Genomic DNA, 72,089 nt, shown 5'->3' with positions numbered 1-72,089 from the left:
GTAGTTCTATGAACCCCTTTGTTATAGGCAAACTCCACATGAGGAAGGTACTTATCCCAAGACTTGTGATTGCCTTTTAGGAGAGCCCTTAATAATTTGGATAGAGATCTATTGACTACCTCTGTCTGCCCATCAGTTTGAAGGTGACAAGTGGTGGAGAAACGAAGCTTAGTTCCTAGCTTAGCCCATAAAGTTTTCCAAAAATGGCTAAGGAACTTAGCATCTCTATCAGACACAATAGTCTTAGGCAAACCATGAAGCCTCACAACTTCTCTAAAGAAGAGTCTTGAGATGTGACTAACATCATCTACCTTATTGCATGGTATAAAATGTGCCATCTTGCTAAAACTATCCACCACCATAAAGATAGAGTCTACACCCCTTTGGGTCCAAGGAAGCCCAAGGACAAAGTCCATACAAATATCTACCTAGGGTGCACATGAAATGAGTAAGGGTGTGTATAGCCCATGAGGCATCACCCTAGACTTGGCTTGTAAACAAGCCGCACACCTAGTGAAATACTTATGAACATCTTTTTTTCATATGGAGCCAAAAGAATTTTTCCTTGAAGAAGACAAGAGTCTTATTAATTCCAAAATGCCCCATTAGCCCACCCTCATGGCTCTCTTTGACCAATAACTTTCTAATGGATCCTTGGGGTATACAAAGCCTTCCCTCCCTTAGCAATCTAGAATCCATCTTAGGCCTTGTGCCCACAGCTAGCATAAATGGGAGAGAAGTACTCATCAAAAACATACAATTCCCTTATGTTATCAAATCCTAAAATTTGAGCTCCAAGAGAAGAAAGCAATGTGTGTCTCCTAGAAAGAACATCTACAACCACATTGGTACTTCCCTTTTTGTATTTGATAACATATGGAAATTGCTCTAGGAACTCTACCCATTTTGCATGCCTCTTGTTTAACATGCGTTGCCCTCTAATGTACTTAAGTGATTCATGATCACTATGAATAACAAACTCCTTGGAAACAAGGTAATGTTCCCAAGTTTGGAGGGCTCTAACTAAGGCATAAAGATCCTTATCATGTATAGGGTAGTTGAGAGTGCCACCATGAAGTTTCTCACTAAAGTAAGCAATAGGGTGCCCACCCTACAACAGCACAGCTCCCACACCTACACCAAAGGTACAACACTCTAACTCAAAATTTTTAGAAAAGTCAAGGAGAGCTAGAATGGGTGCCTTGGTGAGCTTTTCTTTGAGCAAAACAAATGCTTGCTCTTGTCTCTCACCCCATGTGAATGCCACATTCTTCTTCACCAACTCATTGAGTGGTGAAGCAGGTGTAGAGAAATTACGAACAAACCTTCTATAGAAAATTGCCAACCCATGGAAGCTCCGAATATATCCTACACTTTTTAGGGTGGGACACTCTTGGATGGCCTTGATTTTCTCAGGGTTCACATGTACCCCATTTTTGTTAACCACAAAACCTAAGAAGACTACACTATCAACACAAAAGGTGCATTTATCTATATTAGCCAAGAGAGTGTGTTTCCTAAGAACCAAAAGAACTTGCGTTAGATGCCCTAAGTGATCATTTAGGTCCCCACTATAGACTAAGATATCATCAAAATAAACAACTACAAACCTACCTATGAACTCCCTTAGGACATGATTCATTAGCCTCATGAAGGTGCTTGGTGCATTAGTGAGCCCAAAAGGCATCAATAGCCACTCATACAACCCAAACTTGGTCTTGAAAGCGGTTTTCCACTCATCACTTTCTCTCATCCTTATTTGGTGATAACCACTTTTAAGATCAATTTTGGAAGATATGTTTGCACCATGCTACTCATCAAGCATATCATCAAGCCTAGGAATGGGGTGCCTATACTTCATAGTTATGTTGTTGATGACCCTACAATCTATACACATTCTCCACTTACCATCCTTTTTGGGCACCAACAACACAAGGACTTACCCTTCTCCAACAATTCCTTAACTTGGGATTCAATCTCCTTGGTCTCTTTAGGATTAGTCCTATAAGCTGGCCTATTAGGAAGGCTTGCTCCTGGGACTAAGTCTATTTGGTTTTCTATTCCCCTAAGAGGAGGTAACCCAAGGGGTATCTCTTTGGGAAATACATCACCAAATTCCTATAAGAGTTCTTGGACCTTTGGAGGAATGGCCTCAAGTGTGGGAATTATGGAAATGCTAAGGGAAGTCTCCCTTGAGAGGATAAGATAGAAAGATTGCTTAAGAAACAAAGCTCTTTTAATATCTCCTTTTGTTGCAAAATGACTCTCATTCTTTACAACATTCTTAGAGGAACACCCTCCCTCTTTTTCCTTCTCCTTGACCTTTGGAGCTAAGGTCTTACTATCCTTTTTTTTTTGTTTTTCGAACTTTACCTCATCCTTCTTGTCCTTCATTGTAAGTTGATCCTTAGCTAATAGTGAAGGTGTTTAAGGATGCAACATAAATTTAGTGCCAAGATGGGTGAGAGGTGAGGGTAATCTCATTAGTTAGGCCATTGTAAATGATCTTCCTATCAAATTGCCATGGCCTTCCTAAGAGAATATGCCCTGCCTCCATAGGAACTATATCACAAATACCTTCATCCTTATATGTCCTAATGGAGAAAGGTGCCTTCACTTGTTGGTTAACTATTATTACCCCTTGCTCATTGAGCCATTGAATATTATAAGGTTTTGGGTGGGGAATGACACTAAGGTTCAACTTGGAAACTAATCTTGTGCTACAACAATTGCAACAAGATCCACTATCCAGAATGAGAGAACAAGTTTTATCTAAAATTTTGGATCTTGTATGAAAGATGTTTTCTCTTTGGGATTGGGATAAATCACAAGATTTGCCTCCAAGGAGCTTTCTAACCATTTGGAGGTCACCTTCTTCATGGGGGTAGACTTCCTCACTAGACTCTTCACCCCTTGCTTCATTTTCACTTTCACTAGAGGGAGCGGAAGAAGTAGTCTCCTCATGACTACTATATATGTCTTCACCCCTCATAATCATGGTTTTCTTTGTGGGGCATTGAGAGGCAATGTGACCTCTCCCATGACATTTAAAGCATTTAATGTTGCTAGTTCCTTGGGCTTGGTCCTTCCTTGGATAAGAGTGAAAGCCTTAAGATTTTGAAGAAGGGTTTCTTTTAAGTTGTTGCTCCACTCTTATACAAAGTTGGACTAGCTCATCTAGGTCCTTATATGGAAGGAGTTCAACCTTGTCCCTCACTTTCATACTAAGCCCACTGAGGAACCTAGCTATGCTTGTTCTTTCCTCCTCCCTAAGTCCAACTCTTAAAAGGAGTAGTTCCATTTGTTGTCTATATTTTTCAACACTCATACTCCCTTGTCTAAGCCTTTGGAGCTTGTCCATAAGCTCACTTTCATAGTAGGAGGGAATGTGCCTCTTCCTAAGGGCAATCTTAAGATCATTCCAATACTCTATTGGAGGATCCCCATGAATCCTTCGTTCCCTAACAAGGGAAGTCCACCAATAGAAGGCATACACTTGAAAGCTAAGGGTAGCCAATGGAACTTTTCTCTCTTCACTAATATGATGACAAACAAAGAGTTGTTCAACCTTCATTTCTCAATTTGGGTAGGCCTCAACATTATCTTTTCCATGGAAATATGAGAGGCTAATGCTAACCTCTTGAGACCTTCTATCCTTTTCTCTTCTTTGAGAGTGAGGTCTAGTATGGGACCTATGCCTCCCTCCACAGTAGTCACTTAACTCTTCACTCAAACTTTTACAAGACTCGTGACTACCATAGGAAGTATTTCTTCCTATTCTTAATTCTTTCATTAATTTTCTTCTTTCTTCCTCTCTTATTTTCTCTCTTTCATCTTGACTTATTTCTTCCACTATTTTTTTCCTTTTTCATTTCTCTCTTATTTTTCTTTCCACCATTTAAGGGATCTCAACTCATCTAATATCCTATACAAGGGGTACTTAGGAGTAGAACCCTCACCATTAACACTAGATGAAGAATGGGTTCCTAAGTTGTGGTTCATTCTTATTGGGGGTTTCAAAACAAAAGGTAAAATAAACTATGGTTGAAACTAGCCAAAATAAACACTAAAAGAGGTGTGAAAGATAAGGTAAAAACTAATTGGTAAAAAGCAAGCTATCTAGGCAGTTTGACAATGGAAGGTAAAGGAAATTTAAAGCAAGCTAGACGGTTTCCTATGTGAAGGCTTGGATGACCCTTTGGAGGTCCCAACTGGCTCTTCGCTTAGTATACACGGTTTACACTAAGCTATTACACACAAATAGAGGTTTGGGTGGTGTCATACCTTAATTTCGTCCGGGGATTATTACTTGATGACATGCAACCTTTGGTTAGCCGCTTTGAGATTACTTGGCGTCCTTTGTTGCATAAAAAATGAAGTCCCGAGACATGTCAGAAATCAAAAGGAAGCAGGCTTACGCGATCCGTGAAATTCCGTAATGTGGCGGAAATCGAAAAGAGGTGTTTTTGCGTAATCTGTGAGTTTTCGTAACTTCTTTGAAAGCTAAAAAAGAGTAAATACATAATCCGTAAGGATTCGTAACCTTGCGGAAGGAAAATAAGTATCGTTACGAAATTCGTGAAGTTTCGTAACGTTACGGAAAAAGAATTACCAAAAAAAATAGAAGGGGGGTGCATTTAGTAAAAGGGGGGGTACAAATAGCAAGCTGGCCCACTTGGGCCTTCCAGATCCTTCCTCCAAAAGGCTGTTGCTTCTGGAGGAAGCAACCTTGCTCGCCTGGGCGAGTTGAGCTCGCCTGGGCGAGCTGGGTGGCAAGCTCCTCCCCTATTTTGCTATAAATAGGGGGAGGAGTGAAGAAGAAAAGGGTTCAGCCTTCTTGGCACTTCTCCCTCTCTCGAAATTGCTGAGGAAAATTATTTCCGTGAAGAAAATCCAAGCCGAGGCGCTTCCGTAACGTTTCTGTGAGTAATTACGCGAAGATTCTCGACCGTTCTTCAACATTCATCGTTCGTTCTTCGTTTTCTTCAGTCTTCAATGGGTAAGTACCTCAAACCGAGCTTTTCAATTCATTCTATGTACCCATGGTGGTCCACATTTTGTTTCATGTATTTTTATTCTCGTTTTCATTTGCTTTTTATACCCCCTTTTGACGTGCTTAAGCCATTTATTTAAGTCGTTTCTCGCTTAATCTAAAAATAAAATAAATTTCCACCGATCGTTTGAATTGTATCATCCGTTAATTTCGGTTAAAATGAATTCCGACCGTTCGGTCGTGCCGTAAACACGTTGGAAATCAAAAAAGAGGTAAAATAATAATATAATAATCAAAAAATACTTTTTAGTAAAATAAAGCGAAAAATCAATCGGACGTTTTCTCTTTAGGATTTCTCATTCTTAATTGAATTGACTAATAAACTAAAGTGAAACTAAGGCTAAAATCAATTCGCCTAGTCAAGCTCGTCCACAAAAATAGGGTTTTGAAAGTTTATCATTTCAGTTTCTTACCAAGTAAAATGGATCATTTTTAAGGTCCAACACCTTAAAATGATCACCTTTCAAGTAAAAAGAATCACTTGATTCACGCATAAGAAAGAACTACGTAGGTCTGATTTCCTCTCCAAATAAGGGTACGTAGGAGCAAAAGCCCCGCTTTTGTCAACCTCAAAAATAAAGAAATAAAGTTAAGGTAACACAATTTCCACAATTCTGAAAAATAGGCTGTTGTCCTTCGAGACAAACGTAAGAGGTGCTAATACCTTCCTCAAACGTAAATACAACTCCCGAACTTAGAATTTTCATTTTGACCGGTTTCCTTCGGTTTTTCCGACGTTTTCCACAAATAAAACGTTGGTGGTGACTCCGCGCACCTTTCCTCCTTTGGAAAGTGCACCCGTGAGCCTCTCCTTCGCTCGCCCGCGAAGGGCACGTTGCGACAGGTGGTATCTTGGAGACTCCCCATACACCCCTGAAGCATGTCCAAATACAAGGAATTGCAATAGAAAAAAATTCAGCACTCAATTGTTCTATTACAACAAATTTAACAAAGCAATTAAGGTCTTCAAATTTTTCTTCAATGCTTGTTTGTTTTCTCAAGTGTTTCACTCAAAATTTGGTGAGGCTTTGGTTGCTTCGAATCCAATGGTGATCCTAGGATGGTTAACCTCCAAGACTCAAAAATCTTCCTTCAAACAATGCACCAATTTCCTCTTCCAATCCTAATTGTAGGAAACACATGAACACAAAAAAAAAAAAAAAGACAAGCATGAAACCAAAAGATTAAATGAAAGTTAAGCCAAAAGGAAATTTAATATGACATTAATTCAATAAGATTCAAGAAAAAATAATGTAGAAGGACAACACCACAAGCCAAGGTGGAACATAAAGGAAGTCCTAGAATAACACTAGATTAGATTGACAAATTAAAAACAAGACTCAAAGCAAAATTCTAGTTATGTCAATTTGGAAACACATAAAATATGAACAACTACAAGAATTAAAATAGGCTAATACAACTCAAAATAATAAACAATTTTCAAGCAAATCAAGCATATACATTTTTTTATATTTTTTGTTGTTGTTCTGGATGTGTATTTTGACGTTAATCTTTATCACCTTTTCTTGCTCATTTATTTTTCTTTTTGGTTCATTCTTTTTCCATTTTTTTTGTCCATATGTATATTTTATCCAGTTAAAATTTCAGCTTAAAACTCAAAGTATTCAAGCCATAGAGAAGATAAGAAGACAATGTGCCAAAATTGACATCAACCAGAATTTCAACCAAGAAATCAAGAGTAGTGTTTATGTTGCTTAAGGCTTGGATAGTTACAATTTGTGTTTGCTTATGCTCAATTGTCTTGGATAACACAATTCAAGAGAGCTTAGACTTATTTTGATTCACAAATCCAGCCACAACTTAGCACCACAACTCAATTTCTTCATAGGCATCATATAGGAAACTTAGAAAAGGGGAAGACAATTGAAAAGGAATCCCCTAAGGCTAGTATGCAAGAGAAGGCTAACTCTATAAAGTGCTTTAAATGTCTTGGAAGAGGAAACATTGCTTCTCAATGCCCCACCAAGAAAACCATGATTATGAGGGGCCAAGACATTCATAGTAGCCAAGATGAGGTTACTACTTCACCTTTCTCTAGTGAAAGTGAAGAAGCAAAAAGGGAAGAATCTAGTAAAGAAATCTACCCCCAAGAAGAAGGAGACCTTTTAATGGTCAGAAGGCTTCTAGGAGGCCAATCTTGTGACTTGACCCAATCTCAAATAGAGAATATTTTTCACACAAGGTGTAAAATTTTTTATAACACATGCTCTCTCATTGTAGATAGTGGTTCATGTTGCAATTGTTGCAGCACAAGATTAATCTCTAAGTTCAGCCTTGCTATCACTCCCCATCCAAAGCCTTACAAACTTCAATGGCTCAATGAAAAAGGGGAGATGATAGTCAATCAACAAGTGAAAGTTCCCTTCTCCATTGGAACATATAAGGATGAAGTAATTTATGAAGTAGTTCCTATGAAGGCAGAATGCCTTCTCTTAGGTAGGCCATGGAAATATGATAGGAAAATCATCTATAATTACCTAACTAATGAGATAACCCTCACCCACTTTGGAACAAAATTTGTGTTGCATCCTCAAACAGATTCATAGGTGGCCAAAGATCAACTAACTATGAAAGATAAGAGGGATGAGGAAGAAAAACTAGAAAAACAAAAGAAAAAGAAAGATAGTAAGACCTTGTCTTCAAAGGCCAAGGGGAAGGAAGAAAAGGGAAAGGATTCCTCCAAGAAGATTGATAAGAAGGAAAATCATTTTGCAACAAAAGGTGATATCAAAAGAGCACTCCTTCTTAAACAATCCTTCTACCTTCTCCTATCAAAGGAAACATCCCTTAGCACTGCCATACCTCTTGAGCTTGAGGCTATTCCTCAAGTAAAAGAGTTTTTGGATGAGGGTTTGGTTCGTTAGAGCTTAAGTCCTTGTGCTTTTTTTGGTGCCTAAAATAGTTATTATGAGGCACAAAATCACTATGATAGGTGGTATGATGAATGTGTTGAGTGGTGCAACCCTCCTTTGTAAAATCACCAATGCATCCAACATCTTCATGATTCACATACAAAGGGACTCATTAGGTAGGTTTGTTCTTATTTTTAGTTTCAATACAAACTTAGGTGCTCATATGGGACACCTTAGGTTTGTTGTACTTTTTGGTAGGAGTAATCAACATGAAAATACAAAAAAAGGTATGTTTTATTGCATTAATTTCCTTAATTTTTTAAATAGTGACCAAGGGTTCTCACAGACCCTAAGAGAATAAAGTTCATTCTTGAGTGGCCCACTCCACCAAGTATAAGGAAAATTTGGGGCTTCCATGACTTAACAAACTTTTACAAAAGGTTTGTTCCATATTTTTCTATACTTGTAGCACCACTCATTGAGTTGGTGAGGAACCATTTTCCCTCATGGGAAGATGCCCAAGAAAGGGGTTTTTAGACCTTATCCTACTCCAACATACCAAACACCACTAATATATATGTTTTTATTCTTTTTACATGTGTTGAAGGAAGAAGCCCAGAGTTTCAAGAACCTCTGGATTTGAGGTCAAATCCTTTTCAAGGGGGAGGAAATGATGCAATCTTACCCCCCCCCCCCCCAAGGGCATTGGATAGACTTCAAGAAGATTGGGCCAGAGATGCAGGAAAAGGCCCTAGGGTTCTCATGAGCCTTAGGATAGATTTTGGGCCCATGGGATAAGTATGAGCCCACTTATCTTTGTACATATTAGATTAGGGTTTCATTATTTTTTGGACCTTGTATTTAGGGCACCTAGACTAGTTTTTGTATTAGGGGTAGTTTTGTAATTTCACATGCATTAAGTGCACTATTTGATGTGTGTATTTGGAGAGAAATTTAATTGAATTGGGAGAAGCCCAATCCAATTAAATTTTGAACCTTCCTAAGGGGGAGGTGAGCATTTGCTTGCTACATCCCATTACCACATCATATAGTCACACTTTGTGCATGTCCTTCATGCTTTACATGTCTCATGACACCTAAGCACACTTAGTCGAGAATCTTGGACTTGATCTTGGATTAGTGGGCTAAGCCATAGCTAAAATTCACTGATCATAATTAGCGAAATTTTGGCTCAAAATTTGGCTCCACAAATTCAAAATTCAAATTCAAGTGAAATTTGAATAGAAATTCAAATTGTCCTCCAATTTTGTGTGCCACCTGGGCTATAAATATAGGCCTTGTGTGTGCATTTTTTCAACTTTGATCATTTGAAAATTATACTTCAAAGTTCAGACCTCATTTGAGGCACAAAATTTTGTGCTCCTTCTCTCCCTCTCCCTCCACTCATCTTCTCCTACATTCAAGCTCTTATTGATGGCTTCCTATGGTGGTGAGCTTCTTCTTGACTCATTTTCTCCTTGAAGTGGCGTCTCCAATCATCTTTCTTACATCTCCATTCTTCTGCCATTGATCTTCAAGAAGAAAAGGACTTCATTGATGAAGAAGATCCGAGGCCTATAAGCTTCACATGGAGCTACATCAAGGCTGGTCCGAAATTTAATTGGATTGGGCTTCTCCCAATTCAATTAACTTTCTCTCCCAACACACACATCAATGTTGGATCGAGTGGCCTCAGAATAATTAAGAAGGGGGGGTTGAATTAATTATTCCTAAACCATTACTAATTAAAAATTTACTCTTCTAAGGCTTTTACTAAGTTGTTAAGAGAATAAAGAGTAGAAGAGAAACTTAACAGAAAGTAAAAGTGAAAATTAAATGCACAGCGGAAAGAAAAAGAGTAGGGAAGAAGGAGACAAACACACAAGAGTTTTTATACTGGTTCGACAACAACCCATGCCTACATCCAGTCCTCAAGTGACCTGCGGTCCTTGAGATTTCTTTCAACCTTGTAAAAATCCTTTTACAAGCAAAGATCCACAAGGGATGTACCCTCCCTTGTTCTCTTTGAACCTAGTGGATGTACCCTCCACTAGAACTGATCCACAAGAGATGTACCCTCTCTTGTTCTCAGTCAAACCCAAGTAGATGTACCCTCTACTTGTACTACAAAGGATGTACCCTCCAATGTGTTAAGACAAAGATCTCAGGCGGTTAAACCTTTGATACTTTGTGAATGGGGATGCAAAAGAATTCTCAGGCGGTTAGTCCTTTGAACACTTTTGTATAAGGGAATGGGAAGAATCAAAAGAATTCTCAGACTGTGTCGTTTTGAATTCTTTGACAAGGGAGAAGGGAGACACAAAAGAATTCAGGCGGTTAGTTGTTTGTTCTTTTAGAAAAGGGAGAAGAGAGACACAAAAAGAATTCAGGCGGTTAGTCCTTGGCGAATTCTTTTTGGCAAAGGGAGAAGAGAATGAAAAGATGAATAGCACAAGTTTTCAAGGTTTAGAAAACCAGGAAACTTTAGAAAGCTTTTGGTACAATGAAGAAGAAGAAGTTCAAAGAGATTCAAGGCTTGTAAAGGATTGATTGAATAAGTGTAAAAGTGTATTGAAAAGCAAATCAAATCCTTGCATTTATAGACTCTTCATGTTTGGCGAAGAGGACCATTTAGAAGAGTTATAACTTTTAGAAAAACTTAAAACCAATTTGAAGAGTTACATCTTTTGATTTACTCTTTGGTAAACATGTTTTGAGAAAAATTCATGTGCTACTTAGTTTTTGAAAAAACCTTTTCATACTTATCTTGATTAAGCTTTTTCTTGATTCTTGAATCTTGAGTCTTGAATCTTGATCTCTTGAATCTTGATTCTTGATTATTGAATTCAAGTTTCCTCTTAAATCTTGAAGTGTTCTTGATTCTATCTTGAACATCTTGAACTCATTCTTTGATTGACCTTTGAACTTTTTGTCATCACCTTTGTCATCATCTTTTGATATCATCTTTGTTATCATCAAAACATCTTTGAATCACTCTTGATTCACCATGAAGCTTTGCTTCTACAATCAATTAGTGCACTTAATGCATGTGAAATGACAAAACTACCCCTAATACAAATACTAGTCTAGGTGCCCTAAAATACAATCCTACACTACTAGGTACCTTAAACTTTTGGGGTACCCTCCCTACACTATGGAGTCCTAAATACAAGGCCCAAAAAATAATGAAACCCTAATCTAATATGTACAAAGATAGGTGGGCTCATACTTAGCCCATGGGCCCAAAATCTACCCTAAGGCTCATAAGAATCCTAGGGCCTTCTCCTACATCCCTGGCCCAATCTTCCTAGAGTCTCCTAGCCATGGCTCTGGTGATGGGTCCCCTCCTTGGGAGGATTGCATCAATAGCAACACTTTGCAATAAATGGGCAGCATATTTTTGACAAGTTAAAAGCAATTCATTTAGAAAGCTTTAGATGATATAGGACGAACCAATATGGTGTGTTTTATGTTTACTATAAACATTATAAACAAATATTTTTAGCAGTTGACCTTTAATTTAGATAATAAATTTTTACTTTTTACAATTTTCCTGCACTAAAGCCATTGGACAATGCTTTGTAATTGCAATGTGCAGTTGCATATTGAGTGTAAAGGTTTTTTTGTGCCCTGTTCCTTTTTTCTACAAATGATAAAACAATCAAATTTTGGAAGGTATGAAATGAATGATCACCTTTAGCTTGTTTTTAGTGCTATCATTTATCAATTCATTGTTAAATTGTGTACAAGGTTGCACTTTTGAGGAACAAAGTTTTACCAATTCACATGTTTTGGCAGTTTTTTGGTTACAAAGATGTATGCTTGAGCTTATATATCTTTTATCTAATTGGATTTTATTAGCAAGGCTTTGCCTTCTAATTTAACAATAATCTTTTGAACTATATTTATTAATAGAATGATATAATGCCACTATTAGTCTACCATGTTGTCAGTCTTAGGCATTGCAGAAATCTTGTTGAGTAATATTTTTGCTTTGCAACTCTCACCCTCTACTGTCACAGAAATCATGGTGATTTGCAGCTTCAAATTTATGTAGGGGCTTGTTGCAATCAACCCATCGACAGGGGTGCGAAAAGGCCAAAATAATAGGTCAAAGCGTTTGTCTCCAAGGGAGAAAACGAGCAGAGTCGCCACCAACATTTATTTGAGGAAAATGTTAGAAAAACCAAAAAAATGAAAGGTCTCTGGATTTTGAAGATAAGGGTTCGGGAGTTGTTTACGCACAGGGAGTGTAGTAGCATCCCACGTGCCCATCACAAGGGACAATAGCCTTTAATCGAGTGTGCAAAATATGACTTCAAAATTATGTATTTTCCCTTTTCTATGGTTATTATATTTTTTTGGGAGTCGACAAGGGTATTGCCCTTGCTCCTACGTATCCTTAGGTGTGATGAGGAATTCAGACCTACGTTGTTCTTTAAGTCTAAAAGTTTGTGTATTACATTGATTTTATGTTTTTTGAAAGATTGATTTGAATTACGAGCAAAAGTCGTTTAAGGCATTGGACCTTGAAATGATGTTTTAAAATTTGAAAATGGGGAGAGTCGTTAAGGCGTTGGACCTTGAAACGATCTCAAGTGATATTTGATAAAAAGAAATTAGTTATGAGTTGGTTTTATCTTGGTTTTTGCTTATTAACCTTCAATTTTTTTTAAAGATAACTTGTGGTACTAATGATCGGTTAAAACTCGCTTTACAAGAGAAAAGCGATTACCGATGATAGGAGAAAGAGATGAAGATGCACAAAACAATAAAGAGGACCCCTAAGGGTCCATATATCATGTTCAAATCCTTAAAGACAAACACTAACCGGATTAATAATGAACGAAGAAGGATGTAGAAGTCGATCATAGTCACAATTCTGTAGCGCCCTAGTCTCGTTTTTCTCTTCTTTCTTCTTCTTCTCTTTGATTTCTCTCAATTTCTCTCAAGGTTGGACCTTGGAACCCTTTACTCAGCCTCCCTCACGCCTATTTATAGCAAACAATGGCATAGGAGTCATGGCAGCTCGCCCAGGCGAGTTGTTGCTTCAACCTAAAGTAACCTTGCTCGTCCAGGCAAGCTCAGCTCGCTGGTTACTTCACCCCTAAGCTATTTGGGGGCCCAGGTGAGCCAGAGGCCAGCCTAGGCGAGCCAAGGTCCACAAAACTCCCTGAAATGACCCTTTTGCCCCTCCCTTTCGGTATCTTTCGTGTTCTTGATCAAAACATTGAATGATAATCTATTTCACACTATAATTGGCGTTCAACACCATAAGTCAATTAGCAAGGATCAAAAGACCAACAAATGATAGTCCCCGGATGAAATTAGGGTATGACAATTGTCCCTTTTTACTTATCTTTTATTGGAAATAAAAGGGAAGTAAAGATAAGGACACTAATTTTGTTCGAGCGATCTTGCTATTCGACCGAGCAACTGGCGAACCAAGGAAGTGAAACCGAGAAAACATGAGGACATTGAAGTTTCGTAGAGTGGAAGACATCTGAAGTTCTTCTTTTTTTTTTCTTTTTCAAAGCATAGAAACAAAGGAAGTCGAGTCCTCTGAAGCATAAACAAGGACATTGAGTCCTATAAAAGACAAAAGATGTTGAAGTCTTTGAAATGTAAATGAGGATATTGCAGTCTTTTGAAAGCATAAATGACTGAAGTCATTGAAGTATTTTGAAATGTAAAAGAAGACGTTGTCATCTTTTGAAAGCGTAAATGACTGAAGACATCGAAGTCTTTTGAAATGTAAATGAAGACATTGTCGTCTTTTGAAAGCATAAATGACTGAAGACATCGAAGTCTTTTGAAATGTAAATGAAGACATTGTCGTCTTTTGAAAGCATAAATGACTAAAGACATCAAAGTCTTTTGAAATGTAAATGAAGACATTGTTGTCTTTGGAAAGTGTAAATGACTGAAGACATTGAAGTCTTTTGAAATGTAAATGAAGACATTGATAGTCTTGAAATGTAAAGAAGACTTTGATAGTCTTGACAAAAGACTCTGATAGTCCTTGAAATGTAAAGAAGACTTTGATAGTCTTGACAAAAGACTCTGATAGTCCTTGAAATGTAAAGAAGACTTTGATAGTCTTGACAAAAGAATCTGATAGTCTTTGAAATGTAAATGAAAACATTGATAGTCTTGAAATATAAAGAAGACTTTGATAGTCTTGACAAAAGACATTGAAGTCTTTGAAATGTAAAGAAGACTTTGATAGTCTGGAATGCATAAAGATGGAGGACTTTGAGTCCTATGAAAGGTAAAGGCGAGGACTTGGAGTCCTATGAAAGATAAATGTGAGGACTTTGAGTCCTATGAAAGCATAAAGGCGAGGACTTTGAGTCCTATGAAACAAGCCAATAGGTACTAGTACCAAAGGGCTTAACCTTATGAGAAAGCAAGAGGTTGACTCTTTCAGAGGGCCTCTCATCCTAAACTCAAAAGATATGACATTAGATTTGGGAATTTGGTATATAAAGAGAAAACTTATAGCCTAATATGAACATCATGTTTGGGATGCAAATGCATGCAATCTTCATGTTGAAATGCTAGTAATGCAAAAAGGTTTTGAATCATGAAAAATGTGTAATGCTCATGACTTTCTTTCCCATTTTCATGATTTTGATTTGATTTTTTTTGCTTCTTGTGGAAAACACAAATTGACTGTCTCTTTTTTGAAAGATGTGATAAGTTATGCAACCTCATCCTATCCCTTTTTGCAAATCTCTTGGGGGACTCCCTTAGTGTGTATGCTTTTATTTAAACACTTGACAATTTTGGGTGACGGCAGTGGAGCCATTTGACATTTAAACAATCAATTGAAATCCTTGGGTTCATCCCTTTTTTTGTTTAAAGACATTGATTATTCTGCACAGCAAGAGAAATATAAGTGATGTAAGCTCCATTGGAGCTTGTAGGCCTAGGATCTTCTTCATCAATGGATTCCTTGGATTCTTGGAAGATGAATGGCAGCGGAATGGAGAAGGAAGAGAGAGAGGAGACGCCACTTCAAGGAGAAGATGAGTCTAGAAGAAGTTCACCACCATAGGAGGCCATGGATAAGAGCTTGGAGGAAGAAGGAGATGAATGAAGGAAGAGGGAGAGAAGAGCATGAATTTTTGTGCTCTAAAAGAGCTCTGAAATCTAAAGTTTAATATTCAAATGATCAAAGTTGAAAAAATGCACACACATGACCTCTATTTAAAGCCTAAGTGTCACACAAAATTGGAGGGAAATTTGAATTTCTATTCAAATTTCACTTGAACTTCAAATTGAATTTGTGGAGCCAATTTGTGGAGCCAAAATTTCACTAATTATGATTAGTGAATTTTAGCTATGGTTCAGCCCACTAATCCAAGATCAAGTCCAAGATTCTCCACTAAGTGTGCTTAGGTGTCATGAGGCATGTAAAGCATGAAGGACATGCACAAAGTGTGATTATATGATGTGGCAATGGGGTGTAGCAAGCAAATGCTCACCTCCCCCTCTAAAATTTAATTGGATTGGGCTTCTCCTAATTCAATTAAATTTATTTCCCAACACACACATCAAATATTCACTTAATGCATGTGAAATTACCAAACTACCCCTAATACAAAAACTAGTCTAGGTGCCCTAAAATACAAGGGCTGAAAAATCCTACATTTCTAGTGTACCCTACCTACATTATGGAGCCCTAAATACAAGGCCTGTAAATAATTAAATCCTAATCTAATATGTACAAAGATAAGTGGGCTCATACTTAGCTCATGGGCCCAACATCTACCCTAAGGCTCATAAGAACCTCAAGGCCTTCTCTTGCATCTCTGGCCCAATCTTCTTGGAGTATTCTATCCAATGCCCTTGGGTCATAGGATTGCATCAATAAGGCTTTGGGATCAATCACATGTACCGTTGAAGGATGGCAATGGATTGTCACACTTTGGTATATGACCAATTGAAACTTTCTTGATTTAAGGTCATAAGTGATGCCATGGGTGTGTTGATCCCACCGAAACTTGATGACATGGGTTGATCCCCAAAGAATTTATACAACAAAGACCATCCTTGGATTCAAAAGGAATCCCAAGGAGTCCGCATGAGCGACTAACATCAGATGTACCCTACTATCACAATGGTCTTTGGGTATTTTCCACGAGCTCCTAGCCGAATGAGTTTTTTTTTCAAATGTGCAAGCGCGAAACCTCGAGGATTCTCTCCTCTTTTTTTTAGATATATTTTTTTCAACAATCATAAGCGTGTGCGGGTTTCATTCCAGAATCCTAACTTAAAAGCACAATTATTCATTCCTTGATCCGCATGGGCTTTATTGGACTTGAAACGTGGTCAGGGTAAGAGGGCTATGAAAGAAAGGATTAGAGAGGCTCAAAAAGTGTTTAAGGGTTATATTGAGTAAGAACCTCTAGAGCGTTGTTTGTACCTTTTGGGCTGGGCTCTACTCCTTTTGTCTCATACATTAATCTTTCATTGCACTTTTGTGTCTTTCTTGTAGAATTTGGAGATCTTCTATCTCTTTTTTTTTTCTTGACTCGCCTTGGGCGGATTTTTTTTTTGTTTTTTATTGTTGTCTAACTTCATGCATGCATTATTTGCATTGCTCTTCCCGCTGGTTTAGCGATGGTTCCTACTCAGGATTTCTATTTTTCTTTTTCTGTTTTTCTTTGTTTTTTTTTTTAGAAAATACATATGCTTTGGCTCAGAAGGGGTAGCAAAGGATAAACTAGTGTTTGGGATGTTGAAACATGGCCATGTGTCATTTCAAACCTTGAATTAAATCCTTTTGTAGTTTGGATTTTGGGACAAAACCTTAATAACACGCCCTTGATTTTTTTTTTGTTTTGATTACCCAAATTTTTGCCTAGGCCGCCCTTTCGGGTTCTCGACCTACCGGGTAAGAACTTCTGATCTACCCCTAGGTTCGCTTTGAGGCTTATGCATGATGCCTCTCATTGCCCTAGTGTAGGGCTCTGAGTTACCTATTGTTGTCTTTTGTCATAACCTTGTAGCAAGGCAAAATGAAAGAAACTTTGCAGATTCTCAAAAATGAATTTTCAAGGACGAGAAACATTTAAAGGATTTCCAATTGACAGATTAAGTCGAACGACTACTATTCTTGATAACTCACTTTTCTATCAAAAGAACAACTTTTAGGAAAAATGAGGTCACATGAAGTCGATCACAGTCAATCAAACATTTTTTCTTTCTTTTTGAACTTTTTATTTTACTTGTCGACACCTTCACCAAATGTGTAGAACAAGCAATTTCTGATTGAACAGACTTAGAAATCAAACTCAAGAGCACAGGTCGCTTGAGCAAATAAACCAACGGCTTACATTCACATTCCAATGGAAGTTAAATAAGCAAAGATGTAATTTGTGAGAGAATGAGAGACAAAGGCATCAAATTTATCCATATTATTAGCATTGTGACTGTTGTTTACAGTAATGGCATAAACTTGAAAATCTTAATGAGTCATTGGAGACATCTAACAACAACCTTCAAATTTCCCCAAGCATAGTGTCGCTTGCCAACTTCAGAATTCACAAGCAATTATCCTCCTCAAATTTTAGCTAGCCCGCATCAATTAGACTTTGTACCTTATGTTTCAAGGTCATACAATGCTCAATGGAATGCCCCGCGAATCCTCCATGATAAGCACATGTTGCGTTCGAGTTGTATCCTCGGAAAAATGGAGGTTGAGGAACCTTGGCTGGGGTTATGGCTACCATTGCATTATTGAGCATATAGGGGAGTAATTCAGCATATGGCATTGGAATTGGGGTGAATTTTACAGGCTTCTTTGCTGGAAAATTCCTTCCCTGGTTGGTGTTTTGGTTTGTGTTAAGGGTGGTGTTTGGTATTGAATGTTCGGCAGGCGGGCTTTGTTGCTGATTTAGGGGTGGCCTTTGTGGATGATTGGGTGTTCTTGGCTGATAGGGTGGTGGGTAATGGAAAGGCTGATATTAGCTAAGTATTTGTGGAAGCAATGACTTCCAATATTATTTCGATGATGCCAAAGAATCAAGAGTTAAGCAAGTTCCAAAGAATCAGGAGTCAAAAAGCTTCAAGAATCAAGATTCAAGAACAATCAAGTTTCAAGAATCAAGATAAGTACTAAAAAAGTTTTTCAAAACATTGGGTAGCACAAGAATTTTTCATAAAATCTTTTACCAAAGAGTTTTACTTTCTCGTAATCGATTACCAGAAAGTAATAATCGATTACCAGTAGCCAACATTATTTTTCAAACTGATTTACAAAGTTGTAATCGATTACCATGAGCATGTAATCGATTACCAATGTTTTAAAACGTTAGATTTCAAATTTCAAGAGTCACAACTAGTGATAAAACATTTTCAAATCATTTTAAACTTGTGTAATCGATTAAACAATACTTGTAATCGATTGCCAGAGTTTCTAAATATTCTGATTTTCAAATTTAAACATGAACAGTCACATTCGTTGATGTGTAATCGATTACACTATGATGGTAATCGATTACCAGTGACTGGTTTCGAAAAATAAATTACCAAAAGTCACAATTCTTAAGGTGACTTGTTTTTTTGAAGATTTTTCAAAAGTCACAACCTTTAAGTAACTAGTTTTCTAAAGAGTCACAACTTTTAAAGTGACTGATTTTTCAAAAGAGTCACAACTTTTAAAGTGACTAGTTTTAAAGAAATTGCCAAGAGCCACAAACTTTAACTTGAGTCATCAACTGATTATAAATATGTGACCATGGCACGAATTTCAAATACCAAAAAAAGACTGATTCCTTTCATGATTAACAGATTTCTTTCATAGAGTTTTTGTTCAATACTTTCTCTTCCAAGAAAAGTTCATTGTTCAAAAACTTGTGCTACTCTTCTTCTTCATTCACTTCTTTCTCTTGCCAAAATATTCAAAGGACTAACCTCCTGAGAATTCTTTTGTTTCTTCCCTTCTCCCTTTTGAAAAAAAATTTCAAAGGACTACCCGCCTAAGATATCTTCTATTTCTTACAAAAGATTTCAAAGGACTAACCGCCTGAGATATCTTTTTCCCTTTCCCTTTATACAAAAGATTTCAAAGGACTAACCGCCCGAGATATCTTTTGTATCCCCCTCACAGAGAATTCAAGGGACTAACCACCTAAGAATTCTTTGTCCTAACACATTGGAGGGTACATCTTTTGTGGTACAAGTAGAGGGTACATCTACTTGGGTTGCTATATTGAGAACAAGAGAGGGTACATCTCTTATGGATCCGTTCAAGTGGAGGGTACATCCACTTGGTTGTTCAAAGAGAACAAGGGAGGGTACATCGCTTGTGGATCTTTGGCTTGTAAAGGATTTTACAAGGTTGAAAGAAATCACAAGAACCGTTGGTTGCTTGGGGACTAGATGTAGGCACGGATTGTTGCCGAACCAGTATAAATCTTGTGTTTGTCTTCTTCTTCCCTACACTCTTTAATTTCTACTGTGTACTTTTAATTGCCGCTTTTACTTTTGGTTAAGTTTTTGTTTTTGTTCTTTACTTTCTTAACTTAGTAGTAAAAGCCTATTTGAATCTAGTAACATTAAGAAGGATAAATTTTTTAATTAGTCAAGACACATTAATAATTAATTCAACCCCCCCTCCCTTCTTAATTATTCTGAGGCCACTTGATCCAATAATATTGACATTGTTGAGCTGGTGGGGAATTTGGCCATGTAGGAATGGCAGTCACAGTATAGGTTCCTCCCTCATTCTTATTCTCTCTATTTGCCCCAGGCTTCCTATTCATCAAAGCAGGATGATCAAATTTGCATCTTTTCATACCCACTTCAATCTTGTCACCGGCAAAAACTAAATCGGCAAAGCTTGAAGGCGTGTAACCCACCATCTTCTCATAGTAGAATACTGGTAATTTGTCTACTATCATTGTTATCATCTCCCTGTCCATCATTGGAGGTGCTACTTGAGCTGCCAAGTCCCTTCACCTCTGGGCGTATTCCTTGAACAACTCATGCTTCTTTTTACACATGTTCTGTAGCTGCATCCTATCCTGAGCCATATCAGAATTGTACAGATACTGTCTAATGAAAGCAACCATTAGGTCCTTCCAAGAACAGACTTGAGAAGGTTCCAAATTAGTATATCAGGTGACGGATGCCCCAATAAGACTTTCTTGGAAGAAATGCATCAATAATTTTTCATCTTTCGCATATGCTCCCATCTTCCGGTAGTACATCTTCAGGTGATTCTTAGGGCAAGTAGTCCCTTTGTACTTATCAAAGTTTGGCACCTTGAACTTCGGAGGGATGATGACATCAGGCACTAGGCACAACTCTGCCATGTCAGCAAAAGCATGATCTCCACCTTCTTAAATGGCCCTCAGTCTTTCCTCTATATGACTGAATTTCTCCCTTTCCACCATAGCAGGAAAGACTCTTCCCACCACAAAATTCAAGGGTTGTGGTTGTGGGTGATACTGAGGGCCCCCCGAGGTGTTTGGTAGGGGTACACCACCAACTACTTGCCCCTCAATGGAACATCTGAGGTGAGGTTTGAAGTCGGCTAGATTGTGGTTTCGGGGTGCTTCATGTGTCTCCCCTATGGCTTGAGAGACATGTGCATGATCAGATTGGGGTTGTTGGCTCTCAATGGGTATAGGTGCGGAGTTGTCGACATTCTCATCGGGAGTGTGTGCAACATTGGGTGTGTATAGTTGGGAGGCAAGCCATATAGTAGGAAGGAAAGTTTGTTCTGAACCTGCACAAAATGGGGGCCGCCCATACTTCCTAACACTTTGCCTCCCTGCCCTACTATATTCGAGACTAGAGGATTTACTTGATTGAGGCCCGATGGGTAAGTCGGGTCTACCTCAGTGGCAGCACTCGTAGTGGCAACTGCAGCCGTATTGCTTTCCATTATTTTCTTCATGCTCAACATGGCCTCCATCATGGCCGCCATTTGGTCTTTCATGGCATCCATGTCGGCCTTCATCTGTTCTTGCACCTCTTCTATTTCACTCATTACTCTAGCTCTAGCATGAGTTCGGTAAAGGCGCCGTAAAGCATGTTCTTTCCTTTTGATTACAATGATTACAGTTCTGATTTTAAGGAAAGATGCAATGAGCAATGCCACCAATGTGAAAAGAAAAATAAGAATGGATATATGTGAATGATGCATTGTTGAAGTATTGCGAATTTTACACAGGACATAAGGTCGAATCAATTTAGATTTTCATTAAAACAACATGGTTCATCACATCTTGTTAAAGTGAAACTGGAAATAACACATGGACATCAACAGTCCTCAATTTTTGTAAATTATTTAACTCGATCATGTGTTGGAAGTAGACAAAGAAGCGATGTAACTCAATCCATCTTTTGCCCTAACTTTTGCAAGCTAGTTACTTCCATACTTGACCTTGACTTGATGAACCTTTCCTTAAAACATGTGCTTGGTTCAACCCCATAATCCAAGAAATAGAAATCTTGATTGTAAATACTTCGACAACATATCATGGAGATGAATGACTAGGGCATACTTATGCTATGCATGGCAAATGCAATTATGAGGTTGACATGAGATGCCCGAAGAACCATCATTTCCTAGTTAACCATGCATTAGGTACCATGTTTACATGATTTTCAATCATTTTTAAGAGAAATGAGTGTATAATTCCAACATGGTTGGTTTATAGCCATCATCATGGTACCCAACACATGTAACTAAGAATGTGGTGTAAACTTTCATGCTTTATTGTGACTTTCTTTTGTTCTTTTTTTTTGTTTTTGTAGATGAAAATGCAAGGCATGAGAAACTATGCATGAGTTAACATAATATGTGAATGATGAAAATAGAATGTATGCAATTGGCATGCTAAATGAAGATGCATGATAATGCAATGATTTATGCAAATGCAATGCATGAATATGATAAATGAAAAATGTAGGAATGATATATCCATCATGATGCCATGAAGAGATGCATAATGCGATCAAGGAACAAGCCAGAGTAAGTTTGCTATGTGCCCCCCTAATTTAGGAACCTAATGGATAGGATCCAAAAGTCCACTTCTAGTGATAATTCCCAAGGGTGGTTTCATGTAACTTTACTGACTTCTAGAGATATCATCCTCTTAGGTAACACATTGTGGCGATAGGGACTATCAGCGACAATGCATCACCAAAAGAGGAAAACTCTAGATGAGGCTTGACTGTCGTCAAGCAAGTCGGAGACCTAGCATGACCACAGATCGACCTCTACTCCTTATGGCTTACATAGACCCGGGTATAAGGCCTAATATCTCAATGCGTGTCTGAGGTGTAATCGATAGACAAACACACACCAAACACAACAACATAGCAAAGGTTATATACAAATATGGACAAAAACCAAAGATAAAATGGAAGAGAGAACATAAATAAAGAAGAAGTAATGATAAAAACATTATTGAATGGCCTAACTCTCACATAGTCCTTAGTGGAGTCGCCAATTGTCGCAACCTAACCTTCGGCAGGGGTGTGAAAAGGCCAAAATAATAGGCCAAAGCGTTTGTCTCCAAGAGAGAAAATGAGCGGAGTCACCACCAACATTTATTTGAGGAAAATGTTAGAAAAAACCAAAAAAACGAAAGGTATGCGGATTTTGAAGATAAGGGTTTGGGAGTTGTTTATGTACGGGTAATGTATTAGCACCCCACGCGCCCATCACAAAGGATGGAAGCCTTTAATCGAGTGTGCAAATCATGACTTCAAAATTATGTATTTTCCCTTTTTATGTTTATTATTATATTTTGGGGGCTCGACAAGGGTATTGCCCCTCCTCCTATGTATCCTCAGGTGCGATGAGAAATTCAAACCTACGCAGCTCTTTAAGTCTGAAAGTTTGTGTATTACATTGATTTTATGTTTTTTGAAAGATTGACTTTAATTACGAGCAGAAGTTGTTTAAGGCGTTTGACCTTGAAATGATGTTTTAAACTTTGAAAAGCGGGGAGAGTTGTTAAGGCATTGGACCTTGAAATGATCTCAAGTGATGTTTGATGAAAAGCGGAGAGAATCGTCAAGGCATTGGACCTTGAAACGATGTCAAGTGATGTTTGATTAAAAACGGAGAGAATCGTCAAGGCGTTGAACCGTGAAACAATCTCAAGTGATATTTGATAAAAAGAAATTAGTTATGAGTGGGTTTTATCTTGGTTTTTGCTTATTAACCTTCAATTTTTTTAAAGATAACTTGCAGTACTAATGATCGGTTAAAACTCGCTTTACAAGAGAAAAGCGATTACCGATGATAGGAGAAAGAGATGAAGATGAACAAAACAATAAAGAGGACCCCTAAGGGTCCATAAATCATTTCCAAATCTTTAAAGACAAACACTAACAATCACTAAGATTACCCATGTAGTTGTATCCAACCCTTCCACTTGCAATTCTTTTATTGTTTATATTCATAAAGGATAAAATTTTCCAAGATATGACTTTTACTATTAACATTCGAGAAATTATTAGATAAACTTGAAAGCATCAAAGCTCTACAATCCTTACTTTTTATTCTTCAAAATTAAATACAATTATGTTGTTTCTTGTCGCATTGAAGTTAAAACAGCCTAGCAGAAATATGTTGAACTCACAAATCTTGGTACAACAAACATATTAATAACGGTTGGTTTCATAATTCTAGTGAAGATTTCTCAATCTATTTATGGTATAACAAGTAACAACTTAAAATTTCTCTATTTAAATAAATGAAATCTTGTCTAATCTTTGGTTCAGTTTTTTATTTTATTTTTGCTTAAAAACTACTTTAAAGTATAAGCTTCAAAATAAGAGCTTTTAAAGTAAAGTAGTTGTTTGACAGTTTTCATCTTTTAACTTAAGAGATGGCCTGAGAGAGAGCATGGGGAGAGAGGCGAGAGCTTCCCCTTTTAAGGAGAAGAGGAGCTAAAAAAAGTTGATCCAAATAACCATACATACACATAATTATTAAAACTTAGAGCATGTTGTTTTTTAGTGTGATTAAGTGCTTTTAATAGGCGCATCTCAGTATATTCATATGGGTAGAAATTTTATCTGTCCTGCATAGTCCTCTTCATAAAGAAAAGGAGAGTCAAGGAAGAAGCAACAAGAGAAATACTGGAGTTTAATTTTGTCTTTTGATTATTCCATTTTTTGTGTAGTTTTTTCTAATTTTTATATTATTATGTTGTCTAATCTTGATACTTTAGAAGAGAAGAAAGAATTTGAAGTGGTTGAAGTTCTTTCTTTTTCAAACCCACAATTGTTTGTTTAAGAATCTGTATTACTAACCTGTGTTGTAAAATATGTATGTAAGTAGCCATGAAACCAGTTTAGTTGCTCGATGTCGTAGAGTGTATGCACACACTCATGATTATCACGTCAATTCTATTTCAAATAACAGGTATTTTAGTTTTCTTAATATGTATTTGCCATAGTCTAGCAAATTTTGGTTGAAATTGGTTCTCATTCTAATTAAAGGCTATTAAGTGTCAATCTTGCATTCATCATTTTTATTTCTCTTATTGTTGTGATGTTTCTAAAAAAAGATGATTAATTGTTTTCTTTCTGGGGTATTGCTTTATGTCTACATGATTTTCTGCACATTGTTTTTTTTTATAAAAAAAATAAATTCATAGTTTTCTAAATACTAATCAAATTTGGATGGTGTGATGTTGCTCATATTTTCTAGCGATGGTGAAACTTTCATATCAGCTGATGATTTGTGAATAAATCTTTGGAACCTAAAAATTAGCAATCAAAGTTTTAATATTGTTGATGTAAAGCCTGCAAATATGGAGGATCTGACAGGTAAGCTTGATAAGAAAAATTATCCTTTAGTGTATATATTATCATTAGCAGGGTAAAACACTAAAATTAATTAATTTATATAGTTCAAGAAATAATTGCAATGTATAAGTTGTAGTTGACTAGCAGAGGGTGCTCATGGGCCATGGCCTACCCTGTTCATTAATCCAACCTAGCTTGTTGACTTATCTTAAAAATTGGGCCATGTCTAGGCTCAAATTTCTCTACTAGACTTAAGCTATTCAAGTTGGGTTGGACCTGGGTTCATCTTAAAAGTTTGACAACAATCTTTTGCTTTTTGCACCCAACATTCTACTTGTGCACCCAACAATTGTTTGATATTTCATAAATACCCTTGTTACTTCTTCTTCCTTTTACCTTCTTCACTCATTCATTCTATTTGTTTTTTGTGTTTTCATTCATTCTTGTGAGAAGAGAGGTCCTTTGTGTCCACTTTCATCGAGCTGCAAGTCTTACGGTGGCAAGTGGTGGTTGTGGTGGTGGTTGGTGTGGCTGTTAACGGCGAAGGTAAGCTGCAACATCTGTTGTATCTAGATTTTTTTGCATATAAAACTTATGGATTGATAATCTGTAAGTTATATAAAATTTACAAATTAATAATCCGTAAGTTATATAAAATTTACAGATTGATATTCCGTAAGTTTTATATAACTTATGAATTACCAATTAGTAAGTAACTTACAGATTGTCAATCCGTATGTTACTTACGGATTGACAATCTGTAAGTTCGTAAGTGTTTTTTTCTTAGTTTTTTTAAAAAATTTATTTTATTGTTTATTTAAATATAACTAATATTATTATTTAAAATATTTTTAAATAGGTACGGTTTCATTATTCATTTGTAAGTTTTTTTTATAGTTTGGAAGTGATATTTATTTTAAAATAATTTTGACTTGTAATGTGTTTGAGTCATTTTTATTTTAAACTTGGTTTTTTTAGTGCTTATAATTTTATGAATTACTACTAAGTACAAAAATATTAACATTTTTAATATGTATGGTTATCAATTTTAATGTATTACATGGTTATCAATTTTCTTGGTTTTTAATATATATATGTGGTTATCAATTTTAAGTACAAAAACTTGATTTTCTTAGTTTTTTAATATATATGGTGATCAGTTTTAATGTATTATACTATTATATGCAGTAAAAAAATTAAAAAATTTGTGTAATAGTATATGTATGGTGTGGTTAATGGTCGTTTGTTTATCACTGAAAATTTTCAATATTTTTTTAAGATGGACGAAGATAAGTGGATGCATGATAGTATAATGTTTGAAGAAGTTGATATGAATGAAAAAAATGAAGATGAAGCTGGTGTGAATGAAGAGTAAGTTGATTGTTTTAATGCCTTCAATACTTCTCAGGTATTAATATGATTTTTTGTTGTTAAAGTAAGTAAATGAATGTCCCTTGAAGACTAAAGAGGCATGGATTGCATTGTAGGTGTTTGCTAGCCGTGATGATGTTTTGCATTGGGCTCGATCTATTGCTTATGAAATTGGTTTTGTGGCGGTGATTATGAGGTCAAACAAAAATACTGGTATTAGAGGAAGGACCTCATTTGTTTAATTGGTTGTGAAAGGAGTGGTTAGTATAGGGCCAAGAAGAAAGATTTAGTAAGAACAATTACTAGGAGTAGAAAATGTGAGTGTCCCTTTAAGCTGCGTGCGAAACTAGTGGTTGGAGGCGAAGGATGGATAATGAAGTTAATGTGTGGGAGTCAAAATCATGAATTGGCCAAGTCATTGGTTGGACATCCATATGTTGGTCCATTGACTAAGGATGAGAATATTATTATTACTGATATGACAAAGTCAATGATGAAACCAAAAAATATTCTTCTAGCATTGAAGGAGCACACTGCCAATAGTTATACAACAATCAAGCAAGTTTAAATGCAAGAAGTTCATACCGTTCTTCCATAAGAGGCAGCAATAGTGAAATGCAACAACTAATGAAGCTTCTTGAACGGGATTAGTATATTCATTGGCATAGATGGAACGATGAAGATGTTGTACGTGATATTTTTTGGAGTCATCCTGATGCAATGAAATTATCCAATGCCTGTAATTTAGTATTTTTGATAGATAATACCTACAAAACAAACAGGTACAGACTGTCATTACTTGACATTGTTGGTGTGACACCAACAGGGATAACATTCTCTATTGCTTTTGCCTATTTTGAGGGAGAATGCCTAAATAATGTTGTTGGGGCTCTAGAACGGTTTTGAGGTATTTTTCTCATACGTGATGCACTCCCTGGAGTTACTGTTGCTGGCAGAGATCTAGCATTGATGAGTGCAGCGAAAACTGTATTCCCCGACTCTACCAATTTGTTGTGTCAGTTTCACATTGATAAAAACATGAAGGCAAAGTGTAAAACCCTGGTTGGTAAAAAAAAATGCATGGGATCATGTCATGGAAGCCTAGGGGAGTTTGGTGGATTTTCCTTTTGAGCAAAACTTTGAAGAATGCCTTATGAAATTTGAAATTTCTTCTTGCTTACCACGACCAATGTTTGTTGATTATGTCAAGCATGTGAATAATGCAGGTTTTGATGATGCTGAAAAGAAATTCACTTGATAATGATGGTCATCATCAAGAAGGGGGAGAATGTGAATGTATGAATACATGATTTTGATGATGCCAAAGAATAATCAAACAAGTCTGCATACAAACATTCAAAGGTTAAGCATTGCTTCAAGATTAATACAATGTTGCTTCAACAAACAAGCATTGCTTCAAGATTAATTCAAGATCAAGCTTTTTCCTCAAAACAAAGTGTTTCCAAGACATCCAAGGCTCTGGTAATCGATTACTAGGCAGAATAATCGATTACCAGAAGACAATTTTGAAAAAATAGCTTTTAGAAGGGTTTTGAAATTTGAATTTAAAAGCTGAAATCAATTACCATTGATGTGTAATCCATTACCAGCAATGGAACTCTTGAAATTCAATTTGAAAAGTCATGGCCCTTCAAAATATAACTGTGTAATCGATTATCAGATGTTTGTAATCGATTACCAGTGAAGAATTTTAGAAAAAGCTTTTTGAAAAGACACATCTCTTCAAACCATTTTGAAAAGGCACGAAGGGCCTATATATATGTGTGTCTGACTTCAAAAAGCAAGAGAGAGATATTCTAAGAGAATTTCATTGCCAAATGCTCTCTCAACAACTCTTGGGCAAACACTTGCAAATCTATTGAGAGTTCATCCAGGAATTTCAAATTGTATTATCATCTCTAAAAGAGAAAAATTCCTCTAGGAACTTCAATTTGTATCATCCACTCTAGAGGAGAGAAATCTTTTTGTTCATCTCAGAAAGTCAGTTGTAATCAAGAGACTGGTTGTCTCTTGAATTGTAAGTTTCCTGAACACAAGGGAAAGGGATTCCTCAGGTGTTTAGAAGTTGTAAAAAGGTTCTTTACAAAGTTAGTGAAAATCTCAAGTGGGTTGCTTGAGGACTGGACGTAGGCACGAAAAGTGGCAGAACCAGTATAAATTGAGTTTGCATTTCTCACTTCCCTTATCTCATTTATGTTATTGCAATCAATTTTGTCTTGCATGTTTAAAGAATATTATTAAATTGATTGTTGCTTCTTTTTTTTGCATTATGAGCCTATCATTTAGAAGGGAGTTAAAAGTTTGTTAGTGGGAAATTTTGAAACTTAATTCACCCTCCCTCTTAAGTTATTGAGGCCACTTGTTCAACAAGTGGTATTAGAACAAGATTCTTGTTTAAAGTTTAAAAACTTCAAGAATAATAATGCCCTCATCCAAATTTCCATTTCCTGAGGGAAATTCTATTAATAGGCCTATTGTTTTCAATGGTGAGGGTTATCACTATTAGAAAACCCGTATGCAGATCTTTATAGAAGGAATAGATTTAAATATATGGGAAGCCATTGAAATTGGTCCCTTCATTCCTACAATGGTAGTGGGAAATGCAACTATAGAAAAACCTAGAGAAGAATAAGATGATGGTTTCAGAGTTTTTGTGAAGAGATTCAATAAATTTTTGAGAAACAAAGGAAATCAAATGAGATCAAATATCAATCCAAAGAAGAAAAGAGAAGATTCCTCCTTAGTCCCAAAATGCTATGAATGCAATCAACCTAGGCACTTGAGATTCAATTATCCTATCTTTAAAGGAAGAATGGAAAAATATGGCAAGAGAAAAAGAAAGCATACATCACTTGGGAAGATAATGACATGGATTCTCCAAGTGATTCAGAAAATGAAATCATAAAGCTGGGTCTCATGGTCAAAGACTATGAAAGCGAAGAAGAGGTAATGTCTTCTAACTATGACTTATCTATTTCTATTGATGAACTCCAAGATACATTCAATGATTTGTATAAAGAATCTGTTAAACTTGCCAAATTATTTTCATATTCTAAGAAAACTAATTCAAGTTTAGAATTTGAAATTTGAAATTTGAAACTTGAAACTTGAAACTTGAAAATTGAAACTTGAAATTTGAAATTGAATTTGAATTTTGAATTTTGAAATTGAAACTTGAAACTTGAAATTTGAAATTGAAATTTGAAGATTCAAAAATTGTTATTGCCAAATTTACTCTTGTTACTAGTTCTACTTTATTAACATGCTTTCATTGTGGTAAGAAAGATCATAGTGCATTAGCATGTTATAATAGAAAGAATGGTAGTAGCAATGGAAAGATTGTATGGGTTCCAAAAGGATCCTTACTCAAAACTAACATTCAAGGACCCAAGAAAATTTGGGTACCAAAATCAAAATATGATTATATGAATGATGGACTCCTTAAAGCAAGGTTGATACATTGATAGCGGTTGCTCCAGACACATGGCGGAAGATGCATCAAAGTTTATTCATATTTCTCCCAAAGATAGTGAATATGTGATCTATGGAGACAACAAACAAAGGTAAAATTGTTGTAGTTGGAAAAATAGGTACAAATCCCTCTACCTCCATAGAAAATGCTTTACTTATTGATGATCTTAAGCATAGTTTATTAAGTATTCATCAATTATGTGATAAAGGCCATTTATCAAACAAGAGGATTTTAATGTTTGTTTATTTTTGCCTATGATTGTTAACTTTTGATTGAGTTTTGATTCTTGTTATCTGCTTGAGTTTTGATTGTCCTTGAGATTATGATTGATAGTTATGTTGATTGTCTTTGATGATTGCTTTTGATGATTGTTTTTAATTGAGTTTTGATTGTCTTTGATGATTGTGTTTGAGAGTTATGTTGATTGTCTTTGATGATTGTTTTTGATTGAGTTTTGATTGTCTTTGATGATTGTGTTTGAGAGTTATGTTGATTGTCCTTATTGATTACTTTTAATGATTGTTTTTAATTATTATATATTTTGATTATTTATACTGAATATTTATTTTTATGGGTGCAAAATAGTTAGTTTTAAGGCCTTTTGATATCATTTGATTATCATATATTCCAACAAGCGATAACATTTTTATGAGTTATCTGATCCCAAAGTTAGCATGACCGAAGAAATGGAAACCATATCCAAGCAGTTTGAAGAGCTTGATGTTTGTGGCAAAGTTACTCTAAAGAGTAAACTTCATGAAATTGCCTACCCTGATCTAAACTCTATGTGTACTCCTCCAAAAAAGGTGAAAACAAAATGTGCTCAGATGAAACCAGTACCAAACATCAAAGATCAACAAAGCGTGATCCATCTTACTGGGAGTATGTTGATGCCTTACATTCCATGCAAAATATTAATTCTCCAATCAAACACAGTGCATCATCATCTGACCAAGCAAAACCAAGAAGGACCATGCCGATGTTGGATCAATTTCATCCATGCATTCATGATTCCATTGAAAACATTGTTGATGTCAAAGCTGATGGTAACTGTGGATATCGTGTAATTTTTGCCTTATCAGGTAAGGGTGAAGATTCATGGTCTTTGGTTTGCAACCATTTGCTTAAAGAACTTGCAAAATGATATGATGAGTATATCAACTTGCTTGGTGGCATAGATAAATTTAAGGAATTAAAGCTGTCCCTACTTGTTGATGGATTATCCATGGTATATAAGTTTTTTGTTACGTTTTGATGGATTAAATTTGCTTTAAATAAATGTAATTATAACTGTTACATGCAGGTTGCCATTGATAAGTGGATGAATATAATCGACATGGGATATGTGATTGCATCAAGGTATAATGTCATCCTTGTTTCTCTCTTTCTCCAACAAAGCATGGTGTTGTTTTCTCTTAGAAGTCAACCACAACCAGATTGTTTTGTGCATCATGTTATATGTATCGGTCATGTGTATGACAATCATTTTGTTCAGGTAAAAGCATGATCATCTTGTTTGTGTAATTTATGTAAAAGAATATGTTTTGATAATTTGAATGTGTATGTCCCTATGTAACAGGTATTTTTCAGAGACTGTTGTCCCTTACCGTCAATAAATTTGTTATGGTTTACACATTGTCATCATCAGGCAAAGCAGTGACCTACACCATATATTAGTAGAATGCAATAGTATACAAATTTGTTGAGGTTGAAAATAGACTTTGTTGATTTAAGGGAAGATTGAACATTTAGTTACTTATGGAGTTGTCATATAATACGATAATACACGCATGTTTCATTGGATGTTCATATAATTATCTATTTTACTTAAGTTTCAAATGGTATATAATTATTTATGTTTTAGTGTTTTTATGACAATTTTATTTGACTAATTAGGGTTTAGGGTTACTTGACTACCTAGGGTCTAGGGTTACGTGACTAATTAGGGTTTAGTTTTACTTGACTATCTAGGGTTTATGGTTACTTGATTAATGTGGGTTTTGGGATACCTTACTAGGTAGGGGTTAGGATTGCTTAAATAGTTAGGGTGTAGGGTTAGCTTACTACTTAGAGTTCACTAATTTTGGTTTAGTGTTATGTGACTAACTAGGGTATATGGTTACATCTCTAATTAAGGTTTACTTCCTGATCAATTAGGGTTTAGGGTTAATTCATGCTTAGGGGTTAGTGTTACGTGACTAATTAGTGTGGTTTGACTAATTAGGGTTATTAAAGGTTTAACATAATAATGTAAATTGGTGATTAATTTAAAATTCATATACAACATAAATGAAAATAATTAAAAAGCTTATCAAATAACATTAAATAATAAAATTTGTTCAGTCATATTGCATACATAATTGATATAAAACCTATCGAATCAAAGGTCAAACGCACGATCACGGACCAATAGGATTTCCTTGAGGGTAGTGTTTTTGGAGAGAAAGCTGAGTGTTTTGGTCTTTTCCTCTTTGTTCATGTGGGGTGGGATATCGCCAGCTGAGAATGATTTTGAGTGGCAATCTGAAAGGAAGAACCACACAAAAAATGGGTTTTCCTTCGCCGGCAGTCACCTACCTTGCCGAAAATTTATCTGGCCTGAAGAATTTCTGTTCTCTTTCTTTCATGAATCGAGAATTATTCTGTTTGCCTCTGATTTTTTCCATTTTACTCCCTTCCACTCTTCGGCCGGGAATCTTCCTTTCTCTTTCTTTTTATTGCTCTTTTCTTTATTTTCATATTTTTTTTCTTTCTTTTCTTTCTATTTCTTCCTTTTCTTTCTTTTCACTTCTCCTTCTCCATTCCTTTCTTTGGGAAATCAGGTTTTAGCATTCTATTCGCTCCCCCTTGAGGAGATCCCGCTGTCCTTTACTTCGGGGGAAAGGATGAGGTTTCTTTTGATAGGCCAAGGTTCAAAAAAGTCTAAGGTTATGTTTCAATGGGGTCTTTTATCGTGGGAACCCAATCTTGATATCTGGGGCAAAACAAATTTGGGGGTCAATGTGTCAGTCTCGGGCCGAACTCCCATATTACTCCACAAGGCACGCGTGACAATGATGATTTGAAAACAACGTGCAAAATTAGTCATGGCTACAGCCAGGTGGGCACTCCAGCACCCCGTTTGTGGCATTGTGATACTACGGTTGGGAATTTACACAAACAGACCCAACGTTTCCCAATTATGTTCTTTCATCAGTTCAACGAATTCATCCATTCTTTATCTCGGCTATTCAGGAAAATAAACTCTTAGCGTCAGTCCCTTGTTTCCAAAAGATACGTTTGCTCTCTACGAATGATTTATACTTCTTAACTAGAACATGTCGACCTTCGTGGTCTTTCTTTCTTTTTCCTTTTTGTTTCATTTTTATATATTCACAAAAATTATACACCTATGGTCCTCTATGAAGAAAATTTTCTTTGAATATGACAAACTTTTTCTGTACACGCATTGGAACTCTTTCTCTTTACATCACACGGTCTATATACAAACCCTATTTACATTCAAAGATTTTTCCATTTTTCCTAACACACGCTTATGGTTCATACAAAAATTTCTTTATATACACTTGTTGCTCACACACACAAGAATTCCCTTATATTTTTATAAAAAACCCTTCTATGCACATTTTCCTTTTTCTTTATATACACAAGACATTTTATTCAAAACATTTCTTTCCTTTTTTATCATGATTTTGATTCATTTTATTTTTAGGACGACGTTCCTAAATGAAAAAAATTCTACGCGATTCCGGAATTTCTACAAGCACTATTGACAACAACGAAACAAGTACTAATGTAACGACTCAAACGATATGTATGTACAAAACAAAAGTCAATCAACACGAAACAAACGTTAGTCCCTTAGTCAAACAAAAATAAGATTATATGTAACAGGAAAAAAAAATGGAAACAAAAAAGAAATACGGATCAAGGGATCTCCCAATCATGTGGCTTCGCTCCCTCCTAAGAAATCAAGTAAATCGGTCATCTCCTCGTCCTCACGGGCCTCATTTGCCTCGTCGGGAGCCTCTGCTGGTGCCTCTCCTGCCCGGGCCTCAGGCCAATCTCCGGGCCACGCGACCTCTGCCCTGAATTGATCCAGAGTAGGGCACGGAAAAGAAGTAAAACCCTGGCTCTGCAGGCTGAGGCTCAACTGGTAAAGACAATCATGGGTCTGTACATGCGCCCGGTGGTTGGCCGCCTGCTGGCGAACCAAATGCCACAAATACTGCTCTGTATCAAATGATCCAGCTGGGTCAGCCTGATGAGGTGGCGGCGCGTCTGCGGCCTGCGGAGCATCCCCCTGAGCCTGTCTCTACGTGCAATACTTCTCAATAAAAGCTCAGGTGATGGGCGGCTGAATCACCTTGCTAGGTGCGACGGGGACTCCGAACGACTGGCAGAGTCATGTGATCAAAGCGGGAAACCCCAGGGCCCTATTGGACTTATCCGGGTCCAGAGGGTGCCTGGTAGGCGCCATACCTGCAAATAGATAGATGGCATCAGCGATTAACTGAGCCACGTGAATGCTCATCCGTGTCAGGATGGCGTACACCAACTGACACTTCGGCAGGGGGAGGTCGGAATTATGATCGCTGGGCTGGATGTTGCTGAGAAGCAAAGTCATCCAGATCTGAGTCAAGGTGGTCATGTTGGTGCGCATGATCCGCACCCGTCTTCCAGCAGCAGTCCGGACAAAATCCTGCCCCGGTATACACAGCAATTGGGCGATGGCCTCCTCATCAAACCCATCGGCCCGGTTCCTCCTCTGGCCATACTCGCACTCCTGGCCCTCCTCCAGCACTAGAGGATATCCCAGGAACTGACTGAGAGCATCTGCATCAAACGGGATCCACTGACCCCTCACCCAGGATCGCATATCTCGCACGCCCTCCTTAGTAGGCCAAGCATTGGCATAAAATTCGAGGACTATGTCTGGGTCAAACTTGGCCATGGGGGTAACTAGTGATGCCCACTATCGGCGAACTATCTCCTCCTGGAAGTCGATACACTCGTCGTCCCTGAGCTGGACGCGTTGCTCCCGGAGAAATAACCATCCCTTGATGGCCTCGAAGCACTGTTGGTGCTCAGCGCTCCTAAAACGGTGGCTGTCATATTCGAGAGCGGAACTGGTTCCTTCAGCCGCTTTATCCTTCCTGGATCTCTTTGAGGCAAGCTTCCTCGGGGCCATTTCCTGCGAGAACAAACATTTAGAAGTTAGTTTTACAAGATAATGCTTATCTTAACGCAAAAAATGTCATGCTAATCCCTCTGATTTTAAAACGAACTCATGTAATCTATTTATGCACACGCGTATGTGTGGAATATCTTACTATTTATATCAACATAGAGGCCATCCAACACATTCTAATTGTCATATATATATGCATTTGAAAAAAACATACATTCTCAGGCCCAAGGCATTGCGTCCAAACTCACACTTAATTATATCCTAAATATTTGCTATTACAAACTAACTACACACATTTGGAATATATATCATACAAATTTTTATTGTTTCACTCACATTTATTCATATTGGCAAGCTATTTACATTATGCACACACTTGCATTCAAAAGGGAATTCCATGCTATCATACATTCATTTAGGAAGCGATCTCAATATCCATTCACCCTTTGCAAAGAATTTCATGCCCCACATATATCCACATACCATTGAAAAGCATTTCCCACATCACTTAGGTGCAAAGTATCGATCATGGGGCAGCTCAAATTCGAGTAAAAAAACTCTCACAAGCTAGTCCTAAATTTCATGCTTTTCTAACTCTAAAACCAAATTTTGGATTCCTAGCCATGAGTATGTCCTCTTGCATTGAAGCTAAAAAAGTTTGGGTTCCTAAGCTTGAAATTGCATTTAGGCACCTATTTTGAATCTCATATGCTGTCTCTAGATACATAAAACAGTCCCACAATCCCAATTTTGCAAAACCATATTCATATATCATTGGGGCATTTCACCGAGCACTTGGTGGGCGCACGTTTGGACATAAATTGCGAGAGAATGGGGACAATGTGGCATGCCCCATTGCTTCAGAATACAACATAAGCCTAATGCCTTCTCACACAAACCCTCAACTCAACAAAACAAGCACCAAAGCGACCCAAAACTGCCCCACAAATATAAGCACATTCTCACAATTTAGAGCACCAAAAGATGAAGAAAACACACCAATGGGAAGCAAAAAACTCAAGGATTGAATACTTACTTGTTGGAGTGAGTAGAAACACCAAAAATGAAAGCAAAATGCAACCAAAAGTGGCTTAGGGGAGCAAATACCGCAAGCCTTCGTGAGTTCTTCCTTTTGAATGAGGGGGGGGGGGAGTTTTTGGATACAAAAACGTTCCCCTCCCTCGTTTTTTATATTTTGAATGCAGGGGTTGCTCGCCCAGGCGAGCTAACCTGCCCAATTTTTTTTTTTTTTTTAGAATACAGTAACCATGCCTTCTCCCCCCCTCTTATGGGTTAGCGTTTTGCCTACTTGAACCTACTTAAGTTAGAATTAGGCGTCGATCACTTATTTAAAAACAAAAAATAGTAGTAAAATACTACGAATTCAAAGGATACTGGGCTGCCTTGCAGCGACATTTTCCGCTGGCCCAGCGCCGGGAAGGGGTGACGTTTGGTCGGTCGTGACCCTATCCTCCATTTGCCTCCATCCCTATGTACCTGCAAGTAGGAGACAAACAATATGCGGTCAATCGTGATCGGTCATCGTCTTACCTTGGCTGATTTCTGCCCTTGAATTGTCTTGACTTCTGACCGTGGCCTGAGACGATTCTTCTCCTTGCTATCACAAGATATGCATGTGCATGTGCATGTATGAATGTTTCTAATGCGATGATTTTTAGTGAAGGCTGGTTAGATTCAATTTTAAATAAGCATTTGGGGGCACCCCATAAACCAAGCGAAGAGGGCTCAGATGATTATAAACTAACACGAGGTTTAAAACCAAAGGGAGGACTGAATCCTAACCCATCTCCTCTTCTTTTAAAGAAATGAGACAATTACAATGAAAGGGAATCCCTGGAGGAAACCAAGAAGAATGAGAAAAACTCAGAAATAAAAACATGCAACGGTCCTCTCGATTGCCCCAGACTTCAAGCGTAATATCGTTTAACTACATCGGAGTTCACGGGCGAGGGCAGCTGCTCGCCATCCATGTGGGTGAGTATCAGAGCACCCCCAAAAAAAGTTCTTTTCACCATGAAAGGTCCTTCATAATTCGGGTCCCACTTGCCTCGATTATCCTTAACAGCGTGGGACATCTTCTTCAGCACGACGTCCCCCTCGTTGAACTTACGCGGGCGTACCTTCTTGTCGAATACGTTCTTTATCCTTCCTTGATATAGACGCCCATGGCTCATGGCTGCCAAACGTTTACCTTCAATAAGGTTAAGTTGGTCGTAGCGTGCTGGAGCCCACTCTGACTCTTCTAGGCCTGACTCTGCTATTATCCTCTGAGAAGGAACCTCTACCTCAAATGGGAGTACTGCTTCCATCCCATAAACCATGGAATACGGCGTTGCCTCAGTAGAAGTTCGTACCGAGGTTCTATATCCGTGCAGAGCGAAAGGCAACATCTCATGCCAATCTTTGTATGACACTGTCATCTTCTGAACAATCTTCTTAATATTTTTATTCGCAGCCTCTACAGCCCCATTCATCTTTGGCCGATAAGGGGTGGAGTTATGATGCTGGATCTTAAAATCCTCGCACATTTCCTGCATCATCTTGTTGTTCAGATTGGTACCATTGTCAGTAATGATCTTCCTAGGGAGCCCGTATCGACAAATCAGCTCCTTCTTTATGAATTTGACTACCACACTTCTTGTGACATTAGTATGAGAAGCTGCTTCGACCCACTTGGTGAAGTAATCTATTGCCACAAGAATGAAGCGGTGACCATTCGACGCTTTGGGTTCGATGGCCCCAATGACATCTATTCCCCACATGGAAAAAGGCCAAGGAGCGGACATAACGTTCAGAGGATGTGGCGGAACATTGACATTGTCCGCGTACGCCTGACATTTATGACACTTTCTTACATGAGCGCAGCAATCGCTTTCCATAGTGAGCCAGTAATAACCGGCCCTAAGGATTTTTCTGGCCATAGCATGCCCATTGGCATGTGTCCCAAATGAACCCTCATGGATCTCCTCAATCATGCAGTTTGCCTCTTTGGCATCTACGCATCGTATGAGGGTCATGTCGTGGTTTCGTTTGTACAAGATGGTACCACTTACAAAGAAACCAGTAGCCAATCTCCTCAACGTCCTTTTGTCATTGTCAGAAACCCCTGGTGGGTATTCTTTGTTCTCGACATATTGTTTGATGTCAAAATACCACGGTTTCCCGTCCCGCTCTTCCTCGATTGCATAACAATATGCCGGCCTGCCCTGAGATTTGAATTTGATGTACGGCAGATCCCCGTGTGGGGCAAGTTGGAACATGGATGCCAGGGTGGCTAATGCATCAGCCATTTGATTCTCTTCCCGAGGTATTTGGTGGAAAGAAATGTCGTCAAAGTACCTGGCTAACCTCAAGATGTGAGTTTGATCGGGTATCAACTTCGGATCCCTAGTTTCCCATTCTCCTTTCAACTGGCGTATCACCAAAGCTGAGTCTCCATACACATTGAGTAGTTTTACATCAAAATCAATGGCCGCCTGAACCGCGAGGGCGCATGCTTCGTACTCGGCCATATTGTTGGTACAATCAAAACCCAGCCTAGCAGTGAAAGGAATACACTGATCATCCGGGGATACCAGGACTGCCCCTACTCCGTGGCCCAAAGTGTTAGATGCCCCATCAAAGCAAACAATCCATTTGTCTATGTCCTCGTGCGTCCGCTTCTCTTCAAACAGGGCCATGATATCTTCATCTGGGAACTCAGGGTGCATCGACTGATAATCCTGGAGAGGTTGCTGGGCCAAATAATCCGCTAAGGCATTTCCCTTTACCGCCTTTTGGGTGACATAAACGATATCGAATTCAGATAATAGTACCTGCCACCTAGCGATTCGTCCCGTGAGGGCTGGTTTCTCAAAGATGTATTTCACGGGATCCATTTTGGAAATAAGCCACATGGTATGGCTGAGCATGTACTGCCTAAGCCGATGTGATGCCCATACCAGAGCACAACACGTCCTTTCCAGCATTGAGTAATTCATCTCACATGCGGTAAACTTCTTGCTTAGATAGTAGATGGCTTGCTCCTTTTTCCCAGAATCATCGTGCTGACCCAACACGCACCCCATAGACTCGTCCAGCACGGTCATGTACAGGAAAAGAGGACTTCCAGTTACAGGTGGCATGAGCACCGGGGGGTTTGCGAGACTCTTTTTGATCTTCTCGAAGGCCTCTTGGTAGTCACTGTTCCACAGGACCGCCTGGTTCTTACGTAATAGCTTGAAAATGGGCTCATAGGTAGGGGTGAGTTGCGAGATAAATCTCACGATATAATTCAACCTGCCCAAGAACCCCCGAACCTGCTTCTCCGTGCATGGTTCCGGCATTTCAAGGATGGCCTTCACTTTCTCAGGATCTATCTCTATCCCTTTCTGACTTACGATAAATCCTAGCAACTTCCCCGACTTTACCCCGAAGGTGCATTTGGTAGGGTTTAGTTTTAGTTGGTATTTCCGCAACCTTCCAAACAGCTTACGTAGATTGACAAGGTGTTCATCCTCAGTTTGAGACTTGGCAATCATGTCATCTAATAGACCTCTATTTCCTTATGCATCATATCATGGAACAACGCCACCATGGCACGCTGATAGGTTGCCCCAGCATTTTTCAGCCCGAAGGCCATAACTTTATAGCAAAACGTCCCCCATAGGGTGACGAAAATGGTCTTCTCTACATCTTCGGGTGCCATCTTTATTTGATTATACCCCGAGAAACCATCCATAAATGAGAAAAGGGCAAACTTGGCTGTATTATCTACCAATATATCAATGTGTGGCAGGGGAAAATAGTCTTTAGGACTGGCTCGGTTCAAGTCCCGGTAGTCTACACACATTCGAACCTTGCCATCCTTTTTCGGGACTGGGACAATATTGGCCACCCATTCTGGGTACCGAGCTACAGCTAAGAACCCTTCATCAAATTGCTTCCTTACTTCTTCTTTAATTTTTAAAGACATCTCGGGTCTCATTCTCCGTAACTTTTGCTTAACCGGGGAAGACCCAGGATTCAAAGGCAACTTATGCTGCACAATGTCGGAATCCAGACCGGGCATGTCTTGATATGATCACGAAAAGACATCTTGATACTCTTTAAGAAGGGTTATCAAGCCTTGGCGGATAGGCGCGGTCATATCGGTTCCTACCTTTACTTCTTTCTTTTTCTCTGTGGTCCCCAAGTTTACCAATTCGGTTTTTTCTTGGTGAGGCTTCATTTCACGTTCTTCCTGAGCGATCAACCTCTCCAACTCTGGTGAAAGGACGTCCTCTTCCTCTTCTTCGTTCATCATTTGGCTCACATCTCGGTCGAAATCGATCGTCAAACCCTCATCGTTAGGATTCTCAAAGAATCGACCCTCATATCTATACCAAACAAGACAAAATAAACAAAAACATGAAAAATGATATGAGAAAAGGTGGAACTGCAAGAACAGATGAAGCAAGATCTCTTTGTTTATTTAATAAGGTAGGTTTCACAAAACAAAAGAGAAAGGGAACTCTATAGGCTCTAATTACATTGAATCAGCGGTATAGACTTCTTACTAGCTTATCACGCGCCAGTTCCCCACTTGGGAATCGGGGTGGCATGGTTGCACAAAATTTGGTGGGTCTTGAGGGAACTCCTCGTCTATTGCAGCCACTTCCTCCTCGGACACCATTTCAGCACTGGTGAAACACTGGCTAATACGGCCGGGCCATACCCTATCCGCCTGAAATCTTGACGGCACATTCCTCCTCCCCGGCATCCCGGGTTCATACCCTAATCCATATTTGTATGGATTTCCCTTGATATCGACCACGTCGGCATTCCCGAGGCCGTCCTTGCCTAGACCCATTCCGGGCTCAAATTTGTTCCTGAGCATAACACGTGCCACCATTATGGCCGTGTTGGAGAGAGAAGGTAGCAACGGACTTGGTTCCACAGAGGCGCAGCTCACCACCTCGAAGGATTGGAAAGCCGTTTCTTATGATTCTTCTGCCGCTTCTACGTATGGTGCGGAGGAGGGGCAGCTCACTAACATATCCTCTTCACCCGACACTATCACTAAAAGTCCACCCACTACGAACTTCAATTTCTGGTGAAGCGTTGAAGGGACCACTCCCAGCGTATGAATCCAAGGTCTTCCTAAGAGGCAGCTATAGGCGGGATTTATATCCATTACTTGAAACACCACATTGCAAGTGTGGGGGCCTATCTGAATGGGAATGTCGATTTCCCCCATCACTTCCCGCCGAGTACCATCAAATGCTCGCACCACCATCGAGCTCGGTTTTAAATGTGACGCACTAAAAGGAAGCTTTTCCAAAGTGGTCTTTGGCATCACATTCAAACTTGATCCATTGTCTATAAGTACCTTTGCGACAACATGGTCCATACATCACACCGACACATGAAGAGCCTTGTTGTGTCCTCTTCCCTCTACGGGAATCTCTTCTTCCGCAAACGCGATATAATTGTTGGTGGTTATATGATTAACGATGCCTTCGAAACCCTCCACTGAGATATCATGTGCTACATGGGCATCGTTAAGGACCTTTATCAACAGCGCGCGATGAGGCTCAGAATTTATGAGCAGTTCAAGCAAAGAGATCCTTGCTGGAGTTTTATTCAGTTGCTCGACTACCTTGAACTCGCTTTGTTGGATGACCTTCTCCACTATGGTACACACACTTGGCACCCAGGTCGTACCACTTGGGGTAGGGTGGCTGGAAGACCTTCTCGGGTATGGCCACCACCAAATGATTCTCCAATAATGAAGGCCATAACTCGGAGTATGCCATGGGAATAGGAGAGAAATTATCCTTCGGGTATGGGCGCTGTGTATTACTATAGCTCGTGCCGGGGGCTGTATTATTGACTGGCCGGGGCATGGCTGGAGCTGTGCGTTGGGCCGGCGTTCTTTCTATCGCGGGTGGTCCTTTTACTTGAGTCGGGAAGGAATTCTCGGCTCGGATTGAAAAGTTTGGGGGGTTAGGCTGGTATGAGCTTTGGATATTTTGGGGTGCTTTCATCCATGTTGGGGTGGTGGTGACCGCGTGGGTATCTCCTTCTTTTCTCCTTGTGCCCACCACTGGGGCTCTTCTGTTGTTATTGGGGGCCGTGTTGGAGGCATATTCGAACTTGCCTTTTCTCAGTCCAGATTCAATTCTTTCTCCGGCGAAGACGAGATCCGCAAAGTTAACGGGCATGTAGCCTATCAGCTTTTCATAGTAGAACGTGGGTAACATATCTATCATAATTGTGATCATCTCTGTCTCCGTCATGGACGGTACGACTTGGGCTGCGAGGTTGTCATGGCTTTATCCTCTATGGTTTTCTGGAGTTTTAACATGACCTCCAAGATGGAAGCCATTTGATCTTTTAAGGCCGATAGATCGGCCTTCATCTGTTCCTGCACGCCCTCTTCATTATCCATCTTTCTGGATCGAGTGTTATAGGGGTGCCTCTGTGTTTTCTTAGTTATGATGAAATTCCTAAAGAAATAAACAACGGTGAGTATGCCACCAAAATATGAACATGCAAATGAATGATCGAAGCACTTGGATCCACCCCAAGGTTTTTTAGATAACGTGATGAGTTCAAAACTTCTCATTTCATAAAAAAAAAACAAAGTTTTCATCTAGCCAAGATTATACAAAGGTGTTACAAGAGAACCTAACGGTTTCTAATTATATGGGCCATCAAATCTATCATGTGTTGACAGTAATTGATTAGCCCATGAATTTCCTCGGGGGCAGTACACACTTCGGCCATGGCTTTTGCTTTGGCTAATAGACGCGGGAGGTCTTGACTTCCATTCAAGGTCAAGGCGAATCTATCCATCCACATAGTCGCTTCTTGATGCAATGCATCAATCACCCTCCCTCTTGCTTCTTTTTCAGCGTATACTTGTGCAAAATCCTCCACTAGCTTTTGTTCATGGGTCACGAACTGGTTCAACTCTTCCTTGTACTTCCCTATGATAGCTAGCATGCTTTGCTCCGTGGCTTCCAAGTGTTGAGCCAAACTCCTTTTGGACCTTGCGCAAGCAACTAACTCTTCTTTTAAAATCATGCCATGCACCCGTGACCGGTGTCTCTCCTCCCTTCGGAGCTTGAGCTCATTGTTGCTACCCCACAATGCTCCTCGGAATTTCTCTCGGCCATATTCCTCCTTGCGGGCCCTTTTGGTTTCTTGTTCAAGGGCTCTTGTAGTGGCCGCGTTTTCCTCTTGTAACTCGGTATATTCTTTCCGGATGTGTAGCGGCTGATTTGAATTTCTCATTGGCGAGTCTTGCCTTCCCTAGCTCTAATTTTAAAGCTCGGACTTCTTTATCTTCCTCCGGAGCTTCGAAGTTATCCTCATCGATAACTTTCAATTTGGAGAGCCAATCTAACCCTCGCGTGTGAATTCTTAGCCATCTATGATAACCTCCGATGACGCCATTACGGATGCCCCTAAGCTCCTTGTCTTTCCTCAACGGACTTCTCCATGCCTTGTGGACTCTTTGTATCACCTTGAGACTTTGCGCGCCTAGATCCTTCACAAGGAAAGGCGAGAGACTTTCTTCGGTTGGTGCTCCCCTCATGGGGTACCCCAGCTGTCTTATGGCAAGTGCGGGATTATAGTTAATACAACCCCTCGTCCCTATTAATGGAACATTAGGGTAGTCGCCACACGAGAAAAGAACTCTCTCCTTGCCTTCCTTCCATCGAGGAAACCAATTGATTGCGCTGCCTCCTATCCCAGCCAAATGTTGGTCCCAATCGATTCTTCCTTTTTCGGCGCATGAGCGATAACTTTGAAGCGGACACGGGTGTCTTGTGTCTTGTTGGAATAGGTGTGAAACCAACCACACACAGAGAACGGGTAAACAATAGACAATCCGTGCACTGTTTTTCTCACACCTCCGATCAAAGGTGTCAAACAAATCTGCCAAGATAGCCACCACTGGACTCTCCTTGCTGTGGTGATATGCGAGGAAAGCATCAATGGTGGCTAAGTCCACCAAACCGTCCACGTTCGGAAAGAGGAAAACCCCAAAAATCAACAAAGCTAGTATATCCGCAAACGGCCCCCACTTCTCTTGGCTCGCCATATCCCTTGCCTTGCCTTCCAAGTATTTTCGTGGCAGGCCCACTACGCCGTTCCGAGTTTGCTTCATGCGATCCAACTCTTTTGCTGAATCTCCAACCACAGCTGCAATCTTGCTCAAGGAAGGAAGAAACCCGGAGAAAAGATACGGTTTTCTTCCCCCAAGAGGGCATCCTAGTATTTCCTCAAACTCTTCAATAGTCGGTACCATTTGGAAGTGCCCAAACGTGAAGCACCTCAACGGCTGGTCATAGTATTGGGCGAGGGATACGACAGCTTCCGTAAATACCTCCGCTGCGGTCAAATCTAGAATCTTTCCATACACTTTGCGGAAGACTTGCCTTTGGAGAGGTCCCATCAATCGTCCCAATTCCTTGAGGCTGGTGACATCTAGACTTTTAACCTTGACTTGATAAAACCTTTTGCTGTTTTGATTCGTCCCCATCATTTACCTAAAAAAGGGGTGGATCAAGACTCCGACATGAATGATGCAATGCGTATGCATGAAACGGAAAGAACACAACACAAAGGGGTAATTCACACATACGAGACCGCAGAGATCCAATTTTAATGCTACGTTTTGGGCATGATGGCGCCTCAGCATAGCATTAAAAAGGTTACGTATAACTCTAAAGAAACCAAACATCACTAGCAAAACTATAAACTAGTGTTATTTACAAAAAAAAGCATGAGAACGAATGGCACGGAGCGTGTTTGCTCTTTGCCCCTATTTGGGAACCTATAGGACAATATCTAGGGGTCTCCAATAACTACTCCCCAACAATTCATAACTCACACGGCTGTTTTCTAAAGGTATCATCACTCAAGATAATAATATTGTGGCAGTATGGAATACCAGCGACAACACATTATAAAGAGAGAAAGCTCTAGATGAGGTTTCACTATTATCAAGCAAGTCGGAGACCTAGCATGATGATAGATTCACCTCCACTCCTTAAATTCCCATGAACCCGGGTATAGGGCCCCTTTTTTACTCAAACCCGTGGGTGCTTAGAATGCAGTGTAAAAATGTGGAAAAGACAGCAGTTATTACATTTTACATAGTTCAACAAATGCACACACAAAGTTTCATGATTCCACAATTCCTTAAAATAGGTCTAACTCACAAAAACTTTCCCCAGTGGAGTCACCAACTGTCGCAACATGCCCTTTTTGCAGGCGAGCGAGGCGAGGCTCACGGGTGTGCTTTCCCAAAGGAGGAAAGATGCGCGGAGTTGCCACCAACGTTTATTTGTGGAAAAACGTCGGAAAAAACCGAAGGAAACCGGTCAAAATGAAAATTCTAAGTTTGGGAGTTGTATTTACGTTTGAGGAAGGTATTAGCACCTCTTACGTTTGTCTCGAAGGACAACAACCTATTTTTTAGAATTGTGGAAATTGTGTTATTTTAACTTTTATTTTCTTTTTATTTTTGAGGTCAACAAAAGCGAGACTCTTGCTCCTACGTACCCTACCTCGAAGAGGAAATCAGACCTACGTAGTTCTTTCTTGAGAGTGAATCAAGCGATTCTTTTTACTTGGAAGATAATCATTTTAAGGCGTTGGACCTTAAAAATGATCCTTTTTACTTGGTAAGAAAACTGAAATGATAAACTTTCAAAACCCTATTTTTTGTGGACGAGCTTGACTAGGCGAGTTGATTTTAGCCTTAGTTTCACTTTAGTTATTAGCCAATTCAATTAAGAATGAGAAATCCCAAAGAGAAAACGTCCGATTGATTTTTCGCTTTATTTTACTAAAAGGGTATTTTTTGATTATTATATTATTATATTACCTCTTTTTTGATTTCCAACGTGGTTATGGCATGACCGAATGGTCGGAATTCATTTTAACCGAAATTAACGGATGATACAATTCAAATGATCGGTGGAAATTTATTTTATTTCTAGATTAGGCGAGAAACGACTTAAATAAATGACTGAAGCACATCAAAAGGGGGTACAGAAAGTAAATAAAAACGAGAATAAAAATACATGAAACAAAATGTGGACCACCACGGGTACATAGAATGAATTGAAAAGCTCGGTTTGAGGTACTTACCCATTGAAGACTAAACAAAACGAAGAACGAATGATGAATGTTGAAGAACGGTTGAAAATCATCGCGTAATTACTCACGGAAATGTTACGGAAGCGCCTCGGCTTGGATTTTCTTCACGGAAATAATTTTCCTCAGCAATTTCGAGAGAATAAGAAGTGCCAAGAAGGCTGAACCCCTTCTCCCTTCACTCCTCCCCCAATTTATAGCAAAATAGGGGAGGAGCTTGCCACCCAGCTCGCCCAGGCGAGCAAGGTTGCTTCCTCCAGAAGCAACAGCCTTCTAGAGGAAGAATCTGGAAGGCCCAAGTGGGTCTGATTGCTATTTGTACCCCTTTTTTTACTAAATGACCCCCCTTTACTTTTTTTGGTAATTCTTTTTCCGTAACGTTGCGAAACTTTACGAATTTCGTAACGATACTTATTTTCCTTCCCCAAGGTTACGAATCCTTACGAATTATGTATTTACTCTTTTTTAGCTTTCGAAGAAGTTGCGGAAACTCACGGATTGCGCAAAGACACCTCTTTTTTATTTCCGCCACATTACGGAATTTCACGGATCGCGTAAGCTTGCTTCCCTTTGATTTCCGACATGTCTCGAGACTTCATTTATTGTGCAACAAAGGACGCCAAGTATCTCAAAGCGGCTAACCAAAGGTTGCATGTCATCAAGTAATAATCCCCGGACGAAATTAGGGTATGACACAGTGTAATAATATATATACCACTATATCAATAAAAAAATAAACTACTTAAATAAGAAATATAAATAAATTGCTTATATTTTAAAAATAAATAAATAGCAATAATATTTATACATTCTTTTTTAAATAAACAAAATTGTTAAGTTATTTATTAAAAAAAAACTTAAAAAACAAATATAATTAATTAAATATAAAACATAAAAATATACAACAATATTTATTTATTAAAAAAATTACAAGAAAATAACTAATTTCTTTTATTTGTAAAAAATTATTTTAAGTAATTTATTAATTACTAAAATAAAATAAAATATATAAATATATGGATTACCAATCCGTAAGAGTTATACAGATTTCAAATCTAATAAACTCACACACACACACACCCATTTTTAACGAGGAAAAGGAAGAGAGGTACTTACGGCAAACACGCGATGATGGTAGCGACGACTGGCTAAACAGCACGAACGGAGGCAGACGACGATGACCTTGGCGTAACAGGAAGTAGAAAATGAAGGTGGAAGAAAGGAGGCACAACACAACGATGTACGGGCAGGAGGGAGAGAGTCAGGTTTTTAAAATTTAAGAGAAAGACATTTTTGCCACTCACTTAATTTACTGGGTGCACAAGTATTTGTGTTGGGTGCACCTAGCAAAACCCTTAACAACAACAGTTCAAAATTTACCGTGTCAAGAAAAAAAAATGTTACTTTATGATGGTTGAGTGGATCCAAACTATGCTTGTAATGCTAATTTTATCCTTTGATAATTTATTTTCGTTTCATAGATGTGTAACTTCATGAGTGATGAGACACAATTTTATGCAACCAGTCCAATCTCCTATTTTCTCTTTAGGCTTGCTATTTGGATTAGGTATTGTCTAAGCTTTGGGCTGGTGTGGCTGGCACAACCTCACCTAGACTCAATCTTGACCAGCTCTAAGGTTGGGAAACATGATAAAAAAAATTACCCAAGTCAAACTTAGGCAAATCCATCCTTTGAGCAGCTTTTGCCCGGGTAAATCATTCCAGTCTCAATTTGTTTGATGTAGAACAGTGTAAGGATTAGAATTTAACATATAAGAATTAAGGTTTTGTAGGATGAATCAAGGGGAAAAACATGTGCGTTGAAGGTTGGTAGGGAAAAACAGGGGGGTTGAAGGTTGGTAGGGAAAAACAGGGGGGTTGAAGGTTGGTAGTGAAAGGGGATTTGCATGTGATAGACTGGGGTTTTAAGGTTGTATTGATGGCTGTTTTAGTGCAGTGAACATAGTATTTGAGCTTTCATGGGTTTTGGAGCATAGTGAAGAAAGAATAATTTGCTTTCTTTATTTTTGCCTGCTCAGTTTCTTTTTAAAAGTATTGGTTGAGCCCTGACCCTAGATATTATTATTACAGAGGTTATAATATCATCAGAATTTCACCCTACACATTGTAATATGTTGGCATATAGCAGTTCAAAGGGTTCAATTCATCTTGTTGACTTGCGACAATCAGCATTATGTGATTCTCATGCTAAACTGTAAGTACATTCTTTTGTTGTGATCTTGTTGGTTCCTAACAAATAAGTATCCCATTCGTCCCATAAGGCTTTTTAGATTCTAACAAATGTTGAAACAAGTTGACAGAATTTTGGGATAGGTCATCTGTTTCTCATTATTGGTCTGGACTTTGAAGCAGAATTTCTCTGAAGCCTGTTATATGCATGAATATGTATTTTTTTAATCGCTGGTAGACTCTAATAAACCATACCCTTGGCATTTGATGCAGATTTGAGGAACATGATGGCCCAGGGTCTAGATCATTTTTCACAAAGATTATTGCTTGTATCTCAAACATAAAAGTTGGGAAGGATGGAAGATACATACTTAGTCGTGATTACATGACTTGAAAGGTTTGAAACTTTCTAATTTCAAAATCAATTCTTTTTGTTAAAGCTTTTACAATATTTTGGACTCTTGGAATTACGACCCTTAACTTTTATTTTTGGCAATCAATCTCTTTAACTTTAAAACAACATCTCAATAGTTAATTTTTGCTAAAAAAGGGTGAATATTTAGGGAATGTATTTTTTTAACTACTAGTATTTTTTTAATTTGCAATAAATTTACTAAATATGCATGAAAATAAATATTTAAAGAAACACACTTTTTAGGAAATTTTTTTAGAATGATTTTGACAAAAAATTAACCTCAACTTATATCTGAAGTTAAAATTTACACCCAGTCCACGTACAAAAATTAATCTAATCATACAAAAAAACTCAACAATAAAAGAAATAATATTAACAAAAAATTCTACATCAATAACATTAACTAAATGCTGCATATAACCCCAATTCAACTACCTACATTTCATATGCATACAGAATCATCATCAAAATAGAAACTTCGTGTGAATGATGACACACAATGGACAGAAAAAAATCCATGTAAATGGGCAGGATAAATTCATTCAAATGGGCAGGGAAAAAACATTCAAATGGTTGGGAAATTGGCATGGAGATGAACCTTTAATTCTAGTATATATATGGGATAATAATTATTGATTTAGGTCTGTGTTCCTTTCAAATTCAAATGTTGTGTAGATATACATATTGACATCTTTCATTTGTGACTAATTGGTTTGGGGGATTTCTTCTTGTATGTTATAAATTCTTAAAGCTTCATCTCATTTCACTACTGACTTGTTTTGTCAGTTGTGGGACATTAATATGGATTCATGCCCCGTTGCAACTTTCGAGGTTCATGAGTATTTGAGACCCAAGGTCTGATAAGTGATGAATTATGAATTTCATTCTACTTCTTTGTCGAGTTATAACTGGTTATGCTTTTGTTTAAACATGGCAGCTTTGTGATTTATATGAAAATGATTCAATCTTTCGATAAGTATGAATGTTTTCTAAGTGGTGATAGATTGTGCGTAGCAACTGGTTCTTACAGGTCTCTGATACAAACTTAATATGTGGTTCAGTTGTTCTTGGAATTGTTTATCCTGCATCTTATGATTTTGTTTCACTTGTTGACAGCAATCTTTTTCGTGTGTTTGGTTGTGACCCTGGAAGTGCTGACGCTACAAATCTAGAAGCCAATAAAAATCCAATGAGCTAATTTTATGGTAGCTCTGACATCAAGTATAGTCTTTAGTTAGGCATTGCAGTAGAATTTATATTAACTTTTGCGTTCCCTCATACGACAAGTTCCAACCCCTTCAAGGGCTTCGAGATAACTTGGAAATAGTATAGCACGTTTTGTAAGACGAGGTCAATTTTCTTTTTCATTTTCCCTTAAATGATTTGAGCAAAGATTCCATAAATATTTTTTTGGTATGTTACTATAATGTTGTCACGAGACTCAATATTTGATATTCTTGAACAGGAGCAGAAGCCCCTAGAGTGGATGCTAATGGGAATTCTTTTGATTTCACAACAAATTTGCTGCACTTAGCATGTCATCCAAGTGAGAATTCAATTGCTCGTGCTGCTGCTTTGAGTTTGTACATGTACTATGCCTAAAGAGAGATGATTGAAGGTATAACATGTATCTGCATGGTCACATCATATTGTTATGGAGAAGGTTACTTCTTTTCCCATCTTACCAACCACACTGGGTTGGAGGATGCATATACACTATTAACTCTCACAGTACAAGTGCCCTTCAGAGTGCTTTTAGAAAAAAGGATCCAAAAGTGGCTGTTTTGAAATTCCTGGATAGGCAGGAGACCTTATTTTTCTACTGGATGGGCATCATCTCTCATTTTTTTTCCTCTTCCCCTCCTTTCAATCCTAATATTCTTTCCCTCTATTATTGTATCTTCTTTTGAAAAAAAAGGTTCAATCAATGTTTCAAATTGTGTTTGGCTTGCAAGTGGTAAAAAGCATTAAAGGCCATTCTGATATGATATATTGATCTTATAAGTGAAGTGACTAGGGCTGCTATAGAGTTACCAATACCAATAATACTATAGCCTAGGATAAACCATTTCAAGGACTGGTTGAATCAGTTGACAAGGCATTTGCAATGAAAAAAAGGGGTTGCTAGTTGAATTTGGCTTTTAAAAGAAAAAAACACTAACACTTTCTAAGACAGTTGTCTCGCAAAACCGTATTAGAAATAGTAAACAAAAATAAAAACAAATAAAATCCTTTCTAAGATGATTTTCTACGCAAACCATCTTAGAAAAGGTTGTTTTTATTTATTTTTAAAAAAAAAATTACAAATTCTAAGACGGTTTTGGATTAAAACCATTTTAGAAAGTACAATTTCTAAGACGGTTTTCCTGCAAAACCGTCTTAGATACAAGTGTTTTTTTTTATAGTTTTTTTAAAAACCTATTTTAAGATGGTTTATTTTAAAAACCATCATTGACCAACGCCTATACGAAGACGGTCAAATAACTGTTGTGGAAAGTATTCACTTTTCATGACATAGGCTTCAAAGACGGTTGAAAACCATCTTTGTAATGCCACTATAACCGACATTGTATCCTTTTTTAGTAGTGTGGGTTGTGATTGGATGATTGTATAAAAATTTTTACACTATCAATGCATTTTTAATTTTGTTTAGTGTATCTTAACTTAGTTAGGTAAAACTATTACAATTTTTCGGGTGATTGTTAAATTGACAAAAATTGTCATTTTAACAACAAATTTGTGGTTGTTTTCCATTGCCAAAAAATAGAATTGGGTGGTATGAGTTAAGAGAGTTAACATTACTTGGTGACAGGGATCAAAATAGAATTAAAAGTGCATGTGTATGGACTAAAATGTCTATTTTATATATATAAGGATTGAAATATAAAAATAGTATAAGGACTAAATAAGTAATTAAATCTAACAATTATTATACCTTTTTTTAAAACAAAATATCCTTGCTAACCTAGGGTCCTGGATCTGCCACTGTAGCTGCATAACCATTTTTCTCATTTTTTTTCTTATAGAAATATATTTTTATATAATCAACTTTATCAATCACTAAAATCAAGATTAAAATTAAACAAATGATTAAATACAGAAAGTGAAAAGGAGTGTTTATGATGGAAGCTTGCTTGTGAAGCTTCTATGCAGGTTGGATCTTTGAGCTTCAATGAGGTCCTTCAATGGTGATTTTCCACCATGGAGATGCAGCGGAAGATAAAGGAGAAAAGGTGAAAGGAGGCACCATCCACTAGGGAATAAGCCATGGAAGAAGGAGCTTCACCACCAAGAGAGTGTCTTGGATAAGAAGCTTAGAGAGGAAACTTCAATTGGGGAAAAAGAGAGAGAGAAGGGGAGCACGAAATTGAAGGAGGAAAAGAGGGAGAGAAGTTGAACTTTGAAGTGTGTCTCACAAGAATCTCATTCATCAAAGTTACAACAAGTGTTACACATGCTTCTATTTATAGCCTAGGTAGCTTCCTTGAGAAACTTACTTAAGAAGCTTTCTTGAGAAGCTAGAGCTTAGCTACACACACCCCTCTAATAACTAAGCTCACCTCCTTGAGAAGCTTCAATGAGAAACTTCTCTGAGAAGCTTTCTTGAGAAGATTCCTAGAGAAGCTAGAGCTTAGCTACACACACCCCTTTAATAGCTAAGCTCATCTCTTCCTTGAGATGATAAGATAGAGCTTAGCTACACACACACCCTATAATAGTTAAGCTCTCCCCCATGCCAAAATACATAAAAATACAAAAAAGTCCCTACTACAAAGACTACTCAAAATGCCTTGAAATATAAGACTAAAACCATATACTACTAGAATGACCAAAATACAAGGTCCAAAAGAAGGAAAAACCTATTCTAATATTTACAAAGAAGAGTGGACCCAATCTTGGCCCATGGGATCAGAAATCTACCTTGAGGTTCATGAGAACCCTAGGGCCTTCTTTAACAGCTCTAGCCTAATCCTCTTTGAGTCTTCTATCCAATACCCTTGGAGGGTAGGATTGCATCATCCCCACCCCCTTGGAAAGGATTTGACCTCAAATCTCGAGGTTCTTGATACTCTGGGCTCCTTCCTTCGACACCTGTAAAAAGAATAAAAATATATATATTAGTGGTGTTGGGTATGTAAGAGTAGGGTAAGGTCTAAAAACCCCTATCCTGGGCATCTTCCCACGAGGGAACTTGGTTCCTCACCAACTCAATGAGTGGTGCTACAAGTATAGAAAAATATGGGACATACCTTTTGTAAAAGTTTGTTAAGTCATGGCAGCCCTAGATTTCCCTTATACTTGGTGGAGTAGGCCAATCATGAATGACCTTTATTCTCCTACGGTGCGTGGGAACCCCTTGATCACTATTTAAACAATTAAGGAAAGTAATGCAATAAAACATACATTTTTCTGTATTTTCATGTTGATTATTCCTACAAAAAAGTACGAAAAATCTAAGGTGTCCCATATAAGCACCTATGTTTGTATTAAAACCAAAAATAAGAACAAACCTACCTAATGAGTCCCTATGTACACGAATCCTGAAGATGCTGGGTGCATGAGTGATTTTACAAAAAAGGGTTGCAACACTCAACACATTCATCATATCACTTATTTTAGGGATTTGGTTCCCAATAATAACTATTTTAGGCACCAACAAAGCACAAGAGGTGTGGCCGTGCTAACAAGTGTCTTTTTACAAAGGAGAAGATGTAGAGGTTGTCTAAGAGGGGATGTTTCTTTAATTTTTGTCTTTATTGCAAAATGACTTTTCTTCTTAACCTCTTGGAGGAGACACTTACCTCCATACACTCCTCCTTAACCATTAAAGGTTGTCCTTCTTCTTAGGAGTAGATTTCTTCACTAGATTCTTCTCCTTTTGCTTCTTCACTTTCACTAGAAGAAGGTGAAGTAGAAGCCTCATCTTGGCTACTATAAATGTCTTGGCCCCACATAATCATGGTTTTCTTGGTGGGGCATTGAGAAGTAATGTGTCCTCTTCCAAGACATTTAAAGCATTTTATAGAGCTAGTCTTCTCTTGCATACTAGCCTTAGGGTGTTGCTTTTCTATTGTCTTCCCCTTATCATCTTTGGGATTAGAAGGTACCGCCCCTAAGATGCCTTGACCTTATTCTTTCTTTGGATATGAGTGAGAGCCATAAGATTTTGAAGTAGACTTCATTTTAAGTCGTTGCTCTACCCTTTTTTCCCAATCTAAGTAAGCCTTTATATTGTTCTTCTCATGGAAGTATGGGAGGTTAATATTAGCCTCTTGAGGCTTTCTTTCATTTTCTCTCCTATGGGAGTGAGGTCTAAGATGTGACCTATGCCTTTCTTCATAATAGTCACGAAGTTCTTCACTTAGGCTCTTGCAAGAGTCATGACTACTATAGGAGGCATGTTTTTCTTTTCTTAACTCTTTAGTATTTCCCTTCTTTCTTCTTCCCTTATTTGTTCCCTCTAATCTTGATTTATTTCTACCCTTTCTTTTCCTTTTTATTTTCTTTCTAGTTTTTCTTTCCATAACTTGAGGGAACTCAACTCATCTAAGATTCTAGATAGAGGGTCCTTATGAATAGTACCCTCACCATTAACACTAGATGAATGATGACTCATGTTGGTTCCTATGTTGTGGTTCTTTCTTGCTGGGGGTTTGCAAAAGGCAAAAGATAAGCGTGATAAGCAAGAAGAAAGTATTATGTAATTACAAGGTAAACTAGGCGAGACTAGTAAAGAAAATAAGATATGTAAATAAGCAAGAAATTAAAGTGCAAGAGATGTAAACTGGGCGGATCCTAAGAGTGTTAGGATGACCTCATTTAAGGTTCCCAACAAAGCACTCACTATCCTAAGGGAAAATTGCCTAAAATTATAACACACAAATGGAAGTAGGGTGACCTATTAGAGGCTCCCAACTTACTTCCAATGAAAGGCCTTTTTGTTACCAAATTTGAAAGTAATGAAGATAAACATACAAGTGTCCAATTGCAAATAAATTTCCAATTACAAAAAAGGTCCTCAATTTTGGTGGCTATTCTCTCTTTGGTGTTTCACTCAATTTGGAGTGCTTCTTAGTCCAATAGCTCTTAAGGTGGTGGGCCCCTTTCTTCTTGACTGAAATTATTCAATGGATGACACCAATCCTCCTTTCCAATTCCCTATATGGCAACTCACCAACAAGGAAACAAAGAGACAAGCAATAACCAACAACCTAAAAAATGAAATGAAAGCTAAAACAATAGAGTTTTAACAAGACAAGTTTTCAAGGATTATTCAACAATTAAAGTAATGAAAAGGACATAGAATGGCTCGAGAGTAGAGTAAAAAAACTAAAAAAAAACTCAACAAACATCTAGGTTTGGCACTTGTTTTCACACTTTTTCAATTGAAATTTCAAAACTAAGATTGGTATAAAATAGGCACCAATTATAGCACACTTCCCTTTCACTTTTTTTCCCCGGATACTAATTTTTCTGCCAAATTGTGTGATTTTTTGTATTTTTTTTCCTTTTATCCAAATCGCTTGGTTCTTTTTTCCTAATTATTGTCCAGATGTTTGGAAAATTCAGTAAACATTTAAGCTCAAAATTCGCTGTGACCAATTCCCAATAATTTTTAAAGTTTGTATGTTCAAGCTGCCAGCACCAGCAATTTCAGACTTCAAATTTTTTAAGCATGGTATATTGATTGCCCTGGGCTTACTTTCAACCTTCCTATGTATGTTGAACTCACTAGGCTTGTTTACCACAGTTTTAGGAGTTCAATATTCACTTAGGATCAAAATTTCAGCCAGAAATTCAATCACCAAAACTCAAATTCACAATAGACACAATCATAAGAAAACCTAAAAGTTCAAGAAAAGGTTCACAATCAAAGACTCTCTAAGAATTTTGCATGAACATGTTAAGGACTAATTAACATGCAATATTTGACTCAAATCAACTAATAGGCTAAAAGAATTTCATACCCACATGAACAAATGAGTTAGACAAAGAAACAAGAAAAATAAAATTCAGCACACCATAAGAAATCTTATGTGACAAGTTTCATGGCTAGACATGACTTCTATGACAAAACTACAATAGGTGAACAAGTCACTCTAGATTTTTGAGGTTTTCTTCTACTTTAATGTTTTTGTAATAATTTTATGGTTTAGGTTTCAGCCACAAAAAATAGCAAGACAAAACTCAAAGAATCTAAACTTAACATAATTCACGGTTCAAGAACAAGAACAAGAAATTTAAACCATAGAAAATCAAATCTAGCTTCTATAACAAGTTTAACTGGTGGAAATTCTAAAGAATCATGTTAAAAACATTTAGCACAAGACATGTGAGGAGATACATGGAGAAAAATGAAGAAACAACAATGGAGGAGAAGGCAAAGCTGAAAACTAATGGAGGTTTAAGGAGTACCTACTTGAAGCTCTTGTGCTCTGATTACCACTTGATGGAAGCTTGCTTGAGAAGCTTTTATGGAGGCTGGATCTTTGAGAAGTTTCTTCAATGGTTATTTTCCACCATGGAGATGCAGCAGAAGATAAAGGAGAAAAGGTGAGAGGAGGCGCCATCCACTAGGGAATAAGCCAAGGAAGAAGGAGCTTCACCACGAAGAGAGTGCCTTGGATAAGAAGCTTAGAAAGGAAGCTGCAATAGAGGAGCTTGCTTGAGAAACTTCCTTGAGAAGCTTCCTTGAGAAGCTAGAGCTTAGCTACACACTCCCCTCTAATAATTTCTTAAAGAGGAAGCTATAGTGGAGGAGCTTGCTTGAGAAACTTTCTTGAGAAGCATCTTTGAGAAGCTTCCTTTAGAAGCTAGAGTTTAGCTACACACGCCCCTCTAATAACTAAGCTCACCTCCTTTAGAAGCTTTCTTGAGAAGCTTCCTTGAGAAACTTCCTTGAGAAGCTTTCTTGAGAAGATTCCTAGAAAGGTTAGAACTTAGTGTTCGCACTCCAGGATACTACTTGTTTGTGTGGATGCGAAATCTACAGGCAAGTGCACCGGGTCATCATGTAAATAATTAAAACGGTGTGAACCGAGTATCGAACTCAGGGAACTTGTTCATTTGGTAAAGGTTTGTTCAATAAGGAGGCATTTGCAAACAGAAATCATGATTGTAAATGAAAGTAAAAGTATGTTCTATTCTAATTACAAAGCAATAAACATGAGCAAGTAAGTGTGAAAACATATATCTAAAGGCGTTGGGTCCTCTTATTGAGCAAATTAATGCAATAAAGGATGTTTCTCTAATTAAAGATGTTTTTGTGTTCTATGTTGAAGGCTCAAGTACTAAACACCGATGTCTCATGAGTTTAGCCTAATTCTAATTAATTTTCGTTTGCAAATGTCTCTTGCTGAACTTAGCTTAATTGAACAGCTTTATGACCACAACATAATAAAAACTAAATTACCTGCTCTATAAAGTTCTAAGGAGACAATACATCTTTCAATGCTAAAGCCCCTAACAGTATACACATATAGTGATCATGCCACAAGCATGCAATAATAAAGTACTGATAGAAACAATGAATACATAAAACAACCTGATGCAATCCTATCCCACAAGGGCATTGGGTAGAAGACTCCAAGTAGATTGGGATAGAGATCCAAGGGAAGGCCCTAGGGTTCTCATGAGCCTTAGGGTAGATTTCGAGCCCATGGGCTAAGTATAAGCCCGCTTATCTTTGTAAATATTAGAATAGGTTTTTCCTTCGTTTGGGCCTTGTATTTTGGCCATTCTAGTAGTATAGGGTTTTAGCCTTGTATTTCGGGGCATTTTGAGTAGTCTTTGTAGTAAGGACTTTTTTTTGTATTTTCATGTTTTTTGTCATGGGGGTGAGCTTAGCTATTATAGGGGGTGTGTAGCTAAGTTCTAGCTTCTCATCTCAAGGAGGTGAGCTTAGCTATTAGAGAGGTATGTGTAGCTAAGCTCTAGCTTCTTTAGGAATCTTCTTAAGGAAGCTTCTCAAGGAGGTGAGCTTAGTTATGAGAGGGGTGTGTGTAGCTAAGCTCTAGCTTCTCAAGGAAGTTTTCTCAAAGAAGCTTCTCAAGGAAGTTTTCTCAAGAAAGCTTCTCAAGGAAGCTACCTAGTCTATAAATAGAAGCATGTGTAACACTTGTTGTAACTTTGATGAATGAGAGTCTTGTGAGACACAACTCAAAGTTCAACTTCTCTCCCTTTTTCTTCCTTCAATTTCGTGCTCCCCCCTCTCTCTTTCTCTCCCTCTTTCTTTTCCTCCATTGAAGCATCCTCTCCAAGCTTCTTATCCAAGGCTCATCTTGGTGGTGAAGCTCCTTCTTTCATGGCTTATTCCCTAGTGGATGGCACCGCCTCTTACCTCTTCTCCTTTGTCTTCCGCTGCATCTCCATGATGGAAAAGCACCATTAAAGGACCTCATTGAAGCTCAAAGATCCAGCCTCCATAGAAGCTCCACAAGCAAGTTTCCATCAAGTGGTAATCAGAGCACAAGAGCTTCAAGTAGGTGCTCCTTAAACCTCCATTAATTTTTTGCTTTACCTTCTCTTCCATTGTTTTTTTTCTTCATTTTTCTCCATGTATCTCCTCACATGTCTTGTTCTAAATGTTGTTAACATGATTCTTTAGAGTTTGCACCGATTAAACTTGCTATAGAAGTTAGATTTGATTTTCTATGGTTCAAATTTCTTGTTCTTGTTCTTGAACCATGAATTGTGTTGAGTTTAGGTTCCATTGAGTTTTGTCTTGTTATTTTTTGTGGCTGAAACCTAAACCATAAAATTTTTACAAAAATATTAAAGTAGAAGAAAACCTCAAAAATCTAGAGTGACTTGTTCACCTATTGTAGTTTTGTCATAGAAGTCATGTCTAGTCATGAAACTTGTCACATAAGATTTCTTATGTTGTGCTGAATTTTTTTTCTTGTTTCTTTGTCTAACTCATTTGTTCATGAGTGTATGAAATTCTTTTAGCCTATTATTTGATTTGATTCAAATCTTTCATGTTAATTAGTCCTTAACATGTTCATGCAAAATTCTTAGAGAGTATTTGATTGTGAACCTTTTCTTGAACTTTTAGGTTTCCTTATGATTGTGTCTATTGTGAATTTGAGTTTTGGTGATTGAATTGCTGGCTGAAATGTTGATCCTAAGTGAATATTGAACTCCTAAAACTGTGGTAAACAATCCTAGTGAGTTCAACATACATAGGAAGGTTGAAAGTAAGCCCAAGGCAATCAATATACCATGCTTAAAGAAACAAATCGCTGGTGCTGGCAGCTTGGACATACAAACTTGTAAAAATTACTGAGAATTGGCTACTTCGAATTTTGAGCTGAAATTTTTACTGAATTTTATATACATCTGGAAAAAAGTTATAAAAAAAGAAACAAGTTATTTGGATATAAGGAAAAAATACGAAAAATCACACAAGTTGACAGGAAAATCAGTATCCAGAAAAAAAAAGTGAAAGGGAAGTGTGCTTGTTGTTTTGGCTCAAAATTTATTCTATAATTGGAAATTTCAATTGAAAATTAGTGTGAAGACAAGTGCCAAAGCTAGAGGTTTGTTGAGTCTTTTTTTCAGTTTTTTTACTCTACTCTAGAGCCATTCTAAGTTTCTCTTTGAGTCCTAGCTTGCTTCTATGTCCTTTTCATTGCTTTAATTGTTGAATAATCCTTGAAAAAATTGTCTTGTTAAAACTCCATTGGTTTAACTTTCATTTCATTTTTTTTGGTCTTTGGTTATTGCTTGTCTCTTTGTTTCCTTGTTTGTGGGTTGCCATATAGGGAATAAGAAGGAGGATTGGTGCCATCCCTTGAAGAATTTGAGTCTAGAAGCAAGGGGCCAACCACCTTAAGAGCTATTGGACTAAGAAGCACTCCAAATTGAGTGAATCACCAAAGAGAGAAGAACCACCAAAATTGAGGACCGTTTTGTAATTTTGTAATTTGCAATTTACTTACCTTCATTGCTTTCAAGTTTTGTAACAAAAAGGCCTTTCATTGGAAGTGTGTTGGGAGCCTCCAATAAGTTACCAAACTTCCATTTGTGTGTAATAATTTTAGGCAAATTTTCCTTAGGATAGTGAGTGTTTTGTTGGGAACCTTTAATGTGGTCATCCAAACACTCTTAGGATTCACCTAGTTTACATTTCTTGACAAACCGCCTAGATAGCTTTCCTTTTACCAATTAGTTGTTTGCTTTATCTTTCACACCTCTTTTAGTGTTTATTTTGGCTAGTTTCAACCATAGTTTCTTTTAACTTTTGTTTTCAAACCTCCAACAAGAAAGAACCACAACTTAGGAACCAACATGAGTCATCATTCATCTAGTGTTAATGGCGAGGGTACTAGTCATAAAGACCCTTTATCTAGAATCTTAGATGAGTTGAGTTCCCTCAAGTTATGGAAAGAAAAACAAGAGAGAAAAGAAAAAGGAAAAAAAAGAGTGGAAGAAATAAGTCAAGATGAAAGAAAGAAAATAAGAGAGGAAGAAAGAAGAAAAATAATGAAAGAAATGAAAAGAGAAAAACATGCCTCCTATAGTAGTCATAACTCTTGCAAGAGCCTAAGTGAAGAACTTTGTGACTATTACGAAGGAAGGCATAGGTCACATCTTAGACCTCACTCCCATAGAAGAGAAAAGGAAAGAAAGCCTCAAGAGGCTAACATTAACCTCTCATACTTCCATGGGAAGGACAATGTAGAGGCTAACTTAGATTGGGAAATAAGGGTAGAGCAACAACTTAAAAAGAAGCCTACTTCAAAATCTTGTGGCTCTCACTTTTATCCAAAGAATGACCAAGGTCAAGGCATCTTAGGGGTGACACCTTCTAAGCCCAAAGATGATAAGGGGAAGGCAATAGAAAAGCAAGCCCCTAAGGCTAGTATGCAAGAGAAAACTAGCTCTAGAAAGTGCTTTAAATGTCTTGGAAGAGGACATATTACTTCTCAATGCCCCACCACAAAAACCATGATTATTAGGGGCCAAGACATTTATAGTAGCCAAGATGAGGCTACTACTTCACCTTCCTCTAGTGAAAGTGAAGAAGCAAAAGGGGAAGAATCTAGTGAAGAAATCTACCCCCAAGAAGATGGACAACCATTAGTGGTTAAAGAGAAGTGTAAGGAGGTAAGTGTCTCCTCCAAGAGGTTAGCTAAGAAGGAAACTCATTTTACAATAAAGACAAACATTAAAGAAACTTTCCCTCTAAGACAACCTCCACATTTTCTCTTTTGTAAAAAGACACTTGCTAGCATTGCCACACCTCTTGGGCTTGAGTTTATTCCTCAAGTAAAGAAGTTGTTGGATGAGGGTTTAGTTCCCAAGAGCTTAAATCCTTGTGCTTTGTTGGTGCCCAAAATAGGTATTATTAGGCACCAAGTCCCTAAAATAGGTGTCATGATGAATGTTTTGAGTGGTGCAATCGTTTTTTGTAAAATCACTCGTACACCTAACATCTTCATGGTGTGTGTACATAGGGACCCATTAGGTAGGTTTGTTCTTATTTTTAGTTTCAATACAAACTTAGGTACTCATATGGGACACCTTAGGTTTGTCATACTTTTTGGTAGGAATAATCAATATGAAAATACAGAAAGAGGTATGTTTTATTGCGTTACTTTTCTTAATTTTTCAAATAGTGATCAAGGGGTTCCCATGAACCCTAAGAGAATAAAGGTCATTCCTGAGTGGCCCACTCCACCAAGTATAAGAAAAATTTGGGGCTTCCATAACTTAACAAACTTTTACAAAAGGTTTGTCCCATATTTTTCTATACTTGTAGCACCACTCATTGAGTTGGTGAGAAACCATGTTCCTTCACGGGAAGATGCCCATGAAATGGGTTTTCAGACCTTACCTTACTTCAACATACCAAACACCATTAATACATATGTTTTTGTTCTTTTTACAGGTGTTGAGGGAAGGAGCCCAGAGTATGAAGAACCTCGGGATTTGAGGTCAAATCCTTTCCAAGGTGGAGGGAATGATGCAATCCTATCCCACAAGGGCATTGGGTAGAAGACTCCAAGTAGATTGGGCTAGAGATCCAAGGGAAGGCCCTAGGGTTCTCATGAGCCTTAGGGTAGATTTCGAGCCCATGGGCTAAGTATAAGCCCGCTTATCTTTGTAAATATTAGAATAGGTTTTTCCTTCGTTTGGGCCTTGTATTTTGGCCATTCTAGTAGTATAGGGTTTTAGCCTTGTATTTCGGGGCATTTTGAGTAGTCTTTGTAGTAAGGACTTTTTTTTGTATTTTCATGTTTTTTGTCATGGGGGTGAGCTTAGCTATTATAGGGGGTGTGTAGCTAAGTTCTAGCTTCTCATCTCAAGGAGGTGAGCTTAGCTATTGGAGAGGTATGTGTAGCTAAGCTCTAGCTTCTTTAGGAATCTTCTTAAGGAAGCTTCTCAAGGAGGTGAGCTTAGTTATGAGAGGGGTGTGCGTAGCTAAGCTCTAGCTTCTCAAGGAAGTTTTCTCAAAGAAGCTTCTCAAGGAAGTTTTCTCAAGAAAGCTTCTCAAGGAAGCTACCTAGTCTATAAATAGAAGCATGTGTAACACTTGTTGTAACTTTGATGAATGAGAGTCTTGTGAGACACAACTCAAAGTTCAACTTCTCTCCCTTTTTCTTCCTTCAATTTCGTGCTCCCCCCTCTCTCTTTCTCTCCCTCTTTCTTTTCCTCCATTGAAGCATCCTCTCCAAGCTTCTTATCCAAGGCTCATCTTGGTGGTGAAGCTCCTTCTTTCATGGCTTATTCCCTAGTGGATGGCGCCGCCTCTTACCTCTTCTCCTTTGTCTTCCGCTGCATCTCCATGGTGGAAAATCACCATTAAAGGACCTCATTGAAGCTCAAAGATCCAGCCTCCATAGAAGCTCCACAAGCAAGTTTCCATCACAACCTTAATTAGATAGGGAAAGAGTTTACATCAACTACTTAGCAAGAATCCCCAACTGAGGATTTAGCCTTCCATAGCAAGGAAGCTCCTTTTACAATGAAGAAGAGGAATTAAGAGAAATTTCTTTCTTACAAAGGAGTGGGGATGTCTCCTCCACCTCTAGGAACCTCACAATCACTCAAAAACTCACAAATCTTCCTAAAAGATCAAAACTTGGCTTCTTTGCACTGTTCTTTGCCTCTGTGTATTTCACTATTCAAGCTCTTACAGCTATTCAGTGCTCCCCCTCTCTTTTTTGCTATTCCAGGCTTAAAAAGGGCTCACTGACCTGGACGTCACGCTTAGCGCGAGTAAGTGAATGATCGCTCAGCGCCAAACTCGCGCTAAGCCTGGAAGGTGGCAAACGACTTGCTGAGCAAGCTGATGACGCGTTGAGCGCGTGCCTGCGTGACAGATTCCCTTCTACATTCCTCCTATCCGTTAAGCGCGTTGATGCCTCGCTTAGTGGATGACACTCGCTAAGCGTATTGAGCTCGCTTAGCGAGACATCAACTTTAGCACTTCTTCAAAATAACTCCTTTTTTTCCTGAAATTGAAGAGAAATTGTTAATTCCATACACAAGGCTTCTACTGAGCATAGATAAAAACAAAGCAAAATTTATTTACAATCCTACAAAAAGAACCATAAATTAGGGAAAATATATACATTTTGTAAAAGTTTTCTATACAAAAGTTAGTCGTATAAGACGACTAAAACTTAGCTACACACACCCCTGTAATAGCTAAGTTCACCTCCTTGAGATGAGAAGCTAGAGCTTAGCTACACATACCCCCTATAATAGCTAAGCTCACCCCATGCAAAAATACATGAAAATACCAAAAAGTCCTTACTACAAAGACTACTCAAAAAGCCTTGAAATACAAGGCTAAAACCCTATACTATTAGAATGGCCAAAATACAAGGCCCTAAAGAAGGAAAAACCTATTCTAATATTTACAAAGAAGAATGGATCCAACCTTGGTCCATGAGCTCAGAAATCTACCCTGAGGTTCATGAGAACCCTAAGGCCTTCTTTAGCAGCTCTAGCCCAATCCTCTTGGAGTCTTCTATCCAATACCCTTAGGGGGTAGGATTGCATCAGTCATAAACTTAGTTCATTGGTATTCTACCAAAAATAAATATGTTGCTAATAACCATTAACAAGAACTCACTATTTTATTGGATATTTCTTAGGCCACCTTAGATGTCATCTGCCCATATCACTTTGTGCGGGCCATCTCCCACTTTACATGTCTCGAATAGGGGATGAAGGGCCGAGGATCATCGCTAAATCCTCAGTATTCATTGCTTGTTGTTCTCGTAGCTTTCTTTTCTCCTCCATCAGATTCTTTTCAAGCAAATCATAATCCACATGAGACAGTAAGTGAGGGCAGTCATTGAATTTTTGAATTTCCTATTCCCTTTTTCGTATACACTAGAGTTAATCATAAACAATGTCAAGAAACTTTTAAAAATACACCATCGACATGAATGAAAATGTGAAGAAAAACCCATCAAGATCAAACCAGCCAATTAGGGGTAAGGCGGATTTTGGCAAATTCCTCCCAAGTATCTGGCTCGAGATCATATTTAACAGAAGGATGTTGTTTATCTTCACCCTTATTGTCACCATAAATGTATTTAGAGGTGAATGAAGACTTAAATTGCCTCCATCTAGTGGCAACCGTCGACATGAACTTCTTCTTGGCATTTAAAGCTTCTAGAATATCAAATTTTCCCTACAATAATAAGGACACTGTACTAGTTTATGAATGACATTGTTTGTAAGTAAAATTTAACAAAATGAAATACAAATGGTTAATTAAGTGAACATACCAAAATGTCATCCCATATTAGGTCCTTTAGAGATTCGGGGACAACTTTCCAAATAGAATGAACAATTGGACTCTTTTCTTGAGCGACCACCCTTCCAAATAGCTGTGGAACTTTTCTTTATATGGGCCAGATTCTCTCCCAATGGTAGAATTGACATTAACTGTAGGCCTTGGCTGATCCAAGGTCCTAACAGTCAAGCTTCTCAGCTGAGCGGATTGCCTACTCTCCCTAGACGTAGCCTCTGAAGGATCATCTGAATACATAGGGGACCTCAAGGGTGTTGCCATGACTCTGGTCAAATAAAAAAAACTAATTAATGTACATCAATTACAAGCCTATGATTTTTGACTATAACTTGTACATAACTATTGAACTGATAACCTTTATCCGAATGAATTAAGTAAACTCAAGTTCTTGTGGAGACGATCTCTTTTTACAAATCTGTAACTTGCAACAACAATTGGTATGCTTGCCAAAAGTCTAACAGATACATCCATTGTTAAAAAATGGGCCCACACAACCTGATCTCCCTCATGAGATGAAAAATTTAGTGAATCATTATGTCAAAAAATGAAGGAGGAAAATAAATCTCCAATTGACAAAGGATAATGGCAGCCTCATTCTTCAAATCATCCAATTGTTTCAGGTTTATGACTTTGCTACAAATAGCATTAAAGAAAGAACGCAACCGAGTAATGGTGACCCTAACTTTATCAGGCAAGATACCGTGAATGGCTACAGGAAAGAGTTGTTGCATTAACACATGACAATCATGAGACTTCAACCCAACCAATTTGAGATCATTAATAGATACACGGCTCTTGATATTTGAAGAGTATCCTGGTGGAACTTTTAGACTACGTAGACAATGCAAACTTTTTTTTCTCTTTTGTTGACATTGTGTGACTTGTTGGGGTCAAATACGCTTGACTACCTTGTGATATTGAATGCAACTGCTATCATATACCCATGTCGACCAAATCTTGACGACATTTCAAATCATCCTTTGTCTTGCCTTTAAGGGTTTCAACGCACTTTCATTCTCCTGGCTTCCATTAAATGCTTTCTTCAATTGTCGATACGGATGATAAGGTTTAAAAAATCTTCGATGTCTAGTATATATTGTCTTCTTTCCATGTTTCAGTTTGATCTAAGATGTCTCTCTCTCATAGATAGGACATGTGTGTTGTCCTTTCGCACTATATCCACTCAAATTCCCATATGTTGGAAAGTCATTGATGGTGCAAAATATCATTGCACGTAACCTGAATGTCTCTTGGAGATTCACATCATACACATCAACCCCATCTACCTACAATTTTCTCATGTCTTCAATCAACAGAGTAAGATACACATCAATATCATCTCCTGGCTATCTTGGACCCACTATCATCATACACATCATAATGTATTTTATCTTTATGACAAACCAAGGAGGAAGGTTGTAAATCATCAACAAAATAGGCCATGAATTCTAGTTGGTGCTTAAGTTATCATCAGGATTCATTTCATTTGAAGCAAGACCAAGCCTTAGATTTCTTGGATCGTCACCAAAATCCAGATACAAATGATCAATTGTCTTCCATTGGGGAGAATCATCAGAATGGAGAAGTAATCTATCACTTTTTCTACCAACTGCATGCCATGTTAGGTTTTTTGCATCACGTCCATTAGCAAACATTCGCTGAAACCTTGGAATAATTGGAAGATACCAGCACACCTTTGTTGGATGGTTGTTGCATGAGGTTGCCTCATCACTACATTCTTCATCCTTCACTTTGTAATGTGATACCCCGCATGTGGGGCATTTGAGAATTTCAGAAAACTGATTTATGTAATAAATGCAATCATTAGGGCATGCATGTATTTTCCAGTACTTCATACCCATAGGACATAATATCTTTTTCGCCTCATAGTTATTTTTGGGTAACATGTTATCTTCAGGAAGCATTTTCTTCATTAACACAAACAATTTAGTGAAGCTTTTGTCACTCCACGCAAATCTTGCCTTCAAGTTGACGAAAGCTAGCACTGTCGATAATCGTGTGAAGGTTGTGGATCCTGAATACAAAACCTTCTTAGAATCACTTGTAATTTATCATAATAAGGTGCATGTGCTTGTTGAAAACCCTCATGTCCAAGATCATGTATCATGTCTTCTATATGATCTCAGATTTCTACATCAACCGGGTCACTGTGTTGAACTGTGGGCCTGTCTGACAATTCACCATGCCATATCCATTTTGTATAAATTGGATTGATCCCCTCACCATGCCATACCCATTACTGGTGCATTTTGCTGCGCAAATTGCAAGAAATCTTCAACCCCGTTCTCATACTCGTCACTTGTGTGTGGTGTTTTCATCCAACTTTGATCCATGATTCATTTTTTGTGATATTGGCTAGGTTATCCCATATGCATGAAAATCTCACTTTTTCATAAAAGGTGTGGCCTTATCCCATTCAGGAAAACATTTTTTACTTGATTCATACGTACAAGTTAAGTAGGTTATGTTAAATTTGATGAAATTTCGGCAGCATTTCGCATTGATTTCCAAGTACACAACATGAAAGCGGTGACATGAATTCAGCATGAAATTGTTATCCATACATTGACCATACCAACCAGACGAGATTAAAAAATTATTAGTCATTGACATATGACAACTTTAATATAAGTGTTTGGTACAATTTCATGAGGCCATAAAGTCAAGGTTTTATATCATTGTTTCTCAAATGTTTATACCATTTGCATGTAACTTGGTTTTTCTTTAAATTGGAGACCTTTAAGTATTAACTAGCATGGTATTTGTGACATTGATTAGGAGCAGACTTGTCCACGGGAGAATTCCATTCAAGAATCAAATATGTCTAACAAGATGAATGATGCAGAGATTTGTAACAATATTAGATGAACATAAGTTGAAGAATTAAGAGAACATTGGATACAAACCTTCTCCCTTAATTATACCAGATGCTTGAAAAGAACTTAGTAGACAAGCAGAGATGATAGCTTCAGTGGATATAAGTCACGGATAAAGAGAAAGATTTGATAGTTTTGGTAAAATTTGAATCTTTGAACTTTATATATTTTAGTATATTAGTCATTACACATATAGTATAAATATTGTGAAACTGAACAAGTGCTGAATGGTTTTCTAATACTAGAATCATCCTTAGAAACTACAACATGGGAAGAGGATGAAGAAAATTCTCAAGCATCAGGGACACAAAAGGAAACCACAGACACAAGTTCTGATGAAAATTTTGAAAGAAATCACTGTGAATTCAAGGAGGATGACGCCATAGTGTCGTCAGGCTTATCCATAGAAGATAGTGAGGAGTTGAGAGAAAGAAACAAGCCAAAGCATAGTTCAGAAGAAGTGAAGTATTTGCATAGTGAGTTAAACCAGGTGGTTGAAGATCATATGGAGAAGGAAAACTTGGATAAAGAAGGTGGTTGATGTCATTGAAAATCTTCCACTCATGTTTGAAACAAATTTCAGTTTGACTTTGTAGATGCTGATCAAACTACATTTGTTTTTCTTAAGGAACAAGCTATGAGTGACAATGGTTAGCTATTACTTGTAAACGTAGGTTACAAAATTTTCAGCCAACCTAAACATGATACCAAACTGGGTTTGGGGATTTAAAAGGATGTTTGAAGTGCCTAAATGGGAATTTAAACATAATCTAAGTCACTTATGTAAAGGGATATTTAAACATACCCACAGACCTGATTTGGCTCCTCTAAAGTTAACGGGTGCATTTCAAAGTATAAAACAAAGTTATAATCGTTTACCGGAAAATCAATTGTTGATATTTTCTCTTAATCCATATTAAGTAAATTCTAATAACTTATTCACACATACATCACAAAATCTAAAAAGGTGTGTCATACCCTAATTTCGTCCGGGGACCTTTGCTTGATGACATGCGACTTTTATTTGTTCCTTGTGAGGTGCTTGGCACCCATCATTAGGCAATTTGTGAAATTCCGGGACATGCCGGAAAACAAAAGAAAACATTGATGCACAATCCGTAAGGTTCTGTGACACACCGGAAATCAAATGGAAGCATTGTTGCACAATTAGTGAGGTTCTGTAACATTCCGTAAGTCAAAAAGGGGATGATTATGTAATCCGCAAGGTTCCGTAACATTACGGAAAGAAAACAAGTATAGTTACGAAATTCGTAAGTTTCCGTAACTTTACAAAAAAAGAATCACCAAAAAAAAAGGCAGGGGGTGTACTTAGTAAAAATGGGGGAGCAAATAGCAACCAGGCCCACTTGGGCCCTCCAGAAGATTCCTCCAGAAGGCTGTTGCTTCTGGAGGAAGCAACCCTGCTCGCCTGGGCGAGCTGAGCTCGCCTGGGCGAGCTGGGTGGCAAGCTTCTCCCCCAATTTTCTATAAATAGGGGGAGAAGTGAAGTGAAAAAGGGTTCAGCCCCTTAGGCACTTCTCTCTCTTTCGAATTTGCTTGGAAAAATTGTTTCCGTGAAGAAAATCCAAGCCGAGGCGCTTCCGTAACGTTTCCGTGAGGAATTCCGCGAAGGTTTTCGACCGTTCTTCGACGTTCTTCATTCGTTCTTCATCGTTCTTCGATCTTCAACGGGTAAGTACCTCGAACCAAGATTTTCGATTCATTCTATGTACCCGTGGTGGTCCACATTGTGTTTCGTGTATTTTTATTCTCGTTTCATTTACTTTTTATACCCCCTTTTGACGTGCTTAAGCCATTTTATTTAAGTCATTTCTCGCTTAACCTAAAAATAAAATAAATTTCCACCGATCGTTTGAATTGTATTATCCATTAACTTCGGTTAAAATGAATTCCGACCGTTCGGTCGTGCCGTAACCACGTTGGAAATAAAAAAAAGAGAGAGGTAAAATATAATAATAATAAAAAAAACGTCTTTTGGTAAAATAAAGCGGAAAATCAATCGGACGTTTTCTCTTTGGGATTTCTCATTCTTAATTGAATTGACTAATAACTAAAGTGAAACTAAGGCTAAAATCAACTCGCCTAGTCAAGCTCGTCCATAAAAATAGGTTTTTGAAGTTTGTCATTTCAATTTCTTACTAAGTAAAATGGATCATTTTCAAGGTCCAACGCCTTAAAATGATCACCTTTTAAGTAAAAAAGAATCACTTGATAAGAAAGAACTACGTAGGTCTGATTTCCTCATCACAATTGAGGAATACGTAGGAGCAAAGGGAAACACCCTTGTCGACCACAAAAAGAGAAAAAATATAAAAAGGGTATAAAGGATATAAGAACGTAAAGGGAACGTAAAAATCAAAGTCATGTTTGCACATTCGATTAAAGGCTGCCGTCCCTTGTGACGGACGTGTGGGGTGCTAACACCTTCCCCGTGCGTAAATACAACTCCCGAACCTTTCACTTAAAAGTTCGTAGATCACGTCTTTTCCGGTTTTTCCGACGTTTTCCTCAAATAAACGTTGGTGGCGACTCCGCGCGTATTCCTTTCGTGGAACACGCATCCCGCGAGTCATGCGTCGCCCTCCCGCCGAAGGGTAGGTTGCGACAAGGTGTTTAAGAACACTTATAATAAGACTGCATATAATGGTTTTGTCCACACATGTTTTGTGGGTGTCAAACACAAACTCAATTAGTGAGTGTAATATATGCATCAACTAATTGGACATGATCTTCCACCAAATAGAAGTTCCCACTTTAATGTAATTAAAAAATTTTCGGGGGGAATGGTCAAGTAGTTAATAAATGAGGATTATTACCTTTATGTGTGTCAAAATCATTGCCATTATCAGCTTCACATATTTTTAATTCATTTCAATTCATTCCACTTCATTTTCCATTCCACTGTTTACCATCAATCCAAAGATACACTTTGACAAAAAGTGAATATATAACAATGTTGAATGTGTGATTTGGTATATATATTTGTAGCTTGTAGGTTAATTTCATTTTCAACCTACAGAAAAAGGCTTAAGTTGTACATAACATAAACCAATTAATAGCCACCATGCATGAATATGAACCAAAAAGAAGAACAATAAATTGTAATTGCATCTTCTCTACAACATCTACCAAACATTGAAACAATTGAGTTCCTTACATCACACTTTGTTGTTTCATAAAGATATGTAGGGTTGTATATTATAATATAGGTTCTTGCGGGCCTGATTAAAAAATTTGGAATGCATCCTACCTAATTCTTCTTAGTTCTCAGTGGATTAGCCTATTCAATTGAATGCATCCTACATAATTAAACATTTACTGAATGTCAATATGCTTGACTATATGTGTCACTTGTATATATATTCATGAAGAGGATCATTAAGGTGTCTCCAGTATTGATTAAAATTATATGTGGCACAATAATAGGAAAGAAGAACCATTACCTATATTAATTCCTTTATGGAGACTTACACTTTCATAGATGGCTTGTTTTTTTATTTATATATAATTAAACTAGTGTGGTAAGCATGGCCAAAGGTGAAGATTGGAGGAAAATACCAAAACATGTACTTACCTGTATGACGATGGAGACATGACACGCTGGAGACATAGTGAGGGCACCAACACAGGGGAGTACGGGAGTGAGGAAGAGCACAAGGGAGCACGCCGGACAGCGGGTGACGCGATGTCAATTTTGTAAATATAGGGAATGCAAACGATGATGGTTTTACAAAAAAAATGTCATCATTTTCATTCCCTATATTTACAAAATTGCCATTGTGTCATCTACGAAGACGATTCTCGATAACCATCGTTGTTTTCACGTCATTGAATTGAATATTTTTGGCAATGCCACCATGTATGGTTAGTTTGTTGACTTTTTTAAATAATTATCTTAAAGTAATTCAAATGGTGATTTAATCATTGGATGGCAGAGTAAAACTATTTTATATTGTCAGCGTATAAGCATTAAACTCTAAAAAATTTGGGTATTATTAAAGGAGTTTTGCTAATGTACTCACACCCTTTCTTTTTAGTATGAGTGTGAAATGACAAATATCGTACTAGAAAGGGGGTTGAATAGTTTGTTAGATAAATATGAAAACTTTTTCACAAGAGGAAATTTTGCAAGAAGATATGCTAAAACCAAGTTACTGAATGTATCATCCAGTGAATGAAAAATAGTTTTGTTGAAAACAAAAAACTATCATTCAATGCTTGATAAAACAAAATTTTCAAAAAGATATTTCACGTGCAAACTTATGTGCGTGTATCAAAACCAGCACAAGAGAATACTAATAAAATAGCTTTGGAGAGAAATAGTAACACTTATGTTTATATTGGCTATGTTATGTTCTCCTTTATAAACTAGTAAAGGGTTCCAGTAATCAAAAATTGATTACGATAAGTATTATGTCATATCACTTCTGGATACAACAATATCCTTATGGCCACATCTGGCACACCCTTAAACTCTTCCCGAATCTAAGAACACCCAAGTATTGTTTAACACTAAGACACTTCTGGCTTTCACAAACAACAAAGGTTTGAATAGAATACACATATTCAAATCACTCAATAGAGTGGATAAACACTTAAGCTCGAATACAATATAATAACTTTGCTAAGTAAAGAATGAACAACTTAAGCACTGTAAAGTATTGTCCAATGTCTTGACAAAAAGGTCACTTTGAATATCACTTGCTTATTTTGCTCTTCATTTTCTTGTATTGAATAATAGAGCTTGAGTCGCCTTTTATAGACTTTCGTGAAGAGATCCGTTACAAGATTAGTGTTTGCCTTGATATGATCACTGTGTCACAACTAGAGGTGTCACACGTCACATTCTTGTGGAAAAAGAA

The 72,089-nt window shown here is 37.8% G+C and overlaps 1 pseudogene; it reads left to right on the top strand.

Moving 5' to 3' along the window:
* Positions 1-24,230: 24,230 nt before the first annotated feature.
* LOC100778271 (serine/threonine protein phosphatase 2A 55 kDa regulatory subunit B beta isoform-like) lies at positions 24,231-50,133 on the top strand (annotated as a pseudogene).
* The last annotated feature ends 21,956 nt before the right edge of the window (positions 50,134-72,089 follow it).

This window comes from Glycine max, chromosome 2 (genome assembly GCF_000004515.6).
Source record: "Glycine max cultivar Williams 82 chromosome 2, Glycine_max_v4.0, whole genome shotgun sequence".
NCBI lineage: Eukaryota > Viridiplantae > Streptophyta > Magnoliopsida > Fabales > Fabaceae > Glycine > Glycine max.
The sequence above is the reverse complement of the archived record's forward strand: the minus strand, read 5'-3'. Positions and strand labels throughout refer to the sequence as shown.